The sequence below is a fragment of the Geotrypetes seraphini genome, chromosome 7 (assembly GCF_902459505.1).
Source record: "Geotrypetes seraphini chromosome 7, aGeoSer1.1, whole genome shotgun sequence".
Classification (NCBI taxonomy): domain Eukaryota; kingdom Metazoa; phylum Chordata; class Amphibia; order Gymnophiona; family Dermophiidae; genus Geotrypetes; species Geotrypetes seraphini.
Genome location: NC_047090.1, coordinates 144,132,351 through 144,204,439, shown reverse-complemented (window position 1 = coordinate 144,204,439; position 72,089 = coordinate 144,132,351). Strand labels below are relative to the sequence as shown.

The 72,089-nt window shown below is 43.3% G+C and overlaps 1 protein-coding gene across 1 annotated transcript; it reads left to right on the top strand.

Moving 5' to 3' along the window:
- Window positions 1–23,091: 23,091 nt before the first annotated feature.
- On the top strand, window positions 23,092–63,062 carry LOC117364164 (potassium channel subfamily K member 16-like). The gene is made up of 5 exons (XM_033953087.1): window positions 23,092–23,388; window positions 40,351–40,474; window positions 49,598–49,764; window positions 54,227–54,395; window positions 62,161–63,062. The coding sequence occupies exons 1-5, from the start codon at window positions 23,191–23,193 to the stop codon at window positions 62,481–62,483; spliced, it is 981 nt and encodes a 326-aa protein (XP_033808978.1). The 5' UTR covers window positions 23,092–23,190; the 3' UTR covers window positions 62,484–63,062.
- Window positions 63,063–72,089: the final 9,027 nt, after the last annotated feature.

Sequence of the window (72,089 nt, the reverse complement as noted above, 5' to 3'; positions counted from 1 at the left end):
GAGAAGAGGGCTCAGAATTTTTTTCATTCTTTTTGTGGTGAGGCTGGGCGTGGGATTTAATTTTAAAATGAAACAAAAGCAAATGGACATTTTTCTTCTCTCTCCCCCACCCCCCTCATTTCTTTTTGAAACAAAATAATAAACTTTGTTCAAATTTTCTTTTCCAGGTAAAAATAAGGAAACTCCCTGGGCTATAAGAAATCAATGAGTTTCCATAAACTCTATTAAGGGCTCCTTTTATGAAGTTGCACTAGAGGTTTTTAAGCATGAGCTGGTATGGTAAATGCTCTGCCGCTCATAGAATTCCTATATGCGTCGGAGCACTTACCTTGCTGGCCCATTCTAAAAATTTCTAGCACAGCTTGATAAAAGGGGGTGGAGGTAAAGCAGCTACATCTTTTTTTGTCTGTTTCTCCACTGAGGGAAAGTACCATAAAGAATCTTTTTGATATGCAAAATTCTAATTACCACACTCAGACCTAATTAACTGCTGAGATTCTAATGCTAGATTTACAGATACTTCTACATTTTCTTATCTTTATACTTTTGGATACTATTTCAAATGATGTTGTACCTTCAAGGCAACACTGCCACCTTGTGTTTTAAAGAAGAACAGCACCCTTTCTTCCTTTTTTTCTCACCTGGTTTTATACCCAATCCTCAGGACACTCACTGTCAGTCAGATTTTCAGGACACTCACAATGCATATACATGAGATAAATTTGTTTGCATTAACATCATTGTATGTAAATATATCTCATGCATAATAGCCTAATAACTTTACTGGCTGGTTCTGTTCAGATGACTGGGCTGAGAACCCCTGATCTGCATGGATTTGTTAGCTCACATTCATTTCACTGACAAGCCCTAAAAATGTTGGTACACAAATTAATGCACACACAGTTGATCGGCATGCATTAAAATGTTCAAAGATCCCCATTTGTCTGCCATCCCACAAAACTAAATTCTCATCTTGTTTTCATTTCCCTTATGCAAAGCAATGGATGGATAGACATCTGCTGACTTCTGAATCCTGCAGGGAGGGATTTCATATTCTATTCTTCCATGCATTGGACATACTCACAAGCTGATTATTTTCTGGTCTCTAAGGATCTTCCTGCAGCTTCCAACTCAGATTCATAGTATTGTGGTATTGGACCATGCAGTGGTTTCATGTTTGTTCAAGTGGCTGACAGACTGGACCATCCTTATGGCTGGAGGATGAATCCCAGCATGCTTCAGGATTATTTGTGCAAGCTGAAGCAATTGACAACAGAATTTTTCTTACTGAATGAGTCTGAAGAGATGTCCTACATTATGATTTGGTAGCCATACAATCTATTATAAGGGGGGAAGTGATCAGCCATGTGGTGAATGTGCAACAGCTGAGTGAACCAACAGCTAAAGGAACTGGAAGAGGGATTCAAGCTGATGTAGTGCACAGTTCTTCAACTGCCAGTCCGCGGACCGGTGTCGGTCCGCAGAAAATTTCTGCCAGTCCGCGCAGGGCCGGTGAGATCAAGTCGGCAGTTAAATTTCCTGCCGACTGCGGTTCCTGCTGACTAATGTTCCTCCCAGCCTCAGGCGATCAAGATAGGCTGCCAACATCGGGGCCTTCCCTCTCTGAGTCTCGCCTGTTCGGAAACAGGAAGTTGAAACAAAATAGGCGGGACTCAAAGAGTATAGGTCCCAACATCGGCAGCGTGTCTTGATCGTCGCCCCTGCCGAGTTGCTGAAGAGGGCCGCGGGGAAGTTGCGATTAGAACGGAGAGAGCTGCAGGTGCAGATGGAGGGAGATGGTCAGCGTGTGCGAACAAGATCCTGGGGAGCCTTCACAGTGGCTGTCTCCCCTCCTATCAGCTCTCCTATTTGCCAGGGCAGTGATTTATCGGCAACTTCCTGCAGGCAAGTACTGAGAGCTGCTGGAAGGGGAGGAAGCCACTGTAGGAGGTTGGGAAGGTGCTGGATAAAGGGAGAGCTGTTACTGGACTTGAAGGGAGTTAGGAGAGATGCTGCTGGGAGGGGAGGAGGGAAAGGGATGGGAAGAGAGTTAATGTTGGATAGAGGGAGGAGGGAAGGGAGAAGGAAAAAAAGGAAGGAGGGTAGGGAGAAAGAAAAAAAGAAAACAGCTGGCAGGGAGATTACAGGAGGGGAAGGGGGTCAGGGTGGAATGAGAAATCAGATGAGGGAAAGGGGAGAGAGAGGAATGAGAAAGTAGAGAGACATTGATGCTGGAAAGGGGGTCAGCAAAGAAATGAGAGAGTGATAAAGATGCTAGATCTGGTGTAGGAAAGTTAAAAATGAAGAAGGCAGTGAAGCTGGAATGAATGATGTAAAAAGGAGAGAGGAGGATGGACAGGGAAGAGGGGCATAGAAAGAAGTCAGATACATATGGAAGGGGGAGAGGGCAGACATTGGATGGAATGGGCAGATGCTGGAAGGAAAAGAGTGAAAAGAAGATGAAAGCAAAAACCAGAGACAACAAAAGGTAGAAAAAAATAATTTTATTTCTATTTTGTCATTAGAATATATCAGATTTGAAATATATATCCTGCTAGAGACATAACTGGGGACAGCAGTATTCTGTTAGCATGATATTTCTATGTAGCATTCTATAATAACTTGGCTTGTTCAGTTTTCTTGATAGTAGAGGGGATATATGTGAAGGGGAGGGGAGACAGGGGTTTTGTTGGTCGGTGCTCTGTAGATTTGTATTTATAAAATCACAATTGTTCAGAATATTGTTTCTTTTTATACTTTAATAAAATACGTTCAATATAAAATCATAATTGCGGCTTGTGCAGATGGGATCAGATGGTTTGCGGGGACCGAGCTCGCGGAGATGGGGCGTAAACGGGGTTTTTAAATTTTAGTCTTAGTAGTTTGCCGGTCCACAAAATAATTCTTTTATTTTTGCCAGTCCATGGGTATAAAAAGGTTGAAGAACATTGATGTAGAGTTCCTTTAATGCTAGGCCTGACTCTGTGTCACTGTTGAAGTTTCAGCGCTTAAAATTAAGTTTGCAATTGGGCAGGCCTTTTTTTCAGAGTGCAACATATTATGAGGTGTCAAATAAGGCTGATCATCTCTTGACATCTTATTTGAGGGGGCAGGAGGCAAAAGCATGTCATTCATAGGGCCTCAGGTCCTTTGTGTACTGATACTGTCTCTATTCTGGAGCAGTTTAAGAGTTTCTATTCCAAGTTGTCCCAGTGGGCCTTTTTTGACAATGCTGGATCTTCCTAGCTCAGGCCCTCAGGAGGTGAACCAATTGGTGTCCTTTAACTATGACAAAGATAAAGTGTGCTATTGATGCATTGTCCTCTGGGAGGGCTCCTGGACCAGATGGTTTGCCTTATGAGTTTTATAAAGATTTGTCTTTTCAGTTGGTACTTAAACTTCTATTTCTGTTTAATTTCCTGATTAGTCTTGATAGTGTTTCTGGAAGGTTTCTTGAAGCTGCTGTTAACAGTGATTCCTAAGCCCCAGCATAATGCTCTGTTAATTCAGAACTATTGTCCCATCACCTTACTAAATTCTGACTATAAAATCTATGCCAAACTATTAGTGCGGTGTTAAGAAAATGTGGTGCCTTTTGTTATTTGTCTAGACCAGGTTGGATTGCTTTGGTGGCAGCAAGGCACAGATAAAACTAGGTTATTTTGTTATGTTTGCTGGAGGAAATCTCAGTTCTGCTGTATGCTGAGAAGGCTTTAGATTGGATAGAGCGGGTGGACCTGTTCTTTGTGTTAAAGCAATTTGAGTTGAAAAAAACCCAACCAACTAAAACCAAAAAAAGTGGGATCAAATCAATTAACTTTTGAAACCACAGCAATTTATTCAATGCAACATCTGCCATTGTCCTGACTTTCTTTCATCTTGAGATATCCTCGACCCACTTTAATCCGGCTTTCACCCTCTTCATGCCCATATTAGTCTCCAATGACCTGATCCTGGCCAAATCCAAGCGCCTCTACTCCATCCTCATCTTCCTTGATCTATCCACGGCATTTGACACTGTAGATCACCACCTACTCATTGATATACTGTCCTTACTGGGATTTTAGGTCTCTGTTATTTTATAGTTTTCTTCATACCTTTCCCATCAAACTTTTAGCATAAGCTCTGGAGGATCCTTCTCTGCAGCCATTCCGCTATCAGTCAAGTGTATCTCAGGGCTCTGTCCAGGGATCTCTTCTTTTCTCTATCTACACTTCTTCCCTTAGTACTCTAATCTCCTCCCAAGGCCTCCAATATCACCTCTATGCTGATGACTCGCAAATCTATCTCTCTACGTCTGAAATGTCTATGAAAATCCAGGCCTGAGTCTTGGCCTGCCTATGTTGACATTATTACTTGAATGTCTCGCCACCTAAAATTTAATATGTCAAAGACTGAACTCATCTTTACTCCTAAACCCTTCTCCCCTTCCTCCCTTCTCTATTTTGATGGATAATGCTCTCATCCTCCCCGTCACGTCAGCTTGCAACCTCAGTCATCTTTGACTCATTTCTTTCCTTCTCTCTGCATATCCAACAAACAGCCAAATCCTGCCATTTCTTTTTCTTCAATGTCACTAAAATCTGGCCTTTCCTCTCTGAACACACTGCCAAGACCCTCATCCATGCTCTCTTCACCTCTCACCTGGACTACTGCAACATGCTTCTTGCAGATCTTCTGCTAAGTCATCTCTCTCCTCTTCAATCTGTGCAGAATTCTGCTGCACCTCTCATATTCCGCCAGGGTCATTATGCTCATGTTACCCCTTTCCTCAAGTTGCTTCACTGGCTCCCCATCTGTCTACACCAGGGGTGCCTACACTTTTTTGACCAAGTCAAAATGATATAGCAACAATAAAATTTAAAAAAACACAAAGCACACTACGCAGAGAAAATGTTAATTATCATTTATATTCAGGGGGGTATCAAAGAGGTCAAGGCAACTTTAAAATATGCAATGTCACCTCAGTAACAACTATACAAAAATAGACAAATATACCTCCTCCCTTTTTATTAAACCGTGATAGCGGTTTTTAGTGCTGGGAGCTGCGCTGAATGCCACACGCTGCTCTCGATGCTCATAGGCTCCCTGCGCTAAAAACTGCTATAGCGGTTTAGTAAAAAGGGGGTCACAGTGCAAAATATAGACAGCAGATATAAATTCTCAAAACTGACACATTTTGATCATGAAATTGAAAATAAAATAATTTTTTCTACCTTTGTTGTCTGGTGATTTCATGAGTCTCTGGTTGCAATTTCTTCTGACTGTGCATCCAATATTTCTTCCCTTCTTTCTGCCTCCTGCATGTTTCCTCTCCTCCAGACCTCATTCCATTCCCCAACCAACAACTCTGTCCTTCCATGTGTCTTTCTTCCTTTCTCTCTGCCCCCTCCCCTTTCTTTCTTTCACCCTGCCCATTTCTTTCTTTCTCTGTCTGTTCTTTCTTTCTCCATGCCCCCCCAAGCCACTGCCGCCATCTGGGAACAGGCCCCCAAGCCGCCCAGTTCTTCCTGTTCCCTGACGCCACAACAGGCAAGTGACTGCAGAAGCGCCGGGCCCACCAGCCTTATCCCCAACCTCAATTCTGACGTCGGAGAGGAAGTTCCAGGCCAGCCAGGCAGCGATTGGCTGGCCCAGAACTTCCTCTCTGATGTCAGAATTGACGATGGGGAGAAGGCTGGTGGGCCCGGTGCTTCTGCAGTCGCTGCTGGCTTGTTACGGCATCAGGGAACAGGGAGAACACAAAGGCAATGCGAGTCCATCGTGGAGCCCGGGATGGGCTCCGTGATTGACTCGCGTTGCCTTTGCGATCTACTGGTTGATTGCGATCGACCTTTTGGGCATCCCTGGTCTACACATTCAGTTCAAACTCCTCTTATTGACTTACAAATATACTCTGCAGTTCCTCAGTATCTCTCTTCTTGTATTTTTCCCTACACTCTGCCCTGAGAACTCTGTTCATCAGGCAAGTCTCTCTTGGCAATACCTTTCAAGTTTCAAGTTTATTAATTCTTTTGATTAATTGCTTAATCATAGTTCTAAGCGATGAACAAATTAATTAAAATACATTTAAGGGGAACATTACAAAACAATACAATACAAACTTTAGACAATACAATTGGTTAAAAATTAATTCATCAAATTCATAACATAAGGTAAAAAAGGGGTAATGAAATACAATTTAATATAGGAAAGTAGAACAAAAGGAAAGGTACATAAGGGAACAAAAAAATAAAAGCATATTAATAAAATAAAATCAATGACCTGGGTATTAAAAAAATTAAATATCAAAAGCATCTTTAAAAAGGAAAGTTTTTAAATTACTTTTGAATTTTCCCAGGTTCTGCTCCCTTCGTAAGTAAATTGGAAGGGCATTCCAGGTCTGTGGCGCGGTCACTGAAAAAATAAATTGGCGTCTTGTATTTATGATCTTAAGTGAAGGGATAGTTAATAAGTTTTGTTCATTTGATCTCAAAGTTCTCACAGGATTATATGGTATTAGGCACTTATATATGAATGCTGGTGTTTTATTGAGAAGGGATTTGAAGGTAAGCAAACAGAGTTTATATGTTATCCTGTGGATAACCGGAAGCCAGTGTGCATCTTTTAAAAGGGGTGTAACATGGTCAAACTTTCAAGAATTGGTGATAAGTTTGATGGAAACATTTTGAATTATCTGAAGGCGTTTAATTTCATGTAATGCTATTCCTTTAAAGAGTGCGTTACAGTAATCTATTTTAGAAATTACCAAAGAATGAATTAGAATATTTAGTGATGTTGGACATAAAAATTTGGAGATTAAACGAATTTTACGTAATCTATAGAATGATGTTTTAACGATATTGCTAATGTGATTGTGAAAATTTAGTTTGTTATCGAAAATCACCCCTAAAATTTTTATGTTATTAACTGATTGTAGTGGGGTGTTTTTTATAGAAATTGAAGCGGGAAGCACGGAACTGTCTTTCCATGGAAATAACATGATCTTTGTTTTTTTAATATTAAGTGCCAATTTATTCATGTTCAACCAGTGGTAAATTAGATCCAGTTTCTCGTTAATATCTTGGATATCAGATGTTTTATTAGTGTCTATTGGGTGCAGGAGCTGGATATCATCTGCATATGCATAAATCTGAAATCCCACAGATTGACATAAAGTGATTAAGGGAGCCAGGAAAATATTAAATAGTAAAGGAGAGAGAATAGACCCTTGAGGCACCCCGTGAGTAGAAAATGAAGATTTTGATGTTGCATCTTTAAAGAAAACAGTAGATATACGATCTGTTAAATACGATTCAAACCAGGAAAGAACTTGGCCTGAGATACCAATAGATTTAAGTCTGTTAAGAAGCAGTTGATAGTCAATTGTGTCGAAAGCCGCGGAAAGGTCAATAGAGATTAGTAGTGTTGACTGGTGATGATCGAGAAAGTATTGAATGGAGGTGGTCATTCCAATTAATGAGAGTTCGGTACTGTGATAATGTCTAAAGCCAGTTTGGTTGGGATGCAATATATTAGTGTTTTCCACAAAATCAGAAATTTGATTGAAAACTACCTTTTCAGTCAGCTTTGCCAAAAAGGGAATATTAGCAATTGGTCTATAATTTGAAAGGTCATCAGGGCTAACGTTTTTATCTTTAATAATGGGACGAATAATGGATTTTTTCTAAAACAGTGGTACTGTATTTTGAATCAGACTTTCAGTAATCAATGTGTGGATGAATGGGCCAAAAATTTCAAAGTAATGTTTTAATATGAACGGAGGAATTAAATCGGCTTTAGATCCTTTAATATTAACACATTTGATAATAGACTCGATTTCTTTTAGGCTTGGTAATTTAAATTTAGAGCATCTAGAAGTTAATGTTTCAGTAACGGATTGTTCATGATCATTTGCTAAGGATTGGTTTACTGTAAATGTCTTTCTAATATTTTAATAATTTTTTCAATAAAATGATTTGCCAATTCCTGAGCAGTGGGGATAATGTTAACCACTTCAGGTTGTTGTTGGGAATGTGAGGTTGTTATTGTGTTTAATATGGTATATAGAACCGATGGGTTTTTGGCTTTAAATATTTTATCTGAGTAATATTTCTTTTTTTCTTGATTTATTTTTGTTTTGTAAAGTTTAGACAGTTCATTGAACATTTGTAAATTATTTTGTGTTTTATTTTTTCTCCACTTGCGCTCTAATGATCTTACTTGTTTTTTAATAAGGGAAAGTTCAGCTGTAAACCAAGGATTCTGAATTTTACGTGCGGTGATAATCTTAGTTTGTACTGGTGCAAATTTATCCAATAGCGATTCTATGGCTGTATTCCATAGTGAAAGTAACTCATCTAGAGAATTAGTATTAGAGTTGGTAAAGTCCAAATTAAATGAAGACTGAATTAAATCTAAAGAAAGGTTGTTATAATTTCTAAAGTTGACCGTTCGCTGTTTTATATGTTTTGGGTTATCAAAGGTAGTGTATGTTAATGAGACTAGAAAATGATCAGACCAGGGGACGGGTAGACAATCATTTAATACCAGATTTTTCTTTGCAACTATAGATGCTAAAGCCATGTCAATTGTATGGCCCGCCTGATGTGTTGGAAGATTTATTAATGGGTATAAATCTAATTGGTTTATATATGAGAGAATAGTTTTTGAATAGTTATCGTTAAGATCATCGAAATGAATGTTAAAATCACCCAAGATTAAGGGATTTAAAGTGGAACTACCAAAATCAAACAGTAATGTTTGAAGTTGTGTAATATTATCAGAAGTTATTGGTGGCGGTACATAAATTAAAAGTATATTAGTTTTTGGTTTGGTTAATAAAGAAAACTGTAGGAACTCGATTGTGGAGTTTGCTGGGGAGGCATCAGTGTGTATTAATAGAGGTTCTCGAAAGATTGTAGCTAGTCCTCCTCCTCTTTTGTGGTTACGGTGATGATAAAAAAATGAGAATCCTTGGGGACAAGCATAAGAAAGATAGGCCTCTTCCCCTTCCGTAAGCCAAGGTTCTGTTAAGCAAAGAATATCAAAAGATTGTTGAATAATGACATCTTTAATTAAGTGGTATCTCCTCTATGGCCAACTCCTGACTTCGTCCCTTCTACTTTGCTGTGCTGTATGCCTGGAACAATGTACTCGAGTCGGTACGTCAGGCTCTATCTCTGATGGTATTCAAATCCAGTCTGAAAGCCCACTTTTTTGAAGCTGCATTAAGGTCCTAACCCAACTAACTTGTAAAATTCCCAGTTTTGCTGGTCATTCCCTCCATAGTCCCCCACCATATCTGCCTCATCATTTCCCTTCTAATTCTCTACCTGAGCAGTGTACAGAGATTCACCCTTGTGTCTGTCATAATTAGATTGTAAGCTCTATTGGGAAGGGATTGTCTCTTATGTGCTTAATATACAACGCTGCATACATCTGGTATTGCTATAGAAATAACAAACTGTTGTAAAATAAAATTATAGTTTATTTCCGGGGCTTTTTTGGGGAGTGTACTCATTGGCATCCTTTCTATTGCCTGCTTAAATTGACCCATGTTCCCCGAGTAATAATAAAAGCTCCCAGGCTCTACACACACCAGACTCACACATAAAGAGTGCCCTCTAAGGGAGAAGCCAATTCCTACAAGCCCACAGGAGAATGCAGAGGTGAATGCTGCAACCAGTACAAAAGCCCAGCCCCTGCAAAATGTGGGAGACACAGGATGATAAATTATCTGAGTCCATATCTTTTTATTTTATTTATTTACTAGTGTTTAAGCCCGTTAGATTAACGGGTGCTAGATGTCTCCTGCTTTTGAACTTGGGCAGGGGCAGAGGCAGAGCCGGGGCGGGAGGGAGTGACGGTGGGAGAGCAATTTCAAAGCCTCAGCAGTGGCAGCTCCTTGACCAATCCGCGCTTACAACGTCCCCACACTTGCGGTCTGGCTGGCTCCCCCACCAAAGCCCTTCGCAGCGGCAGCCCCTCCCACATCCGTCCCCGCGTCCCAAGCCTCTCCGAAGGCCGGCTCCCACGAAAATGGTACCCCTCTGTCCAAAGCCATGGCGGCAGCCTCCCTCAAGACACATTTCAAATCTGACATATTGTAATCACAAAACAGAAAATAAAATTATTTTTCTTACCTTTTGTTGTCTGGTCATTATTCATATCAGGTAGGGGTCCCAGGCTATGGTTGGCTTTTGATAACTCGCTTGCCAGGGCCCCTTCTTTCTTCTTCCCTCCCTCCATCCCGGCAGCTGAAGACAGGCACCTCCCCCCAGTGGTCTGAGACAGGAGGGAGCAGTTAGGAGAGGGTCTGAGGGCAAAGAGGGGCTCAACAGCGCACAACCACCTTTTCTTCCCTCCCTCCATCAGGTGCAGTGCAGCTCCACCAATGTTAAAAGGAGTCGCGTCGAAATCGGAGGCCTGCCACTGCTGTAGCATGTTCCCCTCTGCCTTGGTCCCGCTCCTTCTCTGACATATGGGACCGCGGCAGAGGGAACGTGTTACGGTGGCGGCAGGGCTCAAATTTCAAAGCAGCTCCTTTTAACATAGGCGGAGCTGAACTGAAAGGAAGGAGCGGTGGGGCCGGGTGAGGAAGGCCGCCGCAGCCTCGCGGCTAGGTAGGGGGACAACAATGGCGCTTATGCTCAAGCCCCCGCCGCAGCTCCTCTCTCGATCCTGGTGCGGTTCGAGAGAGGAGTCGTGGCGGCGGCTTGAACATAAGCGCGATTGTTGTCCCCCTACCTAGCTGCGAGGCTGCGGCGGGGTTTCCATGGCAACCCAATCGCGGATCTCAGTGTAGGGCCGGGTCTGGCGGCGCCGTGTAGGGCGGAGGCGGGACCTCAACACTGCACCGCCGGGCGGCTCGCGCCGCCGGCCCCCAGGAGCTCGAGGCCGGTTGTGGACATGCCTGGCGTGGCATGGTGCAGGAGGAACAGTGATCGGTGGCGCAAGGTGGAGAGCAGGTGATGACAGTGATTGGTGGCGCGAGGTGGAGAGTAGGTGATGACGTAAAACGCGCGCATGCGCACTCGTGTTTTCGCGACGGATCAGGGAACACGTTTTTTTTAGTGCGCATGCGCGGCCTACCATTTTATTATATTAGATAATTTCAACATTAAATTACAAGAAAAAACCTCTTGTTACAGAAAAGCAGTAGGAATAATGTTACTTCACATTATCTTTAAACTAAACAAAAAATTTGTTATCGTTCCTTAGACCACATTTCCATGAAGGGAGAGTTCAGTTAAAAATATTAGAGAAGTTATTTTAAATCAAAGATAAAAATAAAATTATAGAGAAACAAGCTCAACACAAGCAATCTGCAATATAATTAAATGCTCAATTGGAAGCAATTCTTTTTAGGACCAGAAAAGCCTTCAACTGCTTGGGAAGGAAAAAGACGTATTTAATTTGAATGTACTTCAAAAAAATACACTTACATGGATAAACTAGCAAGAATGGTGCACCTAGGGGGCTCCTTTTACTAAGGAGCGCTAGCGGTTTTAGCACGCGCTGCATTGCCGCACACGCTAGATGCTAACACCACCGTTGAGCTGGTGTTAGTTTTGGCGCATAGCGCGGGGTTAGCGTACGCTAATCTGCAGCGTGCGCTAAAAACGCTAGCGCACCTTAGTAAAAGGAGCCCCTGGAGGCAAGAGTTCTGTTCAAATTTGCCTGTCTTTGTTTCAAATCTATTCTTGATTTGGCGCCTATGTACTTGCTCTCTCATTTCAACTTGGATTGTTCCATTAGGCCGACACGCAGAGTCCACATGTTTATCCATCCATCTATAAAGGCCTGCCAATATAAAAGATACTTGGACAGAACACTCGCTTTCCAAGCAGGTCATCTGAACAATTGGCTTGGTAACATTATTACACACTCCTCATCCTATCTAAGTTTTAGAAAACTAGTAAAAACAAACTTGTACAACAAATCTATAACCTAAGAACTCTTAAAGCCCTTTCCCTTTATACTCTAACCGATTTGTAACCTTGAACTCTCAAGCCTTCTTAGTACTCTGCTTACATATACAGTGGTACCTTGGATTACGAGCATAATCCGTTCCAGGAGCATGCTCGTAATCCAAAATGCTCGTTTATCAAAGCGAGTTTCCCCATAGGAAATAATGGAAACTCGCTTTGATGCATTCCCCCCCCCCCGAGAACCGGCATTGCTTCCCTCGAAGGCCCCCCCCGCCACGATCCGGCACCCCCCTGCCACGATTGGGCACCCCCCCGCCACGATCCAGCACCCCTCCGACATGATTGGGCACACCCCCCGCCGCTTCTTACCCTCTTCTGAACGTGAACTCGCAGGCCTTGAGCATGCGCAGATGCTCGAGGCCCAGCAGACGAGGAGGCCGATCTTCGGGGTGCCCAGATGAGAGTAAGAAGCGGCGGGGGGGGGGTGCCCAATCATGTTGGGGGAGTGCAGGATCGGGGCGGGGGGGGGGGTGCCCAATCATGTCGGGAGGGGAGGGGGTGCCGGATCGCGGGGAGGGAGGGTGCTGGATTGTGTGTGTGTGTGTGGGGGGCTCGTAAATCGAGCCATGCTCGGTTTCCGAGGCACCGATTTTGCAAATGTTTTGCTCGTCTTGCAAAACACTCGCAAACTGGTGCACTCGTAAACCGAGGTACCACTTTACTTGACGACTTTACAGTGTGCCTATTTTCGCTGATCGTGCGCTGATTGTTCCAGCTCCTCTTATCTCTATATCCTGCTTACATGTATTCAATTGACTTTTCATTGTGCCTATCATCGCTGATTGTCCAGCTCTTCTTATTGTAAACCGCCTCAAACTATTATGCCTTTGGCGGTATATAAGAATAAAATTATTATTATTAAAAGGAGCCCCTAGTGATTTACTCTCGTCTTAAGGCCAAGAATTGCTTTCTGTGTTCTTGAGTTGACTTTGTAACATCCTGATAAGCCCATATACGCTTCCCGTGAAACAAATTTTTTGAGGATCTAAAATAGTGTTTCATAAATGCATCCAGGTCTTGCTGGAAGACGAAAGAGGCTAGAAGTGTTGTTCTAAGTATAGAGTCTGATATGGACTCCTCCATGATTTCAGTTAGGGAATCCTTTAGAAGTTAGAAATTGGATGTTTATTCATTTGTATTACTCGGACTGGAGGAGGGTCACGAGTGGTGTTCCGCAAGGCTCGGTGCTCGGGCCGCTGCTATTTAATATATTCATAAATGATCTAGAAATAGGGACGAAGTGTGAGATAATAAAATTTGCGGACGACATCAAACTATTTAGTGGAGCTTGGACTAAAGAGGACTGCGAAGAATTTCAAAGGCACTTGAACAAACTAGGGGAATGGGCGACGAGATGGCAGATGAAGTTCAACGTTGAGAAATGTAAAGTATTACATGTGGGAAGCAGAAACCCGAGGTATAACTATACGATGGAAGGGATATTACTGAATGAGAGTACCCAAGAAAGGGACTTGGAGGTATTGGTGGACATGACAATGAAGCCGACGGCACAGTGCGCAGTGGCAGCTAAGAGAGTGAATAGAATGCTAGGTATAATCAAGAAAGGTATCACAACCAGAACGAAAGAAGTTATCCTGCCGTTGTATCGGGCAATGGTGCGTCCACATCTGGAGTACTGCGTCCAATATTGGTCGCCGTACCTTAAGAAGGATATGGCGTTACTTGAGAGGGTTCAGAGGAGAGCGACACGTCTGATAAAAGGGATGGAAAACCTTTCATACGCTGAGAGATTGGAGAAACTGGGTCTCTTTTCCCTGGAGAAGAGGAGACTTAGAGGGGATTTGATAGAGACTTACAAGATCATGAAGGGCATAGAGAGAGTAGAGAGGGACAGATTCTTCAAACTTTAAAAAATAAAAGAACAAGAGGGCATTCGGAAAAGTTGAAAGGGGACAGATTCAAAACGAATGCTAGGAAGTTCTTCTTTACCCAACGTGTGATGGACACCTGGAATGCGCTTCCAGAGGATGTAATAGGGCAGAGTACGGTACTGGGGTTTAAGAAAGGATTGGACAATTTCCTGCTGGAAAAGGGGATAGAGGGGTATAGATAGAGGATTACTGCACAGGTCCTGGACCTGTTGGGCTGCCGCGTGAGTGGACTGCTGGGCACGATGGACCTCAGGTCTGACCCAGCGAAGGCATTGCTTATGTTCTTAATCTTTGTGAACCGCATAGAACTTAATGGTATTTGCGGTATATAAGTGAGTTTTAAGTTTATGTTTTGCAAGTCCAGCTGAGTATCTTGATCAGCTTGATTATTTCCGCTTTCCAAGGCTTTTCATTCTGTTTTAAGTTGGAAAGAAGATAGTAGATCTTGTTCAATGTGGAATTCAATCCGAGGTATATTTTAACACTTCCACTAGGTAATCTTAAAACATGTTATAGGGGGATATCCCAGGACACTTGGGAAAATTAAGTATTCTTATGTTCAAACGCCTATTAAAATTCTCAATATTTTCAATTTTTCTCTGTAGAACCATACTATCTTTTATAGCGGTATTCTTAAATTCTTGAAAGGACTGCATTTATTTCTGCATTTTTGTAATTGTAGGCTTTGTCTCAATATTAGTTTGTTCTATAGTCTTAGATAACACATCAAGTTTCCCCCCCACCCCAGAGCCTTTACCTCAGTAGATGTTCTAGCGTCCAGCCTCTGGAGCACTTTCCAGAATGATTCCAAAGTCACCTCGCTGGGGGGAATCAATTCCCCCATATTAGTCTCCTTCAGCAGAAGCTCATCTGCTGTTGTTGCCTCCTCAGCAGATTCAGTAGCTGCACCTCTGGCAACCTGAGTTCCTGCCTTCACAGTGACAACTTCAGCTGGGCAGGGAGGTATTGCTAGAGACAGGGGCGACAGCGAGATCTCGTGCCCCTGCGGGATTATACCTTCTCTGTCCTCTCTCGCTGCGGGGGCTTCCTTTGCTGGCAAAAAAATGCTCTATCGGATGCTGTCGCAATGGTTGTGAAGGATTCGAGGAGGCTGGCGCCCTCACAGTCCCTTTCCGTTTATGCAGCATATCGGTGAGAGGTAAAAACACCCTTAGCTCAGGAGCAGGATCTTAAAATGAGCCAGTATGTGCCGCCATCTTGGCCTCTCCCCGATAAGCTTGTGCCCATATCTTTGTACATTAAAGCATGGATCAAAACTCATTTGGGTCATATATCAAGATATCAACACCAAAACAAAGAGGATCAAATTACGAGGGCCGTTCGAAAAGTATCAGACCTTAAATTTTCTTGCATAAACAAATAAAGCTAGGGAAGCGTGGTTTGGTAAATGTATGTAGGCGACCCTAATGCGCATGCTTGAATTTTTTCCCACCTACAGAAGCTGTCAGTCGCTGGCAGACCGCCGATGAGTGAGGTGTAAGTGAGTGCCATCGGATTTTCATTTTTGACAAAATGACAGAAAAAGTTGAACGCTACTGCATTAAATTTTGTGTAAAGCTTGGCGATTCCCAAATGGAAACGATCTGCAAGATTCAACAAGCCTTCGGGGACAAAGCAATGGGCACCACACAGATAAAGGAGTGGTACAACCACTTCAGAAATGGCCACACATCAGTGGAGAGTGAAGAAGGTTCTGGTAGGCCCTGGCCGCACATCAGTGGAGAGTGAAGAAGGTTCTGGTAGGCCCTCAACATCCAAAAATGAGATCGTCATTGACCAAGTGAGGACCCTGGTGATACAGGATCGTCAAATCAAGATCAGAGAACTTGCAGATGAGGTTCTGTGTTGCCTTCATAATGATGTGAGATGCAAATGACCAGACCTGTGGGCAGCGGGCAACTGGCAGCTCCATCACGATAACGCACCTGCCCATTCTCACATTTGATACGGAGTTTCCTGGCCACACACAACACATTTGTGATTCCTCAGGCTCCCTACTCTCTTAGTAGCCTCAATAATAATTGTACTCACCAAAATTCCACTCACCAAAAGATAAGGTTATTCCTTAACCGTACATTTTCTGCCACTGGCTATCCAACAAGATGGCCGCGGCGATCACTGAGGGAAATATATAGTCCTCCCCCCTCCGTATCCTAGCAACCCAGACGAGCCAGAAAAGATTCACCACAAAAGCCCCTACTTATTAACCTCAACAATCCACTTGGGCCATCCAATCCGAAGCTTCATTTAACCCGGATGGAGCCATAGTTTGAAGTTGGAACATCCAGCGCAACTCCCGCAAATTTAAAGTGCGCTCAATGTTCCCTCCCTCCCACCCCACAGTAATCTTATCTAATATTCTCCATTTCAGGTCCTTCAAACTATGTTTACATATCTTCCAATGTCTAACTAGAGGAGAGACTTCACAGCTAGTATTCATTCTAGATTTGTGCTCTGTAAGGCGGATCTTAATGGCCCTAGTGGTCCGGCCCACATACAATTTGGGACATGGGCACTGGATTAAATATATAACATAGTCTGAATTACAATTGGTGTTATGTCTAGCATTGTATTTAGTTCCTAAAATGGGATGAGTCCAAGTCTCCCCTGCCAGCACAAACGGACACCACTGACATTGACCACACGGTTCATGACTCCCCTTGCTTATAAGAGGAGAGTCTCTAAGAATGTAATGCCCTAAACTTTCCCCTAGATTTTTCCCTCGGCGATACGAGCATATTGGATATTCAACCAAGGTAGGGATGGCAAGTTGAACTATGTGCCAGTGGTTACGTACAGAACGGGCAATTTCAGGAGCAAGGGTGGAAAAGTTCTGAACAAATGTTACTATTTCAGAATCTTCAGTGGAATTCTTAGTAGAAGGTTTCAACAACAATTCTCTCTGAGCAAATTTAGCTCTTTTGTAAGCCCTCTGGACCACCTCAACAGGGTAACCCCTTTCATAAAATCGTTGTTTCATTGCTCTGGCCTGTAGCCTAAATTCATCCAAAGAGTGGCAAATTTGTCTCAATCGGAGGAACTGGCTAATAGGGAGACCTTGTCTCAATCCTATAGGGTGGAAACTGTGGAATCTCAAAAGACTGTTCCGATCAGTTGTTTTTCGATAGATGGTGGTGATTAATTCACCATTCCGTTTCATGATGTTAAGATCAAGAAAATTGATTTGATTCTGGTTGGTGGACATCGTAAACTGAATATTCCTGTCCACTTGATTTAGCCAGTCTAGAAACTCGATTAAGTCCTCCAGTGAGGATGACCATAGGCAGAGGATGTCATCCAGATAGCGTTTCCAAATCCGCACATGTTCAAAGTGTGGGCTTTTGTAAATATATTCTTCTTCCAACTTGTTGGCTAGCCAGTGGCAGAAAATGTACAGTTAAGGAATAACCTTATATTTTGGTGAGTGGAAGATTTAGAATGGTTTAAAAATTTTTTTAATGTTATTTACTCCATGTAAAGGGAATGGTGAAGAATTCCAACACCACTGACTTGTTCTGAGAACAGTGGAATCTGAATTCCCATTGGAGTGTATAAGGTATCCTGAGTACAATTATTATTGAGGCTACTATTGTTTTATATTTTGAAGTGAGTCATAAAAGTTTGGTAGAGGTCCCTACTCTCTTGACATGGCTCCTTATGACTTCTGACTTTTCCCCAAGCTGAAAATGCCCCTGAAAGGGACCAGATTTCAGTCAAGAGAAGACATCATGCAGAATGCGACTGATCAGTTGCAAGCAATCTCAAAAGAGGCATTCTAGCGCTGCTTCCGACAGTGGCACAACCGTTGGAAGAAGTGTGTGGCAGCCCAAGGGGACTACTTTGAAGGAGATTAGTATAAGATTGTTTTATCTGAATACGAGTATTTTTTATGAATAAAGGTCTGATACTTTTTGAATGGCCCTCATAGATAAAAACAAGCCAATACTGATGAGCAAATAATAAGCTGCTTGTTTTGTTTTTGCCCTTTTTTCTGACTTTGTTTAATTTTAATTTGATAAAATTTTATAAATAAATAAGCCAATACTTGGCAGTTTCTCTTATTACTTATTTGTCATTATTCTGGTATATTTTAGGGAAGTTGTTACTTATATAAAAACAGAAAATCAAGATGGCTGGCTCTGATCCGATCTCCTTCAATTTCTGTCTATCCCAGGGATCTGCAATCTTTCAAGGATGAAGTCTTTTAAAACGAACGTTTTCAAAATGAACGTTTTCAATCTAACAGATATATTTTAAAAAATTGTACTTAAGAGGTTGAGAATGTGTATCTGTCTGTCTGAGGGCAAAATAACTGTAATTTAATTTATATTTATTTATTTCAAATTTGCTATATTGCTTCAACTATCAAGCAGGGTGAAATAGTTTACAAACTAAAACATAATCAAAGGAAGGGAACTCCAAATAATGACAGGAAAGGAGCACAAGGCTTGCTTGTATAAAGACTTCCAGAAAAATGAATAGAATTAGATCAGATCCGATAGACTGAGTTTGACAATAGACCAGATCAGACTACAGAGAAATAATTCCTCTGCCCTTCCCCCTCACCCCCATATAAAAATGGCCCAATGCATTTCTCTTAAAAAGCCCCTGCATCAGTAGTATAGAAATCTTGATACAGTGAATGAAACACAGGAGTTAGACTTGCAGGGGTGTCAAAATGTCGCAATCTATTCGGGTTTTCAGGATTTCCCCAATGAATATGCATGAGATCTATTTGCATGCACTGCTTTCATTGTATGCTAATAGATCTCATGCATATTCATTAGGGAAATCCTGAAAACCCGACCGGATTGCGGCCCTCGAGGACCGACATTTGACACCCCTGAGTTAGAGGGAAGTTCTCCTGCTTCTCCTCATGTCTTTTTTTCTCCTAGTCTGATACACACCCCTCTTCATTTCATATCATTGGCTTAAGATCTCCTATTGTATCGTTTAAAGTTTGTTACTTTGTGCAAAGGCTCTATCTCCCCCCCCTTTTACAAAGCTGTGTTGGGTTTTTTTTATCGCTGACCATGGCAGTATTAGCTCTGATGCTCATACAGCATCGGAGCTAATACCACCACGGCCGGCAAAAAAAAAAAAATTCTAACGCAAGAGCCCTATATCAGGTTTGCTTGCTATATTTTTCCTCTCCTTGCATTTGCCAATCCATTATCATTTTGCTCTTCTATCAGTCTTAACTGCCCACCTAGATTCTTCTAGGAATTGAGCTTTTTCCTTTCTAGACTTACTTCTCTGGATATGCAGAACTGTAGCTTGAATCAACCTCTTCAAAGTTTAAGGTTATATTAAAGACCCACTAACATATGGCAGTGTTGTCTGATAGTGGTTCTCTATCTCTTTTCTTCTGTTCTGTATGAAATGGAGTCCCTTTTTCCACTGGAATTATTATTTTTTATTTACAAAATACCTTGTTTTGTCCAAAGAAAGGTGATATATTTATAATCTATAATTCAGGGGTAGGGAACTCCGGTCCTCGAGAGCCGTATTACAGTCGGGTTTTCAGGATTTCCCCCAATGAATATGCATGAGATGTATTTGCATGCACTGCTTTCAATGCATATTCATTGGGGAAATCCTGAAAACCAGACTGGAATACGGCTCTCGAGGACCGGAGTTCCCTACCCCTGATCTATATAAAATTGGATGGATGGATGCATGTATGCTCTCCAAAAATAGAAAAATAAATAAGTAGGACAAACACCACTTATCACTATAATTCTAGATTTTTCAAAAAAAATGTAAATATAATACCAGAAGAAAAATCTTCTGGTATTATATGTATTTATATTCCAGCATAACTCTGAAACGCCTGGACAGATTTCAACCAAACTTGGAACACATTCGACTTACTATCTGGGGAAAAATACTGTGGGGATGAGAAGGGGGTGACGTGTAAAAATTATCAAAAACAACAGATTTTTAGTATTTACCCCATAGTGCTTTCGGGCTTGCTGAGATGAATACTCAGCATAACTCTTTCATAATATTTACAGCCACGCCCAGAATTCCAGATTGATCCAAACTATCGGAAGAGGAACCTCCTGCCTCAAATTCAGTATCAGATTTTAAGAACATGATTCCACTTCTTTTTCTTCAAAATGAAGAAACCCTCCTCACATAGTCTCAAAACAGCCTCTCTCTCTATGGGCCTGCCAGTCCTGACAAGGTTTTCCAGAGGGTCTTCTTAATGCTCAAGATGAAAATGCCTGAAATCACAATGCCTCAAATATTAGTTCATCTAGTCCAACACAAGCTAAATGAGGGGAGTCCAAATCCTGGGAAAATTTCCATATGTAAATCATTATGTAAATCTCCCCTTTCTCAGGATTCAGTTCATACCAGGAGGTCAATTATTTGTAAGTTCTCAAGACAAAATGAAGATAAGGAATTGGGCATACTTCTCCCACTTCACCCTTACTTGGGGTAATTAGACAACATCACCCCTTGGGACATGATTTCCCCCTCCCCATAGGTTTGTCCCATCTCCTACTGGTTCAACTCCAAAGCAAAGGGGATAATGGGGAACCTTATTATGCTTAGGTCTGCTCTACAACCTGGGATTTCTCTGCAAGTTCTAAACTCCATGCTATTCCCTCAGGTTTAGACTGCCCAGTAGCCAGTTCTCTGGGTATCTTCACCTTCATAGGGATTTCCTCTGCTCCTTGTGACACTTCTCTCAAAGGATCCATGACATTACCTTCATAGGAAGAAACAGTATATTACCTCCAAACCCATGGGGACTCCTATACAGGGCAGGTATCTTGGAGTCCTGCTTTAAGGACCCAGGTTCTCTCTTTTCTTTTCCATCGTAATCTGCCTTATTGCACCAGGGGCCGACCCTATAATGAGGCCAACTGAGGCTGAGGAGGCCTCAGGAGGCACTTTTTGACAGAGCGGTATTTTGCTATCGGCCATCTCTGCTACTCCCTTTCCCGGCATCTAATGCTTTCACCCTTCTGTCCACAATCAGCATTTTTTGCCATTCTAACCCCTCTCCCCCCCCCCCCCCCGCAACTACCTTTAGTTTTCTGTAAAAGTTGCCGGGCAGCGGTAGCAATTCCCTGCGTCTTCTCTCCACTGCGGCCTACTCCAGCAGGAACAGAAAGTTGTCAGAGAGGGTGGGCGGCAGTGGAGAGAAGACGTAGGGCATCGCTACCGCCGTCCAACAACTTTTACAATAAACTAAAGATTGATGCAATGGTGGGGTGCGGTAGAATGGGAAAAATGCCGATTTTGGGGAGAAGGGTGAAAGCATTAGATGCCGGGAAGGGGAGCAGCTGATGTTGCTCCTTCAACCGTGCTGCCCGAACATAGATATTGGACTCGAGGGGGGAATGGGAGATGGGAAAGATGTTGGACATTTTGAGGATTTTTTTTTTGTCTTTGGGGTCCTTTTACTAAACTATGCTATAAAGTGACCTTAGCACACTCTTTCCTGCTGATAAGACCATTTTTAGCACAGTTGAAAAATGGCCGATTTGTAGGTGGTGAGGGCTCACATGCTTGGCACACTAGCTGATTAACACAGAAACACCTACTCTCCGCCCCCAGATATACCCTTATGCAAAATAAAATAGCTGTGCAGTTTGCTCAGCAGTTGCAAAATTATTACTGGACTAGTATTTAAGCCCATTACATTAACGGGTGCTAGAATAGATGTGTAGACTTTTAGCACAATGGGTCGCTGAGGCGTTTCTTTCTTTCTTACTTTATGTTTTTTATCTCTCTCCCTGCCCCACTTTCTGTCTCTGTCCCCCTGTGTGTCTCTGTCTCTTCCCTGGCCCCCTGTCTTACTGTCTCTATCCCTGGCTGTCTGTCAGTCTTTCTTTGTTTCTGTATCTTCTCCCTTCGCGAGTGTGGGGCAGTTGTAGGTGCGCAAGCGCACTCCTTCTGGCCACGGACATACGGAACACACAGGTAGGAGTGTGCATGCGCCGCTTAGGGTTTTATTATGTAGTCATTAAGCCCGTTACATTAACGGGTGCTAGAATATATGTCTATCTCCCTCCCGCTGACTCTCTCTCTCTCCCTAGCCCCCTTTCTCTGTCTGTCTTTCTGTCCCTCTCCCTGCCCCTGTGTCTTTCTTTCTTTCTGTCTCCTTCCCTCCCGCTGCCTGTCTGTCATTTTTCCCCATTTCCCTGTGCAGCAGCATTTCCATCCCACTTCCCTCCTACCCCCCCCCTTTCTTGTGCAGAAGCAGCAGCAGTATTTCCCTTCCCCTCCAAGTCCCTGTATAACAGTAGCAGCATTTTCCCCCACCCTCTTTCCCTTCTCTTACTGCCATCTGCTTTTCTCTTACCTGCTCTGTTCGGCCCCTCCCCCTTCTTTTACTGCCGTTGTTCTGCTGATCTGGCCTGCTCCTGACCCTCCCACCGCCGACAAACCTCCGGGCTCCAGCTGCGAAGGCAGCACTTTAAGCACGCTGCTTCGCGGCCTTCTACTGCCGATTTCCTCTCCCGCATCTGTCTCCGATGATGTCATCAGAGACGTGGCAGAGGAAATCAGCAGTAGAAGGGCGCGAAGCATCGTGTTTATAGTGCTGCCTACGCCTCTGGAGCCGGGAGGTTTGTGGAGGGTCAATGGGCGGAGCGGGGCTGTTCTCCACCACTCGGTTGCTGCCACTGCCCCATAGGGCCGCGAGTGTGTTGTAGTCGCGCATGCGCACTTCTTCAGGCCACGGACATACAGAACACGCAAGTGGAAGTGCGCATGCGCGGCTTAGGGTTTTATTATAGAGATGCTTATGAATTCCTCCTTAAGCCCTTTTAAGCTGTGGTAAAGATAGCTAGTGCTTACTGCACCTTAATAAAAGGACCTCTTTATTTGCTAGTTCTTGTGTTTTGGCTTGGAAATTTAAATTTTTTTTTTTTTTGAGGGTGGGATTTTCTGTGTTGTTTTTCCCCTGTATATTTTTAATGCTGTGCAAATGACAATAATGATATCAAGAAATGCAAACACATTTGCTTGCACACTGAGGATACTTTTTGAGCCACTTCTAACCAAAAGCCTCTGCATTGTTAACTGCCTATCTCTCCCGAGTCCCGACTCCCATACTTTCATCTCCGGCTCTCAGAGCGGTCAGGAAATTGAAACCGCCCTCTGCAACTCCCTAAATTCCTCTTTTCCAAGCCAGCTCAGAGTTTTAGCTTCCCATAGACGAGCAGAGTTTGGACTTTGGACCGCGTCCTGTCTCTGCACATGGCAGCACGTGCGCGCACTGTTTCAGTTAGTCTGGCAGTATAAGTGTGCTGTGAGTTTTATTCCTGCCCCTCACCTGGACCATGCGCCCCGCCAGGGCGCGAACGATCGCGCTGCTGGCCCTGGGCTACCTGGCCTATCTGCTGGCAGGGGCAGCAGTCTTCCAGGCACTGGAGCAAAACGCCGAGCACGTAGTGAAGAACAACACGCTGCGTCACAAACTCGATTTCCTGCGCAACTTCACCTGCCTGAACAAGGAAGCCCTGGAGCGTCTGGTGGAGGTAAGTGTCGAACCCGGCCATCTGCGAGGGGGAGCTCTAGCGACCTGTTCAGACCCGCGCGCGCGCGCGCGCAACGGCCGACACGAACGGCACGAGCGCGGCGTTCCATTCAAGCCTTTTGCTCCCGGCATCACGCTTACAAAGTCTTTTTCCTATACTGTACTTAAAAAAAAAAAATGTTCTTCATCCAAGTAAAGAGGACATCAAACACCAGACAAAAGCAAAGGTCGAGCTGTTCTTTTCGGGCGTGAATGTAGTGCTATAATTAGTGCCTCCCGATTTGGCTTTTCCACTCTAAAGGATGAGGGTGGATTGTATATCCATCGAAGCAGAAGTAGCCGCGGTGCCGTTTTTTCAGCCTTGTGTTGTGGAGGTTATTTTAAGCTGTAGAATGCACTTGTACACGTGTAGCTCACCAGAGACTGGTTTTGTTTGCATTTGTGCTTTCAGTTCTCGGGTATTTCTTTTTACAACTACTGTATTACTTTTTGAAGTAACTATTTTTTGTCTTGAGAAGTCGCAAGATTGTTGGCGGTATATAAGAATAAAGTTATTATTATTATTATTATTATTGAGCATATAATAATTTTTTTTTAAATTATTTATTCATTTTCAAAACTGATAAAAGTGCCATCAAATATACATACAATGTAATAAAATACCAATATACAATAATTCTAATGTGCTGTTCTATATATTTCATATTGATAAAAAGACATTACTGTAATTTAAAGAGAGAGAAAAGTCAAATGTTTAAAATTTTTGCCCAATTCACTCAAACCGTGCATGTATGGATTTTGTGAGCGAAAGAAACCCGTTGTTTGTTGCAGCCAATTGTGGGAGGGGAGAAGACTGCTAAAGAGAGATAAGGAGGTAAACGGCTTTCTGCAAGAAACATCATCAGTGGAACTAAATTAGGGGTGGGACAGAGAATGTAAATAAAGAGAGAGACTATATAAGAGTACTGTACAGTAAGACTATAAGAATACTGTACTGTAAAATAAAATAAAAGACAGTGTCATTCCGGGAGGGGAAGATTTAGAGTAGTGGGAGAATAGGGGAGGAGAGTAGGGAAGTTTAGGAGAAAGATGATAGGATGTGAGCCACCTCTACCTTAACCAATGGGCACGTGGAGAGGAGGAGTTAGAATCGGAAAATAGAAGGTTTAGGGCTAGAAGCCTCTAGAATCTAGATCAGGGGTGCCCAACGCGTCGATTGCGATCGACAGGTCGTTCGCTTAGGCGACCCCAGTCGATCGCACAGCAGGTTCCCTTCTTCCCTTCTCTTTTTTTCCCCTCCTGACTGGCCCGCCTCTTAAAGAATGCTGGCCAATCAGAGTGCTGGAAGGGCGGGGTGAAGGTCGGTGGGGGACGGAGCTCAGCGCATCACAAGAAATAGAAGCGCCTGTAATGATTGAGGTAAGAGCGAGGCCTAATGCTGCCCATATACAATTTTAAAAACCCCGAAATCGGCCTCCCAATCAGTGGCGTACCGAGGTGGGGCGGTCCGCCCCCACCCCGCCCCGGATGCACGGCTTGGAGGGATGCACAGCCGTCCGGGTCCTCCTGCCCTTCTTTTCCACCGGTCTGCGCACGGGGCTCGCACCCGCCGCCCAAATGGTGCTGTTGGTTATCGCGAGAGTCGCGGGAGGTGACGGCACCATTCGAGCGTCGGCGCGGGACCAGGCAGGCACGAGCCCCGAGCGCGGACCGGGGGAAAAGAAAGGCAGGATGACCCGGACCTGGCCGGCTGTGCACCCCTCCAAGCCGTGCACCCGGGCGGATCGTCCCCCTTCTAAATCCATTGTACTTGTCTTTTATTCAGTTCCACTAATGAGCATTGTGACAGGCAGTTCTTGGAAGTATTTCTTTGTTTTTCTGTGCCTAAGTATTCTATTAATTTAACTTCCTTATTCCTGTGGGGATCTCCAAAGGGGACGAATGGGAGACGGCCGGTGGCAGGTGGTACTTTAGCAATTCTTACAGGTTGCCATAGGCCTCAGGAGCTGTCTTCCCTCTGCCGTGGTCCTGCCCCTCCTCTAAGTCAGAGACAGGCTTGGGGCAGAGGGAAGACAGCTCCTGAGGCCTATGGCAACCTGCAAGGATCGCTAAAGTACCAGCGATCCTCTCTGCTGGAATTAGGTAAATGGATGTGGGGAGGGTAGGCCTTCGGGGGGGGGGGGTATGCAGTCCTTCAAGGGGTAGTGCAGGCCTTCAGGGGGGGAGTCAACCTTTGAGGGGGAATGTGCAGACCTTCGGGGGGGGTCAGGCCTTCGGGGGAGAGGGACTGTATAATAAAAAAATATTTGAACATAAATACAAAGTACACTCGGTGTGTGTATATATATATATATATATATATATATATATATATATATAAATATAAATATATATATGTTTAGCATTTTTATTGTTGGTAGATCATTTTGACTTGGTCATTTTAAAAGTAGCTCGCAAGCCCAAAAAGTGTGGGCACCCCTGATCTAGATTCACTAACCTCACGGATCTGATCCGTTAGCAATCCGATCCGTGAGGTTGCCGGCCACCCAATTCACGATGTATCCTCATGCAAATGGGGGCGATCGGAGTCACGGCCCCAACCGACCGCACGGATCACTGAAGAGAGATCCTGATACATGCCCAGACCATCTTCTTTGCGGGGAAGGAGAGTTGGTGCAGAGAGCAGGGCAGCAAGAGGAGTGTCGGGGAAGAGAGCAGGGCAGTCGGAAAGGATGTGAATGACTGGTCCTCAGCAGTCACTTATTTTTTTTATCGGCCAGCCCAGTCGGTGTTCCTGAAATTTTTTTAGTGAATCGCTGCCCTCCTACATTTGCATGCCATTCCCCCTCATTTGCATGAACAGATCGGATTGGGTGTGGATTGGATCGGGAGTAAGGTTAGTAAATCGGGTCAGGGTTGCAAAGTGCTCGGGACACGATCGGTGTACTTGGTGAATCTAGCCCTTAGTATGCTATATATATATTTCATGTGCTTTGCTTGAGTACCTCATTATTAAACATCTTTTTCTATTACTAAGAGGAGTCCTCCTTACCCCCAGAAATAGAAGGTTTAGTATGCGATATATATATATATATATTTTTTTTTTTTCATGTGCTTTGCTTAAATAATGCATTATTAAACATCTTTTGACCTTAATATCAAACTGGAGTCCTCTATACCCCCCAAAATAGAAGCCCCATTAACCTATATGCAGACGCCTCAAGCACGCCTAAATGATGACTCTTTGATAATAATAGAAAAAGATGTTTAATAATGCATTACTCAAGCAAAGCACATGAAATATATATGGCACACTAAACTTAATTCCCAAAAGGCTAAGAAAATAAGAAGATAATCCCTACTCACAACGGCTGTGGTTCAGAGCAAGTGGACATGTCTGATGCACAATCTTGACATCATTGTGACACCATCAGTACACTTCCCCCTCCCCATTCGCGGTTTCGGCAATCATGATTTTACAAATTTGCGATTTTTGGGGAAGGGGGAAACAAAGAACCCCCCACACACACAGTTTAGCCCTCTGAGGATCATTATTATTCCATATTATTACTACATATGATCTTATCTGATTACTATTTAATTAAGGTGCTGGAAGTTTTGATGTTGAATTAGATCTTATTTTTTAGTGACATTCTGACGTCTAGGTGCATACACTTCTCCCTCCGGATTCGCGGGGGATAGGGGCAGAGCCGGACCGCAAATGGTGAAATACTGCGAATATCTTCTGGTCTGGCTTTGACCCCCCCCCCCCCCCCCCGGCCTCCCTCCTGCCTTCCACCTGGCATCCCGGCCTTACCTGGTGGTCTAGCGGACTTTCAGGGCAGGAGCGATCTTCCTACACTCCTACCCCGTGTAGATCGCCAATAGGAAATGGCTGTGAGGAGTTCCCGTCGTAGTCTAGAGAGACTACGGGAACTCACGGCAGCTATTTCCTATTGGCGATCTACACAGGGCAGGAGTGTAGGAGGATCGCTCCTGCCCCAAAAGCCCGCTAGACTACCAGGTAAGGCCGGGATGGAGGGGGGAGGAAAAAAATGCTGTATAGGGAAATGGAGGGGGAGGGAATGCTGCGGCTGCTGCACAGGGAAGTGGGGGGAGGGAAAATATGCTGATGCACAGGGAAATGGAGGGGGAGGGAATGCTGCTTCAGCTTCTGCACAGGGAAGTTGGGGAGAGGGAAAAAATGCTGCTGCACAGGGAAATGGAGGGGGAGGGAATGCTGCTTTGGCTTCTGCACAGGGAAGTGGGGGGGTTAGAGGGAAAAAAATGCTGCTGCACAGGGAAATGGAGGGGGAGGGAATGCTGCTTCGGCTTCTGCACAGGGAAGTGGGGGGGGTGGAGGGGAAAAAATGCTGCTGCACAGGGAAATGGAGGGGGAGGGAATGCTGCTTTGGCGTCTGCACAGGGAATTGGGGGTAGGTAAAAAAAAATGCTGCTACACAGGGAAATGGAGGGAGAGGAAATGCTGTGGCTGCTGCACAGGGAAGTGGGGAGGGAGCCAGAAAGAAAGGAAGAAAAACACAGGGGCAGGGAGAGAGACAGAAAGACAGACAGACAAAGGGGGCCAGGGAGAGAGACAGACAGAAAGAAAGAAAGACAGCAGGAAGGAGAGAGACAGAAAGACAGACAGACATATATTCTACCACCCGTTAATGTAACGGGCTTAAAGACTAGTTATTCCATATTATTATTATATATGATCTTATCTGATTACTATTTGATTAAGGTGCTGAAGGTTTTGATATTGAATTAGATATACAGTGGTACCTCGGTTTACGAGTGCACCGGTTTGCAAGTGTTTTGGAAGACGAGTAAAACATTTGTAAACTTGGTGCCTCGTAAACCGAGCACGCCTCGATTTGCGAGCGCCCCCCCTGCGAACCGGTACCCCCCCCCCCCGCAATCCGGCACCCCCCCTGCCGCCATTGGGCACCCCCCCCCCCCGCTATGACCTAAGGTCCCCCCAACCCACCCGAACCCTCTTCTTACTTTGATGTAGCCTCCGCACCGGCACCAGCATGTCCTGTGCTGTGCTGTGCCGGTGCCCGAAGATCTGCCTCCAGTGCTGGGCCTTGAACATGTGTGCATGCTCAAGGCCCAGCACCAGAGGCAGATTTTCGGGCACAGGCATAGCACAGGACATGCTGGTGCCGGTGCGGAGGCTACATCAAAGTAAGAAGAGGGTTCGGGTGGGTTGGGGGGACCTCAGGTTGCGGCGGGGGGTGCCCGATGGCTGCGGGGGGGGGGGGGGTGCCGGATTGCGGGGGGAGGGTGCCGGTTTGCGGGGGGGGTCTTCGGGGGGAGCAGCCGATTCTCATGGGGGGAGGGGGAGCAGCGCTGCTGGCCTCGGGCGGTGGGAACCTATCAAAGCGAGTTTCCATTATTTCCTATGGGGAAACTCGCTTTGATAAACGAGCATTTTGGATTACGAGCATGCTCCTGGAACGGATTATGCTCGTAATCCAAGGTACCACTGTATTGGATTCCGGCTATTGGATAGCCAGTTTTATAACTACTAAAAAATAATAGGAATATGTGCTGGGATTCCTGACCATACTAGGTATTTGAACCCACCACTTTGGGAAGATGGAAGAAATGCCTTTAACTACTGAGCCACAAGAGATTTATTGTAGGCAGGGGTTCCTTCATTGTGAGATGATAACTTAGGAGATCATAGCCATCTTAGGGGAAAAAATAAGTTTCCCTCTGCATCCTGGAAACGACAGAGTGCAAATGTAAATGGCAAAATCATCAACCCGTACTCTCTTATGAGACCAAAAAGAAGCTGTTAAGGTACTTTATTTGGACGTCCACATTGTGGACGCCTAAAGTTAGAAGTCCTTTACAGAATCTGCCCCTAAGTGTCTTGCGCGGAATCACAAGAAGCTGCAGTGGGAACTTAACCTGGTTTTGCTAGTTCTCGGCCCTTTTCTCTAACTAGTAGGCTACTTCTCCGTGTCTTTTTTGCACCTATTCTCAAACAGACGTGCATGAGTTTGCAAGTGGAGGGAGAGGAGACACACCATTTTGTCACACTGCAAGTGCACACCTTTCAACTTGTTTAATGAGACTTTTACACTGAGGTATTTGTTACAGTGTGATAATATACAGTACAATTTACTGTACAGAAGCTTGCATTGGGAGCATGGCTGGCACTCTACATCAGGAGGACACTGATATGTTAGTCCAACCTGAAGAAGTTGATTGCCAGTGAAGGTGTGGCATAAATCTTGTTAATTGCACAAGGAAAGAAACGCTGTCTTGTGAACCAGAAAAACTGGGATTTCTGGTGAGTCATGATAAAGGGAAGACAGTCCTATTATGTGAAATCTATTAGCTCTGGCAGTTTGAGCTCACCTTCTATTTCATTCTACAGGGTGAGGGGAAAAAAAAGTAACCCCCTAGAGCAGGTGTGTCAGAGTCCTTCCTCGAGGGCCACAATCCAGTTGGGTTTTTAGGATTTCCCCCAATGAATATGCATGAGATCTATTAGCATACCATGAAAGCAGTGCATGCAAATAGGGTGTCAGGTCAAAAGCGTGCCGGGACAAAGGCGCACCCAGACAATTGAGCGCTGCGCCGCTCTAAATTACTGTTTTTAGCACTCCGACGGGGGGGGGGGGGGGGGGGGAACCCCCCCACTTTACTTAATAGACATCTCGCCGGCGTTATGGGGGGTTTGGGGGGTTGTAACCCTCCACATTTTACTGAAAACTTCACTTTTTCCCTGTTTTTAGGGAAAAAGTTCAGTTTACAGTAAAATGTGGAGGGTTACAACCCCCCAAACCCCCCATAACGCCGGCGAGATGTCTATTAAGTAAACTGGGGGGTTCCCCAACAAAACCCCCCCCGTTGGAGCCCCTAAAAACTGTAATTTAGAGCGGCGCGGCGGCGAGCGCTGCGCTCAGTTGTCGGTGCGCGTTTTTGTCTTTCGCGCCGTTGTCTATGAACCTGCAAATAGATCTCATGCATATTCATTGGGGAAATCCTGAAAACCCGACTGGATTGTGGCCCTTGGGGAGAGACTTTGACACCTCTGCCCTAGAGGGTTTTGTGGCGGGGGTGGAGGGGGGGGTAAAAAAAAAGCTTTCTCAGCAACTGCTTGGAATTTGAACATGAAATTTTACAACTTTGTTGTTACTATCTAGATTTATGTGCTGAATGGATTGAGATTATCTGTGGAAGATGCTGCTAGCACCAACGAACATTTAACCTTTCTTTTACGAAGCCGCATTAGGCTTTTTTTATCGCCGGTTGCAGCGGTATTAGTTCTGATACTCGTAGGAATTCTGTGAGCGGCGGAGCTAATGCCGCCGCGGCCAGTGATAAAAAAGACCTAATGCAGCATTGTAAAAGGAGCCCCTTAAAGCGGTACATGGGGGGTAATGGAGAGGAGGAGAGGCCACCGCCGCCCCCGTGAAGACGGTGCCTGGGTCATTCTGTCCCCCTCCCCCATCCTCTTATTACGCCACTGCCTGGATACATACCTCTTTCTGCGCAAAAAGCACTGTTGTGTACAAAAATGGCTTTAATGTTATCTTCTTAGCACCCGGCAGTCTGATGAAATAAAATGATATGGAAGAATAATTCCTCCCATTTAAAATTGGAATTGCTGATATTGGACACAGTCAGAAGCTCCCTCCTTTTGGCACTGGTACAATATACTTCTCCCTCCGTATTCGCTGTGATAGGGGATTAACAGAGCCGCAAATACTGAAAAACCGTGAATAACTTTTTTGGTGACGGGACAAAAGCACGCGAGACTTCAGCGCGCTGACATTGCAGCACCGACAATTTGGCGGAGAATAAATTCGAATCGCGAATCGGGCAGCACTACTATGAACCACTTTTTTTTATATGTTATTTGCTGTTTTCTATTAAGAACCATCGTGAATATGGTGAAACCGTGAATAACATGGTGGGAGATCTGGCCTGTTCCTGAAGGATAGGCAAAACACGGTGAACAAAGTGCTGGGAATCAACAATTTTCTCTGTAAACACTTGGAATTGGCGATTTCTCTATGCAAGCTGATGTCATTTTGGGGGGAGGAGCCAGCAAGCTAAAAAACGTGAATAATTGAAACCGCAAATGCTGAAACCGCGAATACGGAGGGAGACATGTAGACTGCATGAACTCTTGTTACTGGAGTTGCATAAATTGAGGCTGACAGTCAAACATCAATACAATACAATACAGTGGTTTACAAAAAAATAAATGATCTAATACAACAGGTTATCTTAAAGTTATATCTTTTTGAGTACAAATTCTTCAAACAGAGAGGTGTTTGGGTCTTTTTGAAACTCTTAAAGTTAATGTGTTAAAAAGTGGTGTTACATTAGTTAAGGAGTGGGGGGTATGTGGTTGTTTGTGAGAGGGGGAAGGGAAGTTACAACCTTTATTATTTAAATTAAAATAACTGGTGAAATACCATCTGTGATTAACTCTGTATATCTGGTGATTATTAAGATTGCTGGATGAAGTTCACAAGAATGCTAATGTACCCCCCCCCTTTCTACAAAACCGTAGTGTGGTTTTTAGTGCTGGTCGCGGAGGTAACAGCTCCGACCACACATAGAATTCCTATTAGTGTCGGAACTGTTACCGCCACAGCTGGAGCTAAAAACCATGCTGTGGTTTTGTAAAAAAAAGGGGGAGGGGGTGTACGGCACTGTCATTTATTTCATCAATTAAAAAAAAAGTTATAACATAAAATTGAAATTGCTGAAAACTCTGAAACCTTTGGAGAAATGTGAAAATGATACAATTGGCTTATTTTTGCAAATGCATTTTTCTGGTATGCCTATGTACTTCTTTGGAGCTAAAATGTCCTATCACCAGCTTGCCTGTCTAATAATGCAGCCAGCATCTGAAAACCACAAGTTTCTCAGCAGTTTTCATTAACTTTGGACTTTCTCATTGCAGTTTCTGGTCTGCTCACCCCTTGACCCTGCAAAAATATTAATGCTTCCATTTTAGTGTTCTCACAGAAGGGGTATGGGAAAAGCTCATGCCATTATTTGTCACATCTGATATAGTCTAGGGATGTACAGTCTAAACATTTTTGTTTTGTATTGTTTCCCATGTCATTTGTGGGAAGTTTTTGTTTTGTTCATTTTTTTTTTACAGTAGCCATATCTTAGTAATGTGCATTCTTCTGAAAAATATGCACGCTGTTCTAGAAGAGTGCACACAATGGTTTGCACATATGTGTACTCTTCACTAATAGTGTACACTGTTTTGGCGCAATGCACATGCTTTTGGAACAGTGTGTGCTGGTAATGACAAAATCTCCCTCCCCAAATTCCATGAATTTTAATTTTTTTGTTGTCATTTAAGGTAAAAACATTATATGAAATGGCAAAGAGACAGCGAGGGTAGGAGGTGCCCGGGGCAGTGGCTCCCCCAGCGCCCTCCTCTCCATCCTCCCCTCCGCTTCTTCTGTACCCCCTCCCCACTCCTTCCACACCCTATGCTCCTTCGTGCCCTCCATGCCACACTTATGCCCTTCCTTCCCACCCCGTACCTCTTGAAATCTTCGCCAGTGTGAGCAGCTTCTCTGGCCTGCTACTTGCACCGGTGTTGACTTTCCCTATGATGTCACTTCCTGGCCCTGCGACCCGGAAGTGATTTCAGAGGGAGCCAGGCCGGCATGAGCAGCTGGCTAAAGTAGTTGCTCACACTGGTGATGATTTAAAGAGGTATGGGGGGGGGGGGAAGGGATGATGCAAATGTGGCATGGGGAGGTGGAAAGGTGCTGGTGCCCCCACCAAGATACCACCCAGGGCGGTCCACCCCCCTACTATGCAACTGCATGGAGAGTATTGGTTTAAATGAATGCACATTCCTAATACATCCTTCCTCCAGATTTGCATCACTGTAGATCTAGAATTTACTTATACCCAGGGGAATACGGTAGGGAAGAACTAAGAAAAGTTAAAGAATGATCAACTATTTGGCATCTAAATTTTTATACCAAAAAGCGATGCAAAGACGCCATGGCAGAATCTATCCTCCCCATCATTAATTCCTCACTCTCCATGGGGACAGTACCACTCAGCTGGACGTCAGCTATTATCAAACCCACACTCAAAAACCCCGCCCTTGACCCTAACGAACCCAGCAACTACCGGCCAATCTCCAACCTCCCATTTGTCTCCAAACTTCTAGAGCGAATAGTGCTTCGCCGATTACACCCTTTCATAGAAGAACAAGCTGCCTTGTCCCCCGCACAATCTGGCTTCCAAATAGGCCACAGCAGAGTCAGTACTCCTGGATATCATAGATGACAGCTGACTGATACTCGACAAAGGCAGCGATGCCTTACACCTCAGCGCTGCCTTTGACACTGTCGACCACCACCTCCTCTTATCCAGACTCTGTGACCTCGGAATCAAGGACTCTGCCCTCCAGTGGTTCACCTCCTTCCTTCACCAAAGAACCCAAACAGTCCTACTAGGGCCACAAAAATCTGATCCCAAACCTATCAAATACGATGTTCCCCAAGGCGCCCTTCTATCCCCCCTCCTATTTAACTCTACATCAGACCCGTCATCGATATAGCCCAGAAGTACAACATTAAAATCCACTCCTACGCTGATGACATCCAGCTACTCCTCCCACTAGGCGAAAACCGATCATCCCAAATTGCCAACCTCCAACTCTGCCTTTCCGACATGAAAACCTGGATGACTAACAACAAACAACAGCTGAACGCCTCCAAGACCGAACTTTTATGGATCAGGAAAAAAACTACCAAATACACACACCCAACACTATCCTGGGATTCCACCTCACTAACAGCAGCAGATCAGGTACGCAGCATTAGGAGTAACTTTAGACGGCCACCTGTCCCTGTCCACCCACATATCTCAAGTAGTTTCCACCTCCTTCTACTACCTCCGCCAACTGAAATGGATCAAACCCTACATCTCCAAACCAGACCTAACCCAACTCCTCTATGCCTATGTTCTCTCCAGGATGGATTACTGCAACTCCCTGTTTAACAGAGTGGCCAAAAAAGATCTCAAATGCCTCCAGCGTGTACAAAACGCAGCAATCCGCCGCCTACATAGCTTCAATTACCGCGACCCCATCTTTCTATCCCTCTGCGCAGAGCACTGGCTTCTGATCAACCAACACTGCGCATTCAAGGCCCTGGTAATAGCGCATAAAATAATTTACGCCACCACCCCAGCCTACATAGGATCTAAGCTAACCCTATACATCCCCACCCGCCTCTTCCGCTCTGAAACAGAGAAACGCCTATGCATCCCCCCAGGAAGATCTCTCCTGTCAGAAAATGCCTGCAAATGCTCCTACAGCCACTTCATCCCCCAACTCTGGAACCAGCTCCCCCTGCAAATCAGAAAGCTGTAAAGACCCTCCTCTTCAACTGAAATTCCAACTGCAGTCAACCCGCACCGCCCCCTAAAATTCCCCCTTCTTCCTGCACTCACTTCTCCATTCTCAACCTACACTTAAGTTGCTGCTTAGTCTTTGCACTGTCCAAATGTATTCCACTGTGAATGTTTGCTTGTAACCCGTTCTGAGCTATTGGGAGGACGGGATAGAAATCGAATTAAATAAATAAATAAATAAATAAATAAATACTTTTGCCCCTGAATTCTATATATGCTGCTCAGATTTGCATGTGCAAATTTGGGCAGAAGCCCAATTTATGTGTGCAATTTAATTGAATATCGAGCCAATTAGTGCCGATAATTGGACCCTAATAATCAACTATTGGTGCTAATTGGTTTTGATTTAAATTTATGCACGTTAGGCACCGTGATCTGCGTGTAAATTTTACGTGTGGCTCAAAAAAGGGGGCACAGCCATGGCAGGGTCACGGGCAAATCAGGAGCGCTCCTACAACTTATGCATACTTACGGAATAAAGGGGATTGATTTATTTTAGTATTTATATACCACTTATAGCCTAAGTGGTTTACATTCAGGTACTCAAGCCTTTTTCCCTATCTGTCCCGGTGGGCTTACACACTGTCTAATGTACCTGGGGTAATGGGGGATTAAGGGCTCCTTTTACCAAGGTGTGCTAGCAGTTTTAGCACGCACTACAATGCCATGTGCGCTGAATGCTAACACCTCCACCACTCTGTTGTCATCGACCACAGACTACAAAACCTTCAAGAAAGAAACTGAAACCCTACTCTTCAAAAAAATACATAAAACCTATTTAACACGACCAGTTCCTACCCAAACCCCTCCTACCCACTCTACACCCTTAATATACTCTAATATGCTTCTAATTACCCTCATTTATCACCTTAAGATCTCGACAACTCTTTAGTAATTTCTTATGTGACTCTTATGATATCTCATATGCTATGTCACAATTCTTGTAATCTCTTGTAAACCTTTATGTAATCCGCCTTGAACCACAAGGTATTGGCGAAATAGAAATCACTAATGTAGTGTAATATTTTTCGTTTAGCGTGTGGTTTGCGTGTGCTAATCTTTAGCGTGTGCTAAAAACGCTAGCACACCTTAGTAAAAGGAGCCCTACGTGACTTGCCCAGGGTCACAAGGAGCAGTGTGGGATCTGCATGTAGTGCGGAGATTTATGCCAGGGTTCAGTTGGTGAAAATTATAACTTAGGCCCCCTTCTATCAAGCCAGCGTTAGGGTTGTTTTTGTGTTTTTTTTTTTATTGCTAGCTGCTGCAGTAAAAGCTCCACCACTCATAGGAACTCTGTGCTTTTCGGAGCTTTTACCGCAGCGGCTGGTGATAAAAATCCCTAACGCTGCTTGATAAAAGGGGGCCTTAGAGGGCTGTTTATAGAATAATGCTTAGCGCTTATTTTTTTTTTTCAGGACCAATTTTTCAGCACCATTTATAAAATTTGGTACTTGGGGGTGCAGAAATTCAAGGGAGCAGTACTGATGCCCACACAACATTTATTTATTTAATTATAAATTATTTTATACTGTCTACTTGTCTCAAATGGAATGACCAAAGGAGTGCATAGCAGCTTCCCAATACCATCTACAAATAAAAAAAAATGTAAATCTCTTCCCTTCAATCCCAGTTTCCCTCCTGGGTTTCATAAAAATCCTTCTATAACAGCAGAAACAAAAACAGATGCTCTCATACAAGACCCTTCCTTACTTAGAGAAAAGAACAGTCTAATTTTGTACAGAATGTTCCCTAATTTAATTGCTGTCTCAATTCACAAAACTGGACCTGCATCTGAGAAGGCCCTCGCTTTCCTTCTGTTCTTATCCACTAGAACAGTGGTCTCAAAGTCAAACCCTTTGCAGGGCCACATTTTGGATTTGTAGGTACTTGGAGGGCCTGAGAAAAAAGAGTTAATGTCTTATTAAATAAATGACAATTTTGCATGAGGTAAAACTCTTTATAGTTTATAAATCTTTCTTTTTGGCTAAGTCTTAATAATAATATTGTAATTTACAGCTAAAGAGACATATGATCAAGAAACTGTTTCATCTTACTTTTGTGATTATGATCAACATACTGAAGGCCTCAAATTAGTACCTGGCGGGCCACATGTGGCCCCCGGGCCGTGAGTTTGAAACCACTGCACTAGAACTACCTAAATGATGACACTTTCAAGTATGTCTCCTGACTAGAATGCGTCTGTCTGCCAAGGAATTAGCTGCTCAATTTACCTGCTAAATATCCTGGACCTTTGCCTTGCAGGATTCTGAAGACCAAACAAAGCAATTTTAAACACACCCTTGATTTTACTGGCAGCCAATGTAACTCCCACATTTGCCACCTGTAAACAGAAAAGCAATCATCCAGGCAAGCTGTCATATATCCTATTCCAATCGTCTGAAAGTGGAAGCATTGATGTTTCATCCACTAAATGGAAAGGAATGGAAAACAAAGATGAACATTTTATAATGTTCTTGAATCGCTCTATGGTGCGGCTGCACCTCGAGTACTGTGTATAGTTCTGGTTGTCGTATCTCATAAAAGATATAGCAGGATTAGAAAAGGCACAGAGAAGGGTGATAAAAATGATAAAAGGGATGAGATGACTCCCCTATGAGGAAAGGCTAAAGCAGCTAGGCCTCTCCAGCTTCGAGAAGAGGTGGCTCAGGTGAGATATGATAGAGGTCTATAAAATACTGAGTGGAGTGGAAAGTGTAGATGTGAATCGCTTGTTCACTTTTTCCAAAAATACTAGGACTAGGGGACATGCGATGAAGCTACTAAGTAGTAGATTTAAAATAAACCAGAAAAAATATTTATTCACGCAATGTGTAGATCAGTACAATTATTAATACAGTTAGGTCACAGTTTCAAATACATACAAGTAGGTCATTGTTTAGGGTTACCAGATTTTCGGGAATGAAAATGCAGACCCATTGCTCCGCCCCCAGGCATGCCCTGTTCTGCCTCTAGCCCCGCCCCCCTCAACCTGGTTGCTTGTCGGGAGGGCATCTGCACATGCGCTGGTGTGATGCAATGACATTGCATGCAGGCGCGTGACATCACCGCGTTGCATCCATGAATGCGCAGATGCTGTCCAAACATCGCTGCTACCTGGAAAGCTTTTCAAAACCTGGATAAAGTGCCGGGTTTTGAAAAGCCGTCTGGACCCCCAGATATGTTCTCAAAAAGGAGGACATGTCCGGAAAAATCCGTACATCTGATAACCCTATCATTGTTGGCTCTTCGTTTTGTCCCAGGGGTTGCATTAGACAGTTTAGGAATGGACTTTTGCTCCCATTTCAGTTACTTCCAGGATGGCTCCCTGACTAGGTAGAGAACAGCTTTTAAAAGTTTTCTGAACCTGAGGTAGTAGTAACAAGATCATAGAGTAATTGGTAGTTGGTTCAAGCATTTTGCTAATTAATACTGGATGGATAAGGTAATTTGCCTGGTAGACTTTATTAGTTCTTTTCCATTTTCCTGTTTTTATTTCTATTTGTTAATTTGTAAAGTGATGATTGTTATTTGTCAGTTTTTTCAAATTTACATCTGCTTTCTTTATATTTTGCACAGTATTAGGGAACGTGCTACTGCTTCTGTTTCTGTGGTGGTGCATTGTATGCAAAGTCTAGCTTCTTGGTAGTTCAATTTAACTTTTGTCTACATATTTCTATTTTTAGTTTATGATTACTTATTCCATACTGGGTAAGGGTGTATCTGTGTTCTGTATGTATGAAAAGACATGGTTTTCGTTTTGCATTGACTGTACAGGATCAGTCTGTATTAAGCGAGTTCCAGGTGTCCACCACCCATTGAGTGAAGAAGAACTTCCTTGCATTCGTTTTGAATCTGTCTCCTCTCAGTTTTTCTGAATGACCTCTTGTTTTTGTTGTCCCCGCTAGTCTAAAGACAACAAAAACAAGAGGTCATTCAGAAAAACTGAGAGGAGACAGATTCAAAACGAATGCAAGGAAGTTCTTCTTCACTCAACGGGTGGTGGACACCTAGAACTCGCTTCCAGGAGAGGTGATAAGACAGAGTTCAATAATGGGATTCAAGAAGGGACTGGATGACTTCCTGGAAGCAAAGGGGATAGCAGGGTACAGATAGAGGGTTACTTCACTGGCGAACAGGGTATGGAAGCTGTCGGTTAGGAGCACTTACAGGTCACGGACCTGGGGGGCCGCCGCGGGAGCGGACTGCCGGGCACGATGGACCCCTGGTCTGACCCGGCAGGGGCAATGCTTATGTTCTTATGTTCTTAAACTGACTTGTTTAGTTTTACAATGGGTGTATTTATATTCTGGTGCTCACTTCATTGTTTAAAATGCTGCCTTTTCCTAGGTGCACCCTCGTTGTGTGACTCATGAATTATTACTAAAAATAATATTTTTATATAGAGGAGGGGGGTGTTAAAAAAATGATCGACCCTGGGTGTCAAATATACTAGGTATGCCACTGGCACTAAGTGGCTTTATACTAAAGATTAGCACATGCTATCTGCAGCAGGTCTCATAGGAGCCTTAAGGAAAAATAACAGTTGAGACATTTAGAGAAGAATTGTGCTTTTCTTTTTCTCCAAATTAGAATGTTTGTTTGTTTCCTGGAAAGTTAACAATTTAAAAGTTCAGTCAGAAACCCAAGCGATCTGTTGCCATTTCATCCTGGTAGACCCTTCTCCTCCCTTTTATGTTTTAGGTCAGTCAGAGTCACTGCTGTGATCCTGGTGCCAGAAAACTTTATTTGCAAGGACTCCAGGGAGCCATTTCCCTCTTGTAATAGGCCTTCCCACGGTTCCTTGTCCAAAGACTGGGAACCCATGCACCAGGGCAGCTTCCGGAACCCTCTATTGTGGATACCAGTTGTACCATGACTGCCTCCTTCTCCTCAGGGGCTGAGTGTTATCTTCACATCATCTCTACTCCCACTGACCTGGGGTGTGGAAAACCTAATCTAGGAGTCAGCAGGCTGGCCATGTATCTGTGCACATTCTTTTTCTTTTAAATTAGGATTTGTATGCTTTCTTGGGAATTTCAGAATTCATTTGGATACTTCTCAAATAATTACACTCTTATCAATAGTGAGTGGGAGCTAATGGGAAACAGGGAGAAAAAGAAGAAAGGAGAAATTTTTATTTATTTATTTATTTTATTTATTTATTTAGATTTTTATCCCGTTCTCCCAATAGCTCAGAACGGTTTACAAATGAACATACACAGTGCGGAGTAACTAGACATATACGTAGTACAACAGGTTTAGTGGTTGGATTTATAGTTTTTGGAGAGAATTAAATACAGGGAGATTAAGCAGAGAGAGAGAAGGGGAAATACAGTAGTTTAATTTAAGGAAAGTTATAAGCGTATAGGTGCAATTTTTTAGTGGATAGAGTAAGAGAGGGTCATACTGGAAATGACTGGGATCCCTATAATTATCTTCTTAGGGTTCTTTCCTCCCTGTCTATAAAAGGCTCATGTATTATTTGTTAAGGATTTATCAGCGCTAATGCTCTTCCTAATTGCAGGTCATTTTTGAAGCTACGAAGCAAGGACTCTACCCTGTGGCTAATGAATCGCAGCTGGCTCAGCACAGTAACTGGGACTTCAGCAGCTCATTCTTTTTTGTGGGCTCCATTGTGACTACCATTGGTAAGCAGGCCTTTTACCTTTCTTCTGCACTGAGGATCTTTAAAATATGTGGGGCCTGATATTCAAAAGACTTATAGGGGCATAATCAAAAAAACTAAAATGTCCAAAAACCCGCCTTGGATGTCCTAATCGCCAGGACGTTCAAGTGCTAATAATTGAAACCATTTTCCTGGACATCTAGTGAAATGTTTCACCTGCTGTACGTCCATAGTTCAAGGGGGCATGTCACGAGGCATGTAATGGGCATGGTTTGGTCTGGCTAGACTTGGACGTCTTGCAGGGATAATCAAACCTTTTGCAAAATGTCCTGAACGGAACATAGACATTTTGAGCCAGACCTCTTTTGGAAGCGTCTAAGTGCCAAAAGGCTACCCATACTGATCAGATAGCCACTGGATATGTTAAGGTATGACCTCCCCACACTCTCCCACTGCTCACTGACCCCCCCCTCCCACCCACCCCCAAAAATCTGAATGAAAGAGTACATACATATCTCTAGAACAGCAGCACTTGGTATAGAAAAGCCTAGTAGAGCATCACACAAGTGTCTTAAGTAACCTGGTGGACGGGCTAGTGAACCATAGAGAGGAGGACCTAGGCCCATAAGCCACTCTAACTACTACATTTATGGTGTTAAGTATGAGCCCACCAAAACCCTACTATACTGCCATATAGGTGCCACCTGCAACCATAATATTATTGGAGTGATGGGTGAGTATTGTAGGTTTGGGGGGAGTTTTGGAGGGCTCAGCATAAATTATAAAGGGTACATGGTACCCTTTATGTGAAATTCACAGCAGTGCCTTTTAAGGTGCCCCACTGCTCTGTTGGCATGTCTATGTGGCCAGTCCATTATAATGATGGCCCCTCCCAGGTCTAAATGGTGCCGATTTCTAACTTGGACATTTATGTGGTTGAAAATGACAAATATAGTTTGATGTCCTGGCATTCTGGATGTTTTGGCAGCCAAGTCGTCCAAGTAGGTGATTTTTGGAAAAAAATAAAAAAAATTTGGACATTCTGTTTAAAAATGGATGCTACTGCCATCTGATCTTGGACGTTTAGTGGGAAATGTCCAAGTCGGACTTAGATGTCCTTTTTGAAAATGGCCCTCCACAGCTCCTAAGTTTGAGAATTATGCTCCTAAATTGGCCTTTTCAAAAATTTACTAGGCCTGAGTGTATAAATTTGTTGTCATAAATTTAGGAACACAGAAAGTAGGTGGCAAAAGGGGTGGATTTAGGGAGGGGAAAAGAAGTTAGGAACTTGGCATTGACTTTCAGCATAAGGGGGCTGATTCTCTGAAGGGCGCTTAAAGCTAGGTGCCTAACATAATTGGCAAAAAAAAAAAAAGATCATAAGAGGCTCAGTAATTGCTAAAAAAAATAATAATAATAATAATTTGATTGGGCGATAGGCTTCTATCTGATTCTATAAAAGATAGGTGCCTATCGCCTAATTCCTAAGTGGGCGTTTCTATGGATGGAGCATCACTTAGGCACCACTACGTGCAATTCTCCAAAAACTTAGGTACCTGAAATGTAGGCCTTTAAAACCCTCACCTACATTTCAGGCGCCTCAGTTTTTGCATAGCTGTTGCTAGCCACGGTTCTATAAACGGTGCCTAAGTGTGACCGACACACAGCCGGTGACTGTTTTTAAGACGCCGGCCAATTTATAGAATCAGCCCCTAGGCCCGTAAATCTAGACAAATGAATGGCAGGCCTACATTCATGAATCTAACTTTTAAACTTACACATTAAGATGAATTTTCAGCTGAGCACTTAGGGGCCTTTTTGCTCAGCTGCACTAGAAAGTGGCCTACACTATTTTTAGGGTGTGGTTTTTGCACGTGCTGAGGCCACTTCTAGCATGGCTGTAAAATAGTTGTAATTTTCTCATTAGATCGTGGCCATTAGCATGGGAGCCCTTATTGCCACCTATTTTGTAGGCAAGGATGCCTTAGCTCATCCGTGAGTAATACTTTTTTAACCAGCTGTAAGCATTCGTCAGTACTTACTGCAGCTTAGTAAAAGGTCTCCTTAGTTGTTGTTTATTTGATTTTTTAGCCTGTCCTCACAAAGGAGCTGAGAATAGGTTACAAATCAGGTGCTTAAGCATTTTCCCCATCTGTCCCGGTGGGCTCACAGTCTGTCTAATGTACCTGAGGTAGTGGAGGATTAAGTGACTGGCCCAGGGTCACAAGGAGCAATGCAGGGTTTGAACCCACAACCTCAGGGTGCTGAGGCTGTAGCTCTAGCCCCTACACCACACTGAAAAACAGGCACAAATTTGGGAGTATTGCCTAAAGCATAATATTAGGTGCTCAGCTTTCTTTGAATATTGAGCCCGTAGTTTTGTTTTCACGCCCACACTACATTTTACAACCAAATTAAATTAAAACCAAATATACATGTATTCCATTTTCTTTGTTTTTAAAACTAAATTTAAACGAAATAGGACATTTCTTTGACATTTGATGTGTCATTTCCAGTGAAAGCACAGCGGTCAGGTGAATTTTGTTGTTTTTGGAGATTTATGAACATGGGCAAAAAATTGTTTTCTGAGAATGATTAAGGTGTTCATTTTCAAAGCTGATAGAAGTCTCAAAATGGCCAAAGTAACGTCCAGGTCACAGTTTTCAAAAGGCAGAATTTGAGCAACCTGCACTTCAGTTCATTCAAATTGCAAGGGGTTTGTGTTTAGAGCAGGGAAGGGCCCAAATTTAGGATGTCCAACAGCGATAGTCAAACGGGAAGAAACATCCAGGTCAAAAAGAAGGGCGTCCTAAGTTAGATCTGTCTTGACCACATCCAGGGTATAGAAAGGCAACCTGATTGAGTAACTGACCATTGGATGGAGTAAGGCATGGCCCTTCCTTAATCCCCCAATGTTTTCTGAACCCCTTCCTGCATCCTTGAATGTGACGGTGGAATGAAAAACTAGGTTCCCTGACAACATCAGGTATCGTGGACATTCTGACCACAACAGCAAGCAGGTTTGAAAAGTAACCTGGTGGTCAGTTCAGTGGCATGTAAAGCAGGGGATCCAGGATGAAATATCACTTCAGCTTTCTCTTTTTTTTTTTTTTTTCTTTTAACCCTTTCAGGACCATAAGGATCGTAGGCCAATTTTTGTGGTTTTGACGACATTTTTATGGTAAAAAGGGCTTGCAGATGCCAAAAAATTGATTTTTTTTGTGAAATATCATTATTTTTATTTAAAAAAATCACACTTCTGGCTTATGGACAGTGTGGCAAGTGAATCTTCTCGTCAATCTAGCAACGACGCTAATGAATGAATGTCGGAACCAGTTTGTTTACATAAAGGCAGTATCATATGGAATCCGTACATATCAAATTTAGAACTGTAGACTATCCCAATCAAAATTTATAGGATTTTAAAGTTATGGGACAAATATGTCCCTTGGTCCTGAAAGGGCTAACCTTTAAAATGTAAGCCCTCCAGAAACAGAGACATACCTAAAGTACCTAAATATTAAAGTCACCTGTACGCCTGAGGGCTGTTGAGGAAGTACACATTCAGGGACAGTAGGTATTTCGAACAGATGAAGGAAAGAACACCTCGCCTTCACATATACAGTACTCCCCCAAAATTTGCGGGGGATCCGTTCCAGGAACCCCTGCGAATTTAAAAAAACCCCCACAAATGCATTTTTTCGCCTGTAAAAAGAAAGGGGAGGCAGGAGAGGGCAGCTGGAGTGCCGTCGGGTGAAGAAAATCACTCGCGGTCTGCTCCGACCGCCTCTTCCGGGAGTGAAGTCGGGCTACACCAATCAGGAGCTGCTTTGACACGCAGCTCCTGACTAGCGTAGCCCGACATTACTACAGGAAGAGATGGTCGGAGCAGACCGTGAAGGATTGAGTCCGTGAACAGCGAATTCGTGGGGGAACACTAAACAAAAAGGAAGGCAAGGAGGCGTCTACGGTAAGAACAGCTTTTGTTGTCGTTCCTTGCTGCAATGTTTTTTAAAGTTTGTTTCAACAGGTCCATTCTTTGAATATGCTCACGTTCTTTTAGTGTTTTCATTTTGCTCATGGCTTTTATTATGCCATTTCCACAGCGCCAATACAGTGTCCTCACTGCCCTCTAATTGATACCAACAAACAAGGTACATTATTCCGTTTTCTCTTCAATGACCGTGGGTCTTGTCTACATTTGGTTTTGCCAATCCGGTTTATCGGCAGCTATTTAGATTCCTTACCACTCCATGGCTGATTTTAGCCCTGTCCTTATTTCATCTGGCATCTTTGCATCTGGTTGTGCTCCACAACCTCAGCTTTGACTAGTTTACCTGTTCTGTATGGCAAGTTTAATTCGCTTTTGCTATGTACAACTATTGTCTATATCAGTGGTCCCCAACCCTGTCCTGGAAGACCACCAGGTCAATTGGGTTTTTAAGATAGCCCTAATGAATATGCATGAGAGAGATCTGCATGTAATGGAGGTGCCAGGCATGCACATCTGCTCCATGCATATTAGTCAGGGCTATCCTCAAAACCCAATTGGCCTGATGGTCCTCCAGGACAGGATTGAGGACCACTGGTTTATGTGCAATTCCTTATTTGATTGCTATGCATGTCTTTTGACGTACATGTTCACCGGCTTTTAGAATACTTTTTACAAGACCAGTTATTTTTTTTAATGTATTGTGTGTGTGTGTGTGTATATATATATATATATATATATATATATATATATATATATATATATATATATATATACACACAATATATATATAAAAAACCTGATTTTGTTAGTTTTATTATTGCTTTGTTTCATATTTTTTAGTTAGAAGCGTTTTATTGGTGTTTTTATTTATTTGTTAGTGTTCCCTAAGGAAGGCGTTGTTTTACATGCCGAAATTAGGATCCATGTTGGGACCATCTATTTCCAATAAAGACTGTTTTTTTGGCAGAATAGACGCCTCCCTTACAGTAGTTTTTTCCCCATCTCTGGAGGGCTCACCATTTAAAATAACAGAGTTGCACTAGAATATGAATGTGGATGCCTTGGACTAAAAATCCACTGCACTGACCACTAGGCTGCTCTGCAGAGACGTCTGTCTGGGGTTTAAAAAAAAAGCTTAAATGCTTTTTGCACCCGCATAGCATTTTGAGCGATAATTTTATATTTTTATTTTCCTTTCCAATCTCTTGCGTATTTGACTACACAAGAGTATTTCTTTTATTTGTTTCAGTGCCTCAGTGCCATCTACTGGATTTGACACCTTCACCCCTGAGGAAGGCTTTTTATTTGAAGCCAAAACACAGACCGTGTTGGATCTAGCAGCAAAGGAAAACAGTCTTCCTATTCATAGATATGATATATTTTAATGTACAATTATATTTAATTTCTTTTTTTTTTTTTTGCAAATGCTTTGAGACAGATATCCTTGTCCTTTTTTGGGGGCTTTCATAATTTGAACGTTTTATCTTGCAAACTGGCTTTTCATTTTGGACGTTTTCATGTATTTTCGAACAGAAAACCCCAGTGGTTGTGAGATAGGCAGGTTTTATGGATATTATGAGTGGGGTGTCCCAATTCTGACTTTGGTCATCCTTTCAGAACTGCCCCTCCACTTGTATCAAATTGACCAGGTTCCGGCAACCATTGCTAAGATTTGGTTGAATTTGTCAGTGTTCACTTACCGTATTTTCGCGGATATAACGCGCGCGTTATACGTGATTTTACATACCGCGCATACCCCTCGCGCGTTATATGCCTGAGCGCGGTATACAAAAGTTTTTAAACATAGTTCCCACCCCGCCCGACGCCCGATTCACCCCCCCCAGCAGGACCGCTCGCACCCCCACCCCGAACGACCGCTCGCACGCGCTCCCACCCGCACCCGCATCCACGATCGGAGCAAGAGGGAGCCCAAGCCCTCTTGCCCGGCCGACTCCCCGACGTCCGATACATCCCCCCCCGGCAGGACCACTCGCACCCTCACCCCGAAGGACCGCCGACTCCCCAACAATATCGGGCCAGGAGGGAGCCCAAACCCTCCTGGCCACGGCGACCCCCCTAACCCCACCCCGCACTACATTACGGGCAGGAGGGATCCCAGGCCCTCCTGCCCTCGACGCAAACCCCCTCCCCCCAACGACCGCCCCCCCCAAGAACTTCCGCCCGTCCCCCAGCCGACCCGCGACCCCCCTGGCCGACCCCCACGACACCCCCACCCGCCTTCCCCGTACTTTGTGTAGTTGGGCCAGAAGGGAGCCCAAACCCTCCTGGCCACGGCGACCCCCTAACCCCACCCCGCACTACATTACGGGCAGGAGGGATCCCAGGCCCTCCTGCCCTCGACGCAAACCCCCCTCCCTCCAACGACCGCCCCCCCCCAAGAACCTCCGACCGACCCGCGACCCCCCTGGCCGACCCCCCCACCCCCCTTCCCCGTACCTTTGGAAGTTGGCCGGACAGACGGGAGCCAAACCCGCCTGTCCGGCAGGCAGCCAACGAAGGAATGAGGCCGGATTGGCCCATCCGTCCTAAAGCTCCGCCTACTGGTGGGGCCTAAGGCGCGTGGGCCAATCAGAATAGGCCCTGGAGCCTTAGGTCCCACCTGGGGGCGCGGCCTGAGGCACATGGGCCAAACCCGACCATGTGTCTCAGGCCGCGCCCCCAGGTGGGACCTAAGGCTCCAGGGCCTATTCTGATTGGCCCACGCGCCTTAGGCCCCACCAGTAGGCGGAGCTTTAGGACGGATGGGCCAATCCGGCCTCATTCCTTCGTTGGCTGCCTGCCGGACAGGCGGGTTTGGCTCCCGTCTGTCCGGCCAACTTCCAAAGGTACGGGGAAGGGGGGTGGGGGGGTCGTGGGGGTCGGCCAGGGGGGTTGCGGGTCGGCTGGGGGGGAGGGGGGTTTGCGTCGAGGGCAGGAGGGCCTGGGATCCCTCCTGCCCGTAATGTAGTGCGGGGTGGGGTTAGGGGGTCGCCGTGGCCAGGAGGGTTTGGGCTCCCTTCTGGCCCAACTACACAAAGGTACGGGGAAGGCGGGTGGGGGTGTCGTGGGGGTCGGCCAGGGGGGTCGCGGGTCGGCTGGGGGACGGGCGGAGGTTCTTGGGGGGGGGCGGTCGTTGGGGGGAGGGGGTTTGCGTCGAGGGCAGGAGGGCCTGGGATCCCTCCTGCCCGTAATGTAGTGCGGGGTGGGGTTAGGGGGTCGCCGTGGCCAGGAGGGTTTGGGCTCCCTCCTGGCCCGATATTGTTGGGGAGTCGGCGGTCCTTCGGGGTGAGGGTGCGAGTGGTCCTGCCGGGGGTGGGGGGATGTATCGGACGTCGGGGGGGGCATCAGGCTTTCAGGATGGGGACAGACCTTCAAGGGGGGACAGGACTTCAAGGGAGGACAGTGCACGGAAGTCAGGGGGGGTGAACGGAGAGTCGGGACAGCGCACGGAAAGTCAGGGCGGGCGAAAGGAGAGTCGGGCAGCATGCGCGTTATATGCCTGAGCGCGGTATAGAAAAGTTTTTGTACATATCATCGTGATTTCTGCGCGCTATACCCCTGTGCGCGTTTTACAATGGTGCGCGTTATATCCGCGAAAATACGGTACATGGATTGGGATCTGACAAAAGTGTTGTGTTGCAGTTCTAGTTACCACGTTGAGTTCTGGAGTCTTATTCTAATCAGTGTGAGCTCTTTAAAATGTCTTACAGCCTTCAATCAATTGAGTTTATTATCTTTGCTGTATTGCTTCTAAGGTGAAACTGGAAACACATGCTCAGACATCCTGGTTTATTTGACAATTGCAGATTCAATAACAGTAAAGTCAATACAAATGCTTGTGGAAATCTGTAATCATAAATCCCCACACTACACATGTACAGCACTAGATAAAATCATTAAACAGTCACTTAAGATGATATAGCTGGTCTGATTTGAAATACTTGGATGAGTGTTTAAAATATAATCAGTGTTTGAGTATTTATAAATTAAAACATTTGAGTATTTTAATTGAGTATAAAATAATTGAGTATTTTAAATTAAAGGGGTTTTTTTTGACCAAAGATGGAAAACCTTGCTATTTACATAACAATGTGCTAGTTTCAAGCCTGGTGTGAGTAATTTTCCCTTCTGTTTAAGGATTAAAAAACAGACCTAATAATATCAGCATTTAAGCGGCCAAGTGCTGATTCCTCCCCCAGAGGTAGGGTTACCAGAGGTCCGGATTTCCCCAGACATGCCCTCCTTTTGAGAACTTGTCCGGGGGTCTGGACGGCTTTACAAAACCCGGCACTTTGTCTGGATTTTGAAAAGCCTCGTCAAAGCAGCAGGGGGCAGGGCTAGGGCAGGACTGCGGGGCCGGATTAGGGTGTTACAGGATGGAGATGGGTGGAACTGTGTGGGCCTGGGGACAGGTCTAGGGATCCAGATTTTCTGATTGGCCCAGCGCATCTCAGAGAAAGACACGGTGACAGAATTTGTCAGCATCCCCTTCCCTGCGGATAACCGCGTGAAACCATCCTCAAGCCATTGTTTAAGGTGAGAGGGAAGAATTGGAGTATGAATTGAAGAATGCTGCTGTAGAAGGACTGAGATTGAAACAGACACTAAAGAATGACAGTTTCTGGTACCCAGAGCAAATATTGTGATGTCATAATGCCTCATTCCACCAATGCCTAAGAGCCAATCACGTCAGTGATGTCACAATGGCTTCATTATCCTATACTTGGCTCACATAAGAATCAGAGTATGAATGGGCCCAGCCACTGACCCTCAAGCCTTGCATTGAAGAATGCTGGTGTAGAAGGACTGAGGTTGAAATAGACACTAAAGAAGGCATGTGATGATTTCCTGCGGTTATCCGCAGGGACAGTGACACATTCTGTCACTGAGTCATTCTCTACGCTAGCCGACTTTGTATTTGGTGCTAACTGTGATATTCAATGGCACTTAGCCAGTTAAGTGCCCTTGAATATTAGCCGCTAGTCCCTACTAAACGATTTAACCATTCAGTGGCTGGCTAAATAATTTTGAATATCAGGCAGTATATATTTAGCACAATAGTGTTTCATGTCAGGTCCCCCTTGATGCTGTGTTCTCTTTTTAAAAAATTGCTCAGAAATTGATTTGAATAAGTGTTTCATTTTCCAACAGGTTATGGAACCCTGGCTCCAAGAACTGCAGGTGGTCAGATCTTCTGTGTTTTTTATGCCTTGTTTGGAATTCCTTTGAACATAATAGTTTTGGGTCATATCAGTAAAGGTCTTTCATTATTCTGTGAAAGGCTTGGAAGATGCTTATCAAACAAGGGAATGAAAAAGGTAATTTTCCTCAAGGATAAGCGATTTTCTGTGATTATTGTGCATGTTAATATAAACTGTATAGAGCGGTTTTTGAGCATGCGATTTATAAATATAATGTAATAAATAAAACCTTAGATAAAATATGAAATCACAACCCCCCCCCCCAAAAAAAAAAACAAAAAACCAAAAAACAAGACAATCAGAAATGAGCAGTTTTACAAAGCTACGATAGCGAGTCCTGGCGTGGCAAATGTTATGCATGGGCTTCATTGCATTTGACATGTGGGACTCACTACTGCAGCTTTGTAAAAGGGACCCATAGCTATATTGAAGCTCACAGTTTTCCAGAATATAAGGTAACTTGGCACAACAGAAGCAAGCTCTTTTCATCTGATGTACAGATCAAGTCACCAATAGCAAAATACTTGGAGCGCAAAGTAAAAAATAAATTGCTCTGTAGTACTAGTTATATTACAAAGCACACTCAAATGAGTTAGAAAACTTAGACATACAGTAGATGGAAATATCCTAAAATGTGCTAAACTGATGCCTCAAGCCATCACTTGGATGGTATGTAACTGCTCCTTTGTGTATCCATACAACTGATTTTCCCACTTGAGTCTCACACCTCACAGACCGAAGAAATATCTAGGAAACTGGTCAAAATTGCTAACTGGCTATGTTCAAATAAGCTGAAACAAAATGCTTCCAAGATTGTCTCATTATTTTTTTTTCTACCAGTTGGACCATCTATTCTCCCACTATCTCCTTCTCTGTGTGGCCAGCATATTCCTTTAAAAGACAAGGCTAAGATCCTTGGAGTAGTGCTAGATTAATCAGCTTACTTTCAATAAATCTTCACAACACGCAAAAATTTTCTTTACTCTGAAGATAGATCGGGGCTGGTCAAATACTTTTTGATGTACCATCCCTTTGTCCAGTGGTACATGCATTAGTCATTTTTCATCTTAATTACTGCAGGTCCCTTTTTCATGATCTTCTTCTCATCCAAACACGTCTTCTGCAGTTACCGTAATACTTTATTGTTTATTATTTATACAAGGTGGATTTCAACATCACATACATCATTTAAAACAATCCAAAAGTAAAAAAAAACCATTCATGCATACATACTGCAAAACTGTCAGTGTAACATACATCAACAAGAACATCATAACATTAGTCTTTCAAAAAGTGAAGATGAGTTGATTGCCAATCAAATCAACAAAAGTCCGCATCATTAAGAGACATATAGGTGCCTATCTTTTGTCAATCACACTTAGGCGCCTATTGCAGAATTGCGCCTAACTTAAAACTTATGCGCCTGTAATGTAGACCAGGGTTTTAAAGGCCTATATTGTAGGCACCCAAGTCATTTAGAGAATCACGACTAGCAGCGCCTAAGTCCTTCTCAACCTCTACCCATGCCTACTTTGGAGTTAGATGCCACTAGGCACCTATCTTTTGTACAATCACACCTAAGAAGATAGGATCTATCGCTCAATTAAGTTTTTTATTTTTTTCAATTATGAACTTATTAAAACTCATAATTGGAGCCAATTTACTAATTAAATTTGGCGCATATCTTTAGGCGCCTCTTATAGAATTTCCCCCTAAATGATTAGATCATCCAGGTATGCTGTGGAAAACCCCTTAGACAATCTCAAATCTATTAAGCATTAACAGCCAAATGGAAGTGTACCATGAACTGGGAGAGGCCTTCAGGCATTCTAAAGCTGTTTTCTCCTCCACACTATGAGCTAATGGGACTTGCCAAGATCCTTTAGTATAAGATAGACATACAGTGGTGCCTCGCATAACGAACGCCTCGCACAGTGAACGCTGCGCACAACGAACTTCATGTCTTGCTTCCTACAACGAACTTCGTTTCACACAACGAAGTCGCCCGAGCTGCATCTTTCCGCGCAGGCACTGCTATTAACTGCCCTCTCTCCGCCTGGCTCCCTGTGCAGTGGCGGACCGTCGGCTTGCAGGGGCCCGGCGCCTACTGCTGATGCGTTGGGGGGGGGCGGAGCTACTCTCGCCGCTTCCCTGATGCTAGAAAAATAACAGCTTTGTTCTCTCTCACCATTGGCATTCTGTTTACATATTGAAAGAAACAGGAAAAAAAAAGCTTATCCATTAAGACCATTTTGTAATAAGTATAAACTAGTATTATAGACAGAATGATCTGCCCAAGGAAATGGACAACATTTTCAACCATGCAGGCATTTAAAAAATGAACAGTTAAGTCCCAGTTTTTGCCGCTGAGACTCTGCCCTCTCTCACTGTAAAATTAGACTCTACTTAGTCTGTCTTTAAATTTAAAAAATGTGTATTGTTTTAAAAAACAATTATGTTGTTAGATGTATCTAAATAAAAATAATAACCAAAAATTTATCTTTTTTTATGTCATCTTAGCATATTTTATGCTACAGAACGAATTATTTTTTTTTAACATGTATTGTTATGGGAAAACGCGTTTCACATAACGAACTTTTCGCATAACAAACTTGCTCCTGGAACGAATTAAGTTCGTTGTGTGAGGCACCACTGTATATGCGTTGGGCCTTCCCCAGGCTTTCTACAACTCACCACTCCACAGTTTTGGATTACTATCACATTTGAACACCTGCTTTACTTTCTAGTTTCAAGTTTCATTAAAATTTGATATAGTATCCTATTAAAAAATTTTTTCAGGTGAAATACAGAAATAAAAATTTTACAATATTAAAAGTATATGGACAATTCCAAACTAACTAGACATACTGGAACATGAAGGGAAGAGGGGGGAGGAACTACATTCCATATAGGATAAATAAACAATTAAGGTAAGAACATATTGTAATGGTAAAAAATTAAGAGTTTTTTTAAGTTCAATAAATTTTATTTTATTTATAAAAAAAAAATAGATCATGTGAAAACATATCACAATAATAAATTTGTTTACAGAAATCAATATAAAAAATGATGGTAGTAACAACAACAACAACAATATTCAGCACAAAACTAGCAGCATAGATGTACATTATTTATTATGAAAAGAGAATTTTAGGGCTCCTTTTACTAAGGTGCGTTAGGGCCTTAACGCGCAGAATAGCACGTGCTAGATCTTAACGCCAGCATTGAGCTGGCATTATTCTAGAAGCGTACCGTGCGGTGTAGCACGTGGTAATTTTGTGCGGGCGCTAAAAACGCTAGCACACCTTAGTAAAAGGAGCCCTTAATTAGAGATTTTTATTTAGTAAAATTAAAGTTATAGTGAGAAGGCAATGGCTTTTCAGTTTCCCTTTAAAGCGGTCAAATAATTTTTCCTCCCTTTATTCTAGGGGTCTGTATTGAATCTAATTATACCAACTGGTATAATTCTGGGGAATACCAGTTGCTTTCAGAGTTTTCTATGTTCCTTCATGGTTGCATGTCTTATTTTCTAAGATATATTTGCCTTGTTAGGTGTGGAAATCCTGAAAGAATTTTATTGCACTGTAGTTCCAGGTCCTGTATAAATGTTATCGTCTTTCAGATATTATAATGATAGTATTGATTTTATTCAAAATCTAGCTAAAAATATTTTGTTAAATTAAGGAGTAGGAGATTTGGTATTTTAAATGTGTTTTCTCTTTGTGTCATCTTGATTATGGAAATATGGTGTATGCAAGTGTAACCCTTGACCTCTGGTACCCTGTGGCTGGTTATATACTCGCACACAGGAGACAGCCCAGAAGACACTACATTGGTACCTTGGTTTGTGAGCCTAATTTGTTCCAGAAGCATGCTCGTAAACCAAAGCGCTCATAGATCAAAGTGAGTTTCCCCAAAGAAGATAAGGGAAACTCGGATAATTCGTTCCACATCCCCAAAACAGACACTCCCCCACACCCCCGAGGCCACTGGCGCTGCTGGCTTCCATACCACTTCCAACCGGCTTCTCTTCCCCTGCGGCACATCCTAAAAACAGCACATGTACACACACACACACACCCCGCCCAAGGCCACTGGCGCTGCTCACTTCACCCCACACCTCGGGAACCAGCTTCGCTCCCCAACGCAGCCCACCGCCAAACCCTTACTTGCAGTGGACACCGCTCCTGCCGCTGATCCATGCTGGGCTGCTGCGGGGCCTTGAGCATCTGCGCATGCTCAATGCCTTCTGGCTCCCACCCTCTCCAAGACACAGGTCTAACACAAAGCAGCAATAAACATTTGCAGACATTACAGAAGCCTCACCTGGCCACTTAAATCATTTTGAATATCGACAGGGTAGTGAGTTTTTGGTTGTTGTTTTTTTTTAATTTCTATTGCAAACCACCTTGATCTAAAAAGACTAGATGGTATATCAAACTTTTAATAAACTGTAAAATGTGACTGTAAACTGAATATAACGTGAATTGATTTTACTTCATATTTTTAAGTATGATATACCTACATGTGACATATTGTGGGTGAATCAGATTATATGCACTATTTCTTCATTTTTCAGAAAAAGGTAAAGGTACTGACTATGCTGTTTTTCCTGGTGACTGGGATCGTAGCATTTCTGGGCATACCTCCAATATTCTTCATGGGCATGGAAGGATGGAACTACAGGGAAGGGGTTTATTATGCATTCATCTCCCTAAGTACCATTGGGTTTGGGGATTATGTAGTAGGTATGAATATTAGTGTACATTTTTTTAACTGTTTCTAGAATTGTGATATGTATTATGAGATGTGAATTCTGGACCTCTAAAGAGATTTCAGTCAGTTTTTAAACTAGCCTGAAACAAAATTTAGTATAGATTTCTAGTGTGACAGAGTCAACCCCTTTCACTAGAATTCTTGTAGAGAGCCTCATTAGTATTCTTTTGCTCTGCCTCCCATCCCTCTGGGCTGTCCTCCAGTTCATCAGTTGTCTCTCTACAAACAAGATGGTAGGAGCCTGTCTTTTCTCTTCGTGTTTATTTTTCAATTAATTTTTTTTTTCCTAACCATTTGCAAGGCTTTTTGGTGCTGCAGAGGATCCTACTCTTAGGACATCTCTAGCTGTGGAAGAGCGCAGACTCTGAAGTCAAGGGTCTGCTTCCAGGAGGTAGATAGCTTTGCAGTACACCCACTTGGACAGCTTGCACTAAAAGTTCAGGGGATCAGGAAACGATCCCGTGGGAGCAGGGCTCACACAAGGTTCATTCACAGTGGACTTGAGCGCAGGCTGAGTGGCTCAATGGTGGTTTTTCCAGGATTGGGGCTGACTGCTTTCCTCCCTCCGTCTGCATGTGCGAGGTCTGGTGGGGGTTGAGGTCTCTGGCTGGTTCATTGGGCAGTCGGAAGACAAAAGCACTCTGGATTCCAGGTTTGTTTGCAGCTTCAGCACTTGCCGCTCCCAGCACACAGCATGGTACAGTGAGTAATAGGCTGACAGCCTGAAAAACAAAATTGTGAGTGTGTGTGGGATCTAGGGTTACAGTCAGGTTCCCCCACTTCTAAAATCACAAAATCGCTAGTTTTTGGCCCCCCAGAGTAGATCCCCAGGGTCATTTTTGGTGCTAAAATCACTGCCACGGTGGCCATCTTAGATTTCCCAATTTGAAAATAAAAGCCTCTATCTGCCTCAAAACACCTTGATTTTGCCTAAAAACAGGTGTAATGGACTCCACAAGCTAGGATACCTTGGATTAATGCCAGATTTGCAATGGATGGCTGTCTGAGTATCATCCGTATCCCACGAGCTGCATGGCGCATGAGGGGAGGAGCCGCTGACTTAGCTTCCTCTACTCCCCCAGGGGGTGTTAGTACCCAGATGGTGTGAGGGCCAGGAAAAAAATCCAGGTTTCAGCTGGGGAGCAGCACAAGTGTGTCTATGGTGAGGCGCTGCTGCAAAACCCCAGACACAGCCATGTGAGTGTCTGCAGGGGCTGTCTGGAAGTCCTGGACCGGGGTTTCCCCTCAACTTCATCAATATGATGTTTGAAGCTTACATGATAAGGGCTGCAAGGAACCCTTGGGGATCATGGTCATGCTGAAACCGTCGGTCCCCCCCCCAAGAGTGCAGTTCCCCAGCAACAGTACCATACGCAAGACGGGCAGGTCCAGTCTGAGGAAGGCTGAGATGAAGAGGGCTCTGTTTCAATGCCTTTATTCTCCCGGTCAGGAGATGATGCTTCATCTTTTGGGGAGGGGGGCTTCTTTAACAAGGATAGTTGACTTGACTGCCATGCTGAAGAATCTAGGGAGTATCAGTAGAATCTCCCACACTTAGTGCAGGTTGTGCTCTGGTTGATGACTTATTTGTTTTCACCTTGTTATGTATTGTAAATTGAAGTTTATCTGTTATATGTTAATGAAATGAGTAGAACAAACATGTTTCTCATGGAGAGTTCTTGCCCCTTCCCTATTCTTTTTCCTCTGGGCTGACCATCTGCTTTGGTATGAACTGAGGAACTGGAGGACAGCCCAAAGAGATGGGAGGCAGAGCAAAAGAATGCTAATGAAGCTCTCTACAAGAATTCTTGTAAGTGGGGGTTGAATACCTACAGGTTCAGGAATAAAGTGTCTATCTACTAGGAAGAAGATTACTGAGGTAAGAATCTAATCTTTCTTTATGCTATATTTACTGCACTATACCCTTTTCATGGGCTTTCTCTTTAATATGTTCACTAGAAAGTAGGGATATTACTGATAGTGGGCACCACTTGGTGCAGGCTGAATGATTTGAATGGGCAAAGGGAAGTATACTGTCAATATGAAATCTGCTCCATATCAATGGCATTGCAGTCCTAAGGTAACTGAGTAGCTATCCAAGTACTTCTGGCAGCCACTCTAGACCCAGATAATCATTGCTGGTCCCTGGACAGGGGCTATCTTTGGATGTCTGAGGCTAATTAGTCTGTGTAAGCTAGCATTTAAAGAAATGCTGACCACCACCATCTAAATATTGCCCTCAGAGTTTCAATAAATATAAAACTTTACTACCTACAGAAATAGCAAAATAACAGTAAATGACAGCAAATAAAGACCAGTTTGTTCCATCCAAAAAGATGCCAGTCTGTGCCCTATAAAGTTATTTTTTTTTAGATGTGTGAGTAATTTATGTTTTGCTTTGATTGGAATTACTCTATACCTTTATTCTATCCTGTTGCCATAAGGTATCTTCTGTCTTTATCCCATGCCTTTTTTGAATTTAGCCTCTGTTTTTGGCCCTACCACCTTATGTGAAAGAAATTCCAGGTAATCACCACCCTCTCTGTAAAGAAGTATTTTCTGGTGCTGCTTTTCCTTCCTTCAACTTCATTTAGGAGTGTAGTTACCAACGTGGGTTACCATTAAAACTTTTTTTTAATCACTAACTCATGCTAATTTAGCACAGGTCCCATTTTATGCAGTGATACCTATAATAACATAGTAAGTGATGGCAGATAAAGACCTGAACCGTCCATCCAGACTGCCCATTAGTTATACTCATTAAAAATACATGATTAAATTAACTTGTCTCTTTTCTTTGACATTTCCAGACCATAGACTGTAAAGTCCACCTGGTTCTGTCGTAGGTTCCAACTGCTGGAGTTCCGTCCAAGTTCACTCCAGCCTATCCAACCATCCCATTCTTTGCAGGACACCTACTGTAAAGTCTGGCCAGTAACGTCCTCGTATTCCAAGTTAGTGGAGTTCCCATTGATGCCCTCACCTGCCCATCCTACACCGAATCACCATATATGGGACACAGACTGTGCAAGTCTGTCCAGCACTGGCCTTAGTTCTTTAATTTATACCATTCATTTTCTAATTAGAAATCCTCTGGTTTTATCCCATGCTTTTTAAAATTCTGTCCCTGTTTTCCTCTCTATCACTTCCCTCTGGAGGGCATTCCAGGCATCCACCACGTTCTCCGTGAAAAAGAATTTCCCAACCGTGCGAGCAAGATTGGGCTTGTGAGCCTTGAAAATAAAGCCACACAAAGGTTTGAAGATGAAACAAAAATCTATTTATGTGCTGGGTGGGTGACCTGTTGCCTTCACAGGTTAAGGCAAATAAATAGTACATATATAAAGTTCTTTTTCTCTCTCTTGTGGCCTTCTCTGGTGTGATGTGGTGTGCTAGTGGTGCTTCTGTGAACTTATTAAAAAAAATGTTTTTCCTTATTTTATTTCTTTGAGGATATACTTTAAGATATTTTAGTTATGGAAGTTATTGACAGCAAGAGGCTGCATTTGAGAAAAATAGTAGCAGAGATACTGAACATCTGAGGCAGAATGCACAATGTTCCTCTGGTTTATATTTGAACTCTGCCTGCTGTATTATAAACATGCCAACTCTGCTAATGCTTGGAACACCATTCTATTTCCATGTTGTCTGATGGTGTGCCTAACGCTTCCAAATTCTCCATTAACAAAGCAGATGTTTACGTTTATAGGCCCCTGCTTAGAATTAACGAGCAATTAAGGTTACGATGAAAGAAATGCTGCAGTAGCAAAGGTTTCAGGTTTCTGTGGCAGGACTGTGTACTTAGGTATAAATAAACCAAATGAGAAGCATACCAGGTGATAGAATCTCCATGCCTGTTTGTGGTACATGTCAGTTTGATGAAGAACACCATTCACAGCCATCTTTCATTTGTACAGCTCTGTTTTTGAAAGGGAGCAAGAGAGACACTTGAGCAGTTGGATGCATTTTGCAGGATTTTGCATCTTTATTTTCTTTCATATTCAGCCAATGCTATCAGCGTTATTTGGCTTTATTTTGTCAAGTGTGGTAGTTAAATAAAATATGGATATACAGCATTGGTACCTGAATAGAATGCTGAGTGGCTACTTTTCCCAATTAGCCGTGATAGTCAGACCTGATAGCTAATCGGATGAAGTGTCCTAACTTATCCTGTTAGTGGTCTGAATATCTCCACAAATGAGATTTCTGCTCGGGCACTGTTCGGGCACATTCCAAATAGAGCTGAGGCTGTGTGTAAAAATATTCACTGGCACTTCCTGATTAATGCAGATGAATATTCATAGATTCAAAATGTGGCTAATAGAAATATCCAGATAACTGAAGCAGTTAGCTAGATATTTCCCTTTGAATTCTGGCCCATTTGTTGTAAAATCGTAACATCAGGGCATGCTAGGGAGATAAAATTCCTTATGAGGAATTTAGGAAACGTCTAAAAACACACCTGTTCCTAAAGCATCTAGGCAACTGATCCACTCATCTCTCTCCCCTCAATAGCGATTAACTTGTCCTATTGATCACTTTCTCCTCAACAATGGATTTCCTGTCCTATTAATTCTCTTTCTTCCACCCCTCTTAAAGTCAATCAATTTGTACCTTTGCTTAATCTTTTGTAAACCGCATAGAACTTCACGGTATTGCGGTATATAAACTGTTATCATTATTATTATTATTTAAGAAAGAAGATATCATCTTTCACCTCGATGCGGCCCGTGATATACTTAAATGTTTCAATCATGTCTCCCCTCTCTCTACATTCCTCGAGTGAGTATAGCTGCAATCTGTTCAGCCTTTCCTCATACGGGAGATCTTTGAGCCCCAAGACCATTCTGGTGGCCATTCGTTAAACCGACTCAACTCTCAGCACATCTTTTTGGTAATGTGGTCTCCAGAATTGTACACAATACTCCAGATGAGGTCTCACCATGGACCTGTACAACGGCATTATGACTTCGGGCTTCCAGCTGACGAAACTCCTACGGATACAACCCATCATTTGTCTTGCCTTTGATGAAGCCTTCTCCACTTGATTGGCAGCTTTCATGTCTTCGCTAATGATCACCCCTAAGTCACGTTCTGCCTTAGTCCTAGCTAAGGTCTCACCATTTAGTGTGTAAGTTCTGCATAGATTTCTGCTGCCAAGGTGCATTACCTTACATTTTTTTGCATTGAAGCTTAGCTGCCAAGTCGAGGACCAATGTTTCAATAGAAGTAGGTCCCGTCCTGCTTCATACTGTCGGGCAAAGTGTTCTTACTTACTATGTTGCATAGTTTGGTGTCATCGACGAATAATGTGATTTTACCTTGAAGCCCCCGAGTCAGGTCTCCTATGAATATGTTGAACAGAATCGGGCCCAAGACCGAGCCCTGCAGTACTCCACTGGTCACCTCCGACGTTTTGGACAGGGTACCGTTTACCACCACTCTCTGAAGCCTACCGTTTAGCCAATCCTTGACCCATGCAGTTAATGTTTCTCCCAGTCCCATCGATTTCATCTTGCTTAATAACCGGTGGTGGGGACTCTATCAAAAGCCTTACTGAAGTCCAAGTACATGATGTCTAGGGACTCCCCCGCATCCAGCTTTCTTGTTACCCAGTCAAAGAAGCTAATTAGATTGGATTGGCAGGACCTTCCCCTGGTAAATCCAGGGGAAGGTCCTACTGGCGGGGATCCCGTAGATTCTCCTCGTCTAGGATCGTATCTAATTTATGCTTGATTTAGTGTTTCCATGAGTTTACTCACTATGGATGTGAGACTCATCGGTCTGTAATTCGCAGCCTCTGTCCTGCAGCCCTTTTTGTGGAGTGGGATGACATTAGCTGTTTTCCAGTCCAAGGGGACTCTTCCTGTACTCAGGGAAAGATTGAAGAGCACGGATAGCGGCTCTGCCAGGACATCGCACAACTCTCTGAGCACCCTGGGGTGTAGATTGTCCGGTCCCATGGCTTTGTTCACTTTGAGTCTTGATAGTTCGCAGTAGACGCTGCTGGGTGTAAACTCAAAATTCCAAAACGGGTCTCCCGACCTTTCCCTTGCTTGCAACTGTGGACATATTCAGATAGGAAAGATAGAGATGGAGACTAGATATGTACATCCCAACAAGTATTCAGTGAGTAAATTAAATTAAAATTAGAATTAAAGATAAAATATAGAAAATATAGGTTACAGGTTAAATCTGTCATTGTTACAGTGCAAGATTTTTCAATACATGTTTTTTTTATTCTAACGTGACACATACAGAGGATCTTGCATCAATATATGTTTCTTTGTAATCTATCTGTTGTGGGTGGGGGTGTTAGGTGAAGAGGTATGTTTTTGTTGCTTTCCTAAAGTTGAGTTGTAACTATTTTGTCATACGTTACTTTTAGTAAGAAATTTTTGGACAAAGGAAGCCCCAGTTTAAATGCAAAGTTTATTTTATTTTTATTTTTCCTCTAACTCTACTTTTCACTTCTCTATTACCCTCCAGGTACTTTAGTTAGATTGTGAGCCTTCGGGACAGTAAGGGAATTTTTCAAGTACCTTTCTTATTTCTAATCTTAATGTATATTTTCTGTAAACCGCTTAGAACCTAACGGATGTAGCGGTATATAAGAAATAAATTACATTACATTACATTACATTACATTACATTAACAAGCTAAATAGAATTGTGGCTTGGATTGGTAACCAGTGTAGTTTAACTTAGAAAAGAACCACCCAAGACTATACCGTATACCGTATTTTTCGCTCCATAAGACACACTTTTTTCCCCCCAAAAGTGGATGGAAATAAGGGTGCAACTTATGGAGCGAATACCCCGTACCTTTTTAAAAATCCTGCCGTCCAGCGCTGTATGGCAGGGGCTTTCAGCACTCCTGCTTCCCTCAGCTGACTCCTAAACTCTCGCGGCAGCGTCAGAGCGGAGCACGAGGCAGACGCGAGCTTTTCATGCTCCTACCTTGTCCCGCTCCGCTCTGTGAGTGGCTGCCGTCGCGGGTCTGATGGCAGCCATTCACGGAGCGGAGCGTGACCAGGCAGGAAAACGGAAAGCTCGTGCCTGCCTCGTGCTCTGCTCTGATGCTCCTGCGAGAGTTTGGGAGTCAGCGGAGGGAAGGGCAGGAGCGCTGAAAGCTCCTGTCATATAGTGTTGGATGGCAGGATTTTATAAAAGGTACGAGGGGCCTGCCTGCCTGCTTGCTTTCCTTGGGGTGGAGGGCCCTGCTGGGGAGTGGGGGGCCCTGCCTGCCTGCCTCGGGGTGGGGGAATCTGTCTGCCTGCCACTAGGCCTGCCTGCCCTGTGCCCTGTCCCAGCCTACCGCTAGACCACTAGAGGGGGTACAGGGTACAGGGCAGGGCGGTGAAACAGGGTACACCATTTGATTCAGAATTTTTTTTTTCTTGGGTTTTCCTCTAAATGTAGGTTCATCTTATGGTCAGTTGCGTCTAATAGAGCAAAAAATATGGTAAATAGTGGCACTGAATATATGTATTAATTTAAGTACGTTGGTGTTTGCTGACCACTACTACTGAAAATCACCACCATGTGTCTTTTCACTGATTTTCCTCATGCCAAACTTGGGTTTCCATTAAATTTTTGGAGAGTTATTTTTCTCAGACATTCTCTACCCCTTATATATCAATTCTTTCCAGTGTTCTGTTGGTGAAAAAGAATTAAAATGGTACAGTTTAATGATATTTTTTTCAATGCATTTGACTTTCTTCTCTTGCCTTTCAGGTTCACATCCACAAAGAGAATATTACTCCTTTTACAGAGCATTGGTTGCCATTTGGGTCATTTTTGGACTGGCGTGGCTTGCTCTTCTTTTCAATTTACTCATTGCATGTTTGGAAGACACTGAAAAGAAAATTGTGGAAGACTTCCACAAAAAGGTAAGAGCCGGTAAAGGAAAGGAGAGACTCTGGCATGCAGCTCAGCACGCTAGTTCCGGTCCTGTGAAAGATGAAGTGCTATTGGACGTTTGTCACACTACAACCGTGACAGATGTCGACACGGCAGACCCTTCAAGCACAAGGAATGAAGAAGAGACAAACTCCTAATGACACGGACCTGAAGCTTTGGACTATCGAGCGTGGGATTCTCACCGTTAACAACTATACATCAGAACTATAATAGAAACATGACGGCAGATAAAGGCCAACTGGCCCATCTAGTGTGCCCATCCGCAGTAACCACGATCTCTTTCTCTCTCCGAGAGATCCCACGTGCCTATCCCAGGCCCTTTTGAGACTCAGACACAGTCTCTGTCTCCACCACCTCTTCTGGGAGACTGTTCCATGCATCTGGCAATACTAAGAAGATTAAATAGGCATGGAAAATGTAATGCCAGCTTTTAATGTACTTCAGTTCTTGAAGGGCTTAATTGTATTACATTTTTTGATGGCATAAATGTGCAAACAGAAGAGCTTCTCCTGCCATGAAATATTGGTGGCAATTCTATAACTGGGTACCTCCTGTTAGCTGCCCCAATTCTGTATGGGGCATGCCCAGTGGCGTAGTATAGAGGGGGCGGGGGAGTGGTCTGCTCCGGGCGCCATGTTGGTGAGGGTGCGGCACTCCTCCTCCTCACCACATGCAAACCCCCCTTCCCACATACCTCTAGTTGTTGCCTGCTCTTCGCAACTGTGTCGTCTCTCCTGCTGATGTCATAGGAAGTGACGTCAGTAGGAGAGACGATGGGGTCACGAGGAGCACGAAGTTCTTGTTGCTCACGGCAGTGAACAACTAGGAGGTAGAGGGGAAGGGAAGGGGGGGGGATGCGCGTGTGGTGGTGTGTCAAAATTGAGGTGTGCCCAGTTACACCAGGTCAGTGCTGGGTGTGAATGGGGTGCCAGGCATCTCGTGTAACTGTAAGTTGTGCATATATGTAGCAGCCTCACCCATGTCTGTCCCATGCTCTGCACATATGTACACTCAGTACATATACATGACATTTTAGAATAGTGTGTAGTGCACTTATGCACCCAAGTGACACTTTTTTGTGCATTTATGTGCTCAAGTCACAAGTAACTGTGTGCACTTAGTTATAGAATTCACTTTATTGTGTCTAAGAGGAAGGCAACAGATCATGTTCCTGGTTTCCATGTACCTCAAGTGAAATGGTGCGGTGACCGGGTTAGTCCACTCTTCAAGGTAATATGTAGAAATAAAACAAACTCTAAAGAAAAAAATTGGCAAGAAATGAGGAGAGGTGGACACCTCAACCCAAGTAGATAAGGTTCCAAATAAAGTAAATTTTTCATTTTTTCACTTCATTATATATTTTTTTCATTTTGTGTTTTTTGAAATATTTGAGCACTTAAGAGATAATATGATGTACTGGGTGAATTAATTTGGGCTTTTTATAGCCTTTATAAATCATTTGGCCCGTGATACTGCTAAAGGGCGTCTAACATTATTGCAGTTCCCCGATACTGAAATCTCTAAAAGTTCTCTATTTATTTCATTAATTTTTTTCAGATTTTCTTATTTGTATTAGTCTCTTTTGTCCCTCTTTCCTTATCTACTTGGGTTGAGGTGGCCACCTCTCCTCATTTCTTGCTGATTTTTTTCTTTAGATTTTTTTATATGCGGCAATTGTTTTGGTTTTTTCTTATATCTTTGAAATAAAACAAAAACATGAAAGGAAAAAAAAATAATACCTTTTTATTGGACTAACTTAATATAGTTTATGATTAGCGTTCGAAGGTAAACTCCTTCCTCAGATCAGAAATAAGCAAATGTTGGCAATATCAGTATATATAAGGGAAACATATCGGTGTCCATCCAAAGTAAGTCAAATTTCCTTTATGTGTCCACTTTATGAAACATGGCTGGTAAAGACTTCAAAGTACTTTGAAGTCTTTACCAGTCATGTTTCATAAAGTGGCACATAAAGGAAATTTGATGGACACTGTGATATTGGAAATGTTTGAGCCCTTTTTGATTAGCACATTGGTATTTTTCATAGTAACATAGTAGATGACGGCAGATAAAGACCCGAATGGTCCATCCAGTCTGCCCAATCTGATTCAATACATGTTTTTATCCTAACGTGACACATACTGAGGATCTTGTATCACTATACATGTCTTTGTAATCAGTTGGTTGTGGGCAGGGGTGTTAGGTGAAGAGGTATGTTTTTATTGCTTTCCTAAAGTTGAGTCGTCCCTATTTTGTAAGACATCTTTGGACAAAGGAAGCCCCAGTTTATATGCAAAGTTAACAAGCTAAATAGAATTGTGGCTTGGATTGGTAACCAATGTAGTTTCACGTAAACAAGAACCACCCAAGACTATACTGTATAAATAGCAGTGCTGAGTACAGTATATGTATTAATTTAAGTGCATAGCTATTCGTGGATTTCTCCGGCATGCAGCTATTTTGACGGCATAGACTGCTAAAGTTATTGAAGTTCTCTCTTATTTCAAAACCATTGTATTGTTTATTATTTTATCCAGTGCCTATCCATTTTCTGAGTGATATAGAAGTTTAGTGTTTAGATCTTGGTTTCCATGTGACATAATAATGTAGGTGGCAATAGAGAAAGTTCAATTGTCCCAGGTAGTCCAAGTAGTTATTCCTCTCCACACAGATAAGGATGTATTGGTCGGTCACAGAGCTTGGCTGCTTATAGGATATCAATCCTTATCCAGGACAGTTTTTGCCATCTTTCTCCTTGTATTTCACTCTTTGGGGAGGATACGTCTGGTATATCTATTAGCTTGTTCAGCTTAGCACACCCTCTTCCCATGCACAACTAGAAAAGCTTGTAATAGTCAAAATAGCTACTGATTCCAGTGTAGATGATGCCCAAATATGCAGTATCCTAGCACATTTTGACTTTAAGATCTGTCCAAAGTGGCTGCAGTGATCTGGTTGGCCCCACAGCCTGCCAGATACAAACATTCAAATACTTAAAAGGTATTAACGTAGAACAAAATATTTTCCAGAGAAAGGAAAATGGTAAAACCAGAGGACATAATTTGAGGTTGAAGGGTGGTAGACTCAAGAGCAATGTAAGGAAATTCTTCTTTACAGAGAGGGCGGTGGATGCCTGGAATGCGTTCCTGAGGGAGGTGGTGGAGAGGAAAACGGTAACAAGAATTCAAAAAAGCATGGGATGAACACAGAGGATCTCGAATCAGAAAAAAATTAAGGCCAGCACTGGGCAGACTTGCATGGTCTATGTCCTTATATGGCCGTTTGGTTGAGGATGGGCTGGGGAGGGCTTCGATGGCTGGGATGGTTTAGATTGACTGGAGTGAGCTTTGATGGAGATTTCAGTAGATGGAACTTAAGCACAGAACTGGGCAGAGCTTTAGGTTCTGGCCCAGCAATAGCTAAGAAGAAGGAAAATTTAAATTAAATCAGTAATTTAAAGAGTGGGTAGGGTTGGGCAGACTGGATGGACCATTTGGGTCTTTATTTGCCATCATCTACTATGTTACTATGCAATTCTGTAGCCTAATGGTTAGGGTAGCAAGATGGGAGCCAGGTTCAAATCCCATTGTGGCTTCTTGTGATACTGGACAAGTCACTTAACCCTCTATTTGCTCAAATACAGACTTCAGGCCCCTTTTACAAAGCCGCAGTAACGCTTCTTCCATGGCAAATGCACTGAAGCCCATTCAATTTCTATGGGCTTTGGTGCATTTGCCATATGAGAAGAGCTACTCTGGCTTTGTAAAAGGAGCCCTTAGATTGTGAGTCCTTCAGGGACAGGAAAATATCCATTGTAACTCATCTTGAACTAAATCCCTTCCCTCCCCTCCCCTTTGTGTCACAGGTCTTATATAAGAATGCTCATAGTCTTGTATATCTTGTAACGATAAGTCTCATGTCATTGTAAAATATGTGTATTTAAGTCTTCCAGAGATATAAGAATTTTGATTGTTTGAAAATGACCCAACAGACATGACAACGCTAGGTCAGCTCTATACAGTATGAAAGTACACCAAACAGATGTTTAAATTGGAGGAGACTTGGAAGCTTATAGTAACCCTTGAACTATAACAAATCTGCAAAAGCACTGAAAACAACCCAGCCTGATAAATGCATCTCAAGTGGATTTGGTGAAGGTGATTTTTATTTTTAACTTGGATACTGACTTTCCAAGATGGCTACCAAAGGTTCTGTAATGCAACTACAGGTCTGACATCTGCTTTGACCAATATATTTTGACTCACTGTTTGATTGCTGGCACGCATTGTGAAACTCTGTTGATGTTTCTAATAAAAACCTCATTGAGGATTCCACATGAGCTGTGTGTGGATTTGAACTGTCAAAAGATTTGGTGCTCAATAAACTCCTTTAGAACCTTGGATACATATTGTACACATCTCCATATGTGGACTTCAAAGAAAGTCCAGAGTTTTATTGTGGTCAGGCAAACCAGACAGTAAACCGTTTTACATAAATCACTCACTCACACTAGACTTTATACAGCATGCTACTGCTGAGGCTAGCTTAAAGGCCTAACCCCATTCATCTAATGTTACATACTTGGTGTACACCAGGAAAAGAAAAAGCGACATGAGCTAGAAGAAGCAAGCTCTCTTTTGAATATGAAACTATGTGCTATATTTGTAACAGGAGTTACACTCCAGAAGGAAAAGAAAGCCAGACTTAAATTTTTTGTAAAGCTGTTAAAAGTGTGGGGCTAAGATTTTCTATAAAAAATATAAATGTATACAATTGAGATGGAAAAATCTTGGATGAAACATAAAAACATAAGAACAGGCTTACTGGGTCAGACCAATGGTCCATCAAGCCCAGTAGCCCATTCTCACAGTGGCCAATCCAGGTTACTAGTACCTGGCCAAAACCCAAGGTGTAGCAATATTCCATGCTACCGATCCAGGGCAAGCAGTGGCTTCCCCCATGTCTTTCTCAATAACAGACTATGGACTTTTCCTTCAGGAAATTGTCCAAACCCTTCTTAAAACCAGCTACGCTATCCGCTCTTACCACAACCTCTGGTAATGTGTTCCAGAGCTTAACTATTCTCTGAGTGAAAAAAAATTTTCATCCTATTGGTTTTAAAGTATTTCTCTGTAACTTCATTGAGTGTACCCTAGTCTCGTGAATTTATTGACAGAATTATGAAGAAAACAAGCTTAGTATAGCTTTTTTGAAACAGTATATATAAATGGAGAGAAATGTATTTACTACTTAATTAAAATATGAAACGAAGGACAATTATAACTTCATTCTTCCTGTCAGAACTTGCCAGCTCACAGCTCTGTCCTTGGAGATGAAGTGCAGGGTGAGAACAGGGTCATGTGACCGGTCACACAATTAAAGCAATGGAAATGCATTGGAGACCAATCACATGCTCTCAGTGCTAACAGAAGGACATGGCTCTTTTGGCACCAGCTCATGGGGCGGCATAAACCTGCCTTGCTGACCGCAGTAACTCAATTTACAGTTTAGATTTGCAAGCCAATCGTTCCAGGAGGGAAGTCATTCCATCCAGTAAGACCCCAAGAACAAGACAGTGAAATATGTTGGTGTTGATTAAGTGGCAATAATTCCATCTGCAGCATCTGTTCCAATTTTAAGCTTTATAATCTGCTCCCAGTGTGAGTCAAAAGCCATATCCTTTATAGGATCCCATAGTGCACAGATTTTACTAAAATAATCCATCTTTTTTTTCTCAGAAAAAACTTGGAATAATATTTGTTATTTTAAAACATGTATGCGTTTTGGAAGACAATGTTAATTGAATTTTAAAATAAAACGTGGTATATTCTACAATTAGAAGCTGTATCATAGAAGCTTGAGACCAAAAAAAGAAAAAAAGGCAAAAGAGAAAAAAAGGCAAAAAGGGTTAATTTCAAGGAAAGATGCTGACAGTTTGTGTTTGTATAAATGGAGGATGTAATAGCCACGCCTAGACTTTCTCTTTGAAAGCACATTGATTCTATTTCAGGACCAATATGGAATACAAATGCATGAAAATTAAACATGCCAAAAGTGAAAAGTTTAGCATTAGAAATGATTTGCAAAAGATATGATTTTCCCCACACCCTAAATTCCCTGACATGTGCTATCAGAGATCCACAGACTATGCACTTTCTACAGTTTTCTGCTTTTTTGGGACTTCCACTCATTTGGTAACAAGACTGGAAAGTGGCAGCATGCCATGCCATTTGCAATGACCTTGTGGCCAATGTATATGCCACCTTGATTGGGAGTCATGTCATTCCAAGTTTATTCTGTATTTGATATAACGACCATCAGCAAGTATCTGGTCGGTTTACAGTGTTAAAATTAATGTACAATTTTAAAAGAAAGGGGGACATTTCATAAATATAACATAAGTGACAGACAAGACATAGACAAGTTTGGTACGAGAGGTACTGGGGTTGGGGGCAATAAAAACATACAGCGAAATAAAAATAAAATTTAAGAGGAAGGTAAGGGAGGGCAGGGAAAAAACAAGAGGGAGGTGCCGCTTCTTAAAAGCGGTTCTCTTTCTTTACTGAGCTTTAATGGAGTGGGCAGGAGGTATGATCCTATTTCATATTGGATATGCATCCCTGAATAAAAATGTTTTAAGTTTGCTCTTAAATTTATCGAGGGATTCTTCAAGTCGAATGTCGGACGGGAGAGCGTTCCAGAGTGCAGGGGCCATAATGGAGAATATAGTATTGCGAGTATAGTAGAGCTCCTTAATCGGGGGAATAGTAAATAAATTCTGGTTAGTAGATCTTAATGTCCGTGAAGTGCCATAGGGAATCAGATATTTATCTAGGAAGGCTGGGAAGTGGGTAAGTTCAATTTTGAAAGCAAGTAGGAGTATCTTGTAAGTTGTTCAATATGATAACGGTAACCAGTGAGCTTTGCGAAGTAGCGAGGTGACTTGCACAAGGGTACCTCCTGGGCCCTTGCAATCCTAGATCCTAAATGTGACCACAAGGTGTCTCTGCTGCACGATGGCTGAGGTGCAGGCTGCCTCAATAGTAGAGGGCTAGATTCACTAAACCCCCTTACCGTTATGAACCGGTTCTAATCTGTGGCCGAGTCTTGCCGGGCGACCGATCCACTAAAGGCTCCCCATACATATTATCTGATCGGACACATGCCCACAAGCGATCCCACAGATCGCTGAAGACAATCGTGACGCATGTGCAGACCATCATTGTTGGCTGTAGATGTGATCCGTGCATGCGCTTGCTCTCCTGCACAAGCGAGGTCAAAACAAAGGGGGAGGGGTGGCATAGGAGGTTGCAGCTCCCAAAAGGAATCAAAATTAAACATCGCTTTGGGTCACAGCTCCCGAAAGTAATCAAATATTAAACAGCGCTTTCAGAACATGCTTTAAACCCACCCTGACTCTCCTCTCTGTCGCCCTTCCCTGCAGTGCGAACCCATGATTTTAACCCGCGGGTTTAAAGCAGGGCTGCACTTCGGCATGTTCTGGAACAGAACAGAACACACTGTAGTGCAGTCCCGCTTTAAACCCGTGGGTTGAAACCACGGGCTCGCACTGCAGGGAAGGGCGGCAGAGCAGGAGAGTCAGGGCGGGAAGAGCAGGAGAGCAGGGTTTTTGCTGCTGGGCTGGGATTTCAGGGCGGCAGAGAGCAGGAAAGGACGTGAGCGACTGGTCCTCAGGAGTCACTTCTTTTTTGATCAGCCAGCCCAGTCGGTGTTTGTAGGAATGCCACAAAGGAATCTCAAAACTTGTGTCAGGTTAATATGTGACAAGGGTCTTGTGACAAGATGCTAGCATTTTCCTTTACTTAGAATGGCTGCATGACAAGAAGGGAGAGGGAATGGGAATAATTCATAATTCTTTCACAGGGGCTCAGATCCTCACATGAGGCCTAGATCCATACACAGGGCCTAGAGCAGTGTGCTGGTCTGGCCTGGTTCAGAACTGCCTGTGTGCTGATGCCCTGGATCAGAACTTATCAGACCTCCATTCCTACAGGTGTTCCTGAATTTGTTTAGTGAATCGAGGCCCTTCCTACTTTGCATGCCGTTTCCCCTCATTTGCATGTGTGGATCGGATCGGGTGCGGATCGGATCGGGAGGAAGGTTAGTGAATCGGGTCGAGGTCGCAAACTGGTTGGGACACGATCGGTGGGCTTAGTGAATCTAGCCCACAGAATCTCATCCCCAGCAGCCCTTCTTATATTAGGGATATTACCCATGTACTGAATTTGTTAGCTGACATTCCTGAAGAAGATTTTCCTTTTATTTTAGTTTCATTCGATGTAACATCTCTTTACACCTCAATACCACAGTTTGAAGCATTGGGGGTAATAAAAGAATTCCTAGAGATAAGGGAGAGACCTCACCTTATCCCCACTGAATTCTTGATGAAACTAGCTACAATAACAATGAGAGAAAACTACTTCATGTTTGATGGAAAATTCTATATACAAAAGAAAGGGGTAGCGATGGGTGCTACATTTGCCCCCTCTGTCGCCAATTTGTACATGGTAAAATTTGAAAATGATTGGATAAATAAATCTCAGTTTTTTCAATACATCTACTTATGGCGTAGATTTATTGATGATGTGATTATGCTCTGGAAGGGCTCAGAGAATGATTTGATAAAATTTGGAATTTGGCTGAATTCATGTGATGAGAATTTGGTTTTCACCATGATGTAGTCTAAGACCAAATTAAATTTTCTGGATCTTGAGATCCAACAAGATCAGTTAATGTTCAAAACGGATATCTATGTTAAGGATACCGATAGAAACACTTTGTTATTGTATGAAAGCCACCATTCAGTCAAATTAAAAAACAGCCTCCCGTATTCTCAATTTATTAGATTGAGGAGGAATTGTTCGGATATACAGAAATTTAACAAGCAGGGTAAGGTTTTAGAACAAAAGTTGTTGGGTAGGGGTTACCCTAAAAAGATAGTTAGAAGAGCATTCAAGAGGGCTAAGTATTGCAATCGAGAATGGCTTTTACTGAAAACCAACAGAGAACCTATTGAAGAGGATATAGTGACTTGTGTACTAAGACAGAGCACACTGAGTGGTTCAATTTCTAGTTCTTTGTATAAATATTGGAATATTATCACCATTCATCCTGCATTACAACATCTGAAGCTAAGGATAGCTTATTCCAGAGGCAAAAATCTGAAAGAGATTTTAAGAGCGGGTGAAAATAGGTGTATGCAGAAGTCAAGTAGTTCCCCTAAAGGTTTCTTTAAATGTCTTTCTTGTAATATTTGTGGCAATTGTGTGCAAACAAAATCATGGAAAAACCCCATCAATGATAAGGAATATAATATTAAGTATTTCTTGAATTGTAAATCCACATTTGTGGTTTATGTCATTTGCTGTCCCTGCAATAAACTTTATGTAGGGATGACCACCAGAGCCTTCAGGATAAGGATGTTAGAGCATAAATCCAATATTAAATGCTCAAAAATTACTGAACCTTTGGTGGAACACTGCATTAAATATCAACACAGATTCAAAAGCCTACGTTGTTGGGCTATCGATCATGTAACGTCTGACAGGAGGGGTGGCGACAGAAAGAGAAATTTGCTACAGAGAGAAACAAAGTGGACATTTTTGTTAAATTCAGTAGAACCTAAGGGGTTAAATGGGTACATTGATTGGAAACCGTTTATATAATGCTTTTTGATGCTGTAGGAACATTGGCAGTCCCTTTTAGTAAATTAGAATGGCATT

What these genes read in the sequence shown, in the direction of transcription:
- LOC117364164 (XM_033953087.1), top strand. Translation starts at nt 23,191, where the DNA reads ATGCGCCCCGCCAGGGCGCGAACGATCGCGCTGCTGGCCCTGGGCTAC. An exon ending in CAAACAAGGGAATGAAAAAG is followed by an intron (nt 49,765 to 54,226) that starts GTAATTTTCCTC and finishes TTCATTTTTCAG; the next exon opens with AAAAAGGTAAAGGTACTGAC. An exon ending in GTTTGGGGATTATGTAGTAG is followed by an intron (nt 54,396 to 62,160) that starts GTATGAATATTA and finishes CTTGCCTTTCAG; the next exon opens with GTTCACATCCACAAAGAGAA.